A 72,089-nucleotide genomic window follows, 5' to 3' on the forward strand; every position below is an offset into this window, starting at 1 on the left:
AACATGGCATTTTTAGCCAAACATCCTGCACTTTGGCTATCACAACCAAGCACTGGAGTATGGGAAGAGAGAACAAAATCCTTGACCAAACAGCCAAGCCAAATAGCTTCCTTAGAAGCTTCTGTGGCTGAAATATATTCAGCCTTTGTAGTACTCAGTGCTACAATTTTCTGCAACCTTGAACACTAAGAAATAGCTCCACCAACCAAAGTAAATACATACCCATTGGTAGACTTTCTAGTGTCAAGATCTCCTGCCATGTTTGAATCACAAAACCCCTACAACTCTAGTGTACCCTTTCCATAGCATATACATTTTCTTGTGTGCCTTTTAAGTATCTAAAGATACATTTCACTACTTCCCAATGTGGTTTGTCAAGGTTAGACATGAATCTACTAACAACTCTCACTGCATGGGCAATATCTGGACAAGTTGCAACCATGGCATACATCAAAGATCCACAACCTGATGCATAAGGTATGGCTTTCATCGCAGAAGCAGCTACATCATATTTTGGGCAATCAGCTTTGCTAACCTTTGTATATGGTGGTAAAGGTACACCAAGAGACTTAGCATCAACCATATTAAATTTGTCAAGTACTTTACTTATGTACTTATCTTGTGAGAGAAAAAACAAGTGTTGTTCTCTATCTCTTTTAATGCACATGCCCACAATGTGTTCAGCTAGTCCCAAATCTTTCATTGAGAAGGCTGAACTCGACTGCCTTTTAAGTGTATGTAAAGTACTCTTATGCTTTCGTACCATCAGCATGTCATCCACATATAAAATCAGCACAACAAGGCTTCCATCATCAGCCTTTTTAGTGTATAAGTAGTGATTTGCATGACTGCGTTTGAATCCATGGCTGAGCATAAAGGTATCAATTTTTTAATACCATTGTCTAAGAGCCTGTTTCAGCCCATATAAGCTGTGTTTCAGCTTATAGACTAAACGCTCTTTCCCTGGAATAATAAAACCTTCAGGCTATTCATGTACAGCTCTTCATCCAGGTCACCATGAAGAAAAGTAGTCTTCACATCCATTTGATCCAACTCTAAATCTAAGGATGCAGTGAGAGCAAACAAAACACGAAGCGTAGTCATCTTCACCACCAGTGAGAAAACCTCCTGGAAGTATATGCCTTCCTTCTATGTATAGCCCTTAATAACCAAACATGCCTTGTATTTGGGCTTCCCATCAATACATTTCACCTTATAAACCCATTTGTTAGGAATAGCCTTCCTATCCTTGGGCAAAAGTACAAGCTCCCATGTGTTGTTCGCATATAGAGATTTCATCTCTTCCTACATAGCAAGCTCCCACTTTTTCTTGTTTTCACATGATTGTGCCTCTTTAAATGTCAAAGGCTCACTTTCATTAGTCAATAAAATGCAATCCAAAGATGGCTTCTGACCTGTGTAGACCTTCTTACCCAATGATCGGTGTTGATAGGAAATGGGCCTACATCCTCATGTATGTGCACACCATCAACTAGTGGCTGATTTTCAGCATTTTCTTGCTACTGTAACCTATTTTCAGCATGTTCTTCTTGCTGTCCTATTCCATCATGTGCATCAATTTGTTGTCCATTTTCTTCTAGCTGTGGCACAATAGGTTGCTGCTCATTTTCAACATCAAAAGGGACAGTATCTTCAGCTAATGGTTGGCGAATGGCCGACCGTTCATGTTGAAACTTGACCTTCCTTTTGTCAAGGTCACCATCTATAGTACTTTTCAGTAACTTTGTGTCATTGAATACTACGTCTCGACTATGTACTATCTTCCTATCCTGAGGAAGCCAAACTTTATATCCCATCTCTCCCTCATTTCCATATCCTATGAAGATGCCCTTGATAGATTTCATGTCTAGTTGAGTCCTCTTATTTACAGGAATATGCACAAAATTATCACAACCAAAGACACACAAATGGTCATATGAAGCAGACCAAACCTCTTCAGGAATGCCATTTTTCAATGCACGATTGGGAGAGCGATTGCACACATGAACTACAGTTTTAAGAGCCTCTCCCCAAAACTGCTGCGGGAGATTAGCTGTGGACAACATGCACCTGACTCTCCCACAAAGTGTGCAATTATATCTTTTAGCCACACATTTTATGCAGGGTTGTAAGGGGTTGTCAAATCCCTCTTAATGCCATGTGTCTCACAAAATCTTTTAAACTCATCAGAGATATACTCCCCCCATTATCCATTCTTATAGCTTTTAACTTAAGCCCTTTCTGTGTGGTAACAAAGGCATGAAACCTTTTAAAAGTATCAAACACTTCCTTTTTGCTCTTTAGTACATATAACCATGACTTTCTACTGAAATCATCAATAAAAGTGACAAAGTATTGTGCACCCCATGTGAATTAACAGGCATAGTGCACACATCTGAATGTACTAAGTCAAGAGCATTGGACTTCTTAACAACACCAGAGTAATAAGAAAACTTCACATGTTTTCCATATATGCAATCATTGCAAAAGTCAAGTCCAAAGCCTTTTACATCAAATCTCCCTGATGAAGCGGAGAGAACTTGAAGGCCTTTCTGGCTCATATGACCAAGTCTTTTGTGCCAAAATTCCATCTATGAATGAACTTCAGTCACAACTAAAAACTTGCTAGGCAACGCTTTACAATGCACATAGTACAAAGTTCCCTTTTTGTTGCCTTTAAAAATCAGCATAGAGCCCCTCTGGACCTTCCAAGATCCACCACCAACGGTAGTAAAATACCCTCTTGCATCAAGCTACCCAACTAATAGTAGACTTTTCTTTATGCCAGGTACATATCTGACATCATGCAAAACCAGCTCTTGACCATTTTCAAGGGCCAAGTGAATGGTATCTACACCCTCTATTTCACATGCATAATTGTTGCCCAAGTAAACTTTGCCTAGACAACCTGAAGTGTATTCAAAAAATGACTCCAAAGAGGGAATGACATGAAAAGAGGCACCGCTATCCACTATCCATGACTGAGACAGCCCATCATGGGTGATAACCAGGAAATTAGTGCAAATAAAGGCACCAAAATGTGCTCAACATGGAAACATCCTTTGCAAATTGACACTTTGCTTTTGTACTCTCTTGTAAAAAATCAAATATGAAGCAATGTAAAATGTGTAGTCCAAAAGAGACATACTATAAAATATTGCTAGGAAAAGGAAAGGTCAAACCCTTTTGTCTCATTCTAAAAATTGAAGGGTCTTTAGACCTTAGCCAATGTATGCAACTTGATTTTATAATGCAAGAAAAGGAAAAGGGTGGTTGCAACCGTGGGATTTGAGGAGGTGGGAGGTTGAGGTGGTTACACTCTCTCTCTTCCTTTATCTTCTCCTCTCACGGTTCATTTCTCCCTCTCTCATTTTGGCACAACACTTGCCTTCTTGTTCTTGCTTCCCTCTCTTATGCTCCTTTGTCAAATCTAATGGAGAGTGAGGAAGAGGAAGAGGGTGAGGATGGAAGAATTGCCAAATTTCTTGTGTGCCTTCCTCTTGTGTGTTTGGAGAGCATGGATTCTTGGTGAGAAGAAGGAGAGTTTTCTTGCAAGTTTTCATGGCCAGCAATGTATTTGCAGCCTCTACCTAGCCGGGTCGATTTGTGCCGTGGCAGGGTGCTGTTCATTTGGTGCACTAGTCGGGAAGAGGTGGTTATGAAATCTACAAGAAGGCATATTTTGAAGCATGAAGAACTTCAATGAAGAAGGTTGCATTCTCAATGGGAAAATGGGATTGTAGTTTTGTAATGTCAAAGAGAGGTCCAATGGAGGAAGATGTTTGTGTAGTTCGTGCCTTTGTTTCAACAAATCGCTTCGTTCTATCTCCTGCCAGCATGAGTATTGTTGCCACATCTAATTTTAAAGCTTTTTCCTGTGAGATTCAGAAACTGGATGAATGCATTCTCTCTCGCGTCTCTCTCTTTATCTCTCTGCGTGCCGGTTTGAGAGTTGTGAGGGAAAAATGGCTGGGTTGCAAGGCCTGGCCTACCACTTTGGTGATCCTGCCATCCTGGTCGATACCTGTGAGTTTCTGGTTACGGATTTGCTGCTGGAAGAGGGAGATCATTCTATACAAGCACATCTGTGCCCTCGACAACAATCTCTCTCTCTCTCTCTCTCTCTCTCTCTCTCTCTCTCTCTCTCTCTCTGTCGCACGGAGTGGACGACGCTTGCCTGAATCTTTGGTTTACAGAGCTAGCCTGCAACACCTTGTGCAGCCTAAACGCGCCGCCTCTAGCTCATCACCATTAGCGGGCGGCTTCAGTTCATCCGTCTCATCATCATCAACAAGCCGTTCGAGTCATCAGCCACCATCTACAAGCCGCAGACCTCGTCGTCGAGGCCTCAGCCAATCGTGGCAGCAATATGCCAACGCTCAGCTTGACTGAGCGCCATAAACATCGTATCCCTTCATCAATGGCATCCTCATCTTACACGCGGCAACTCTTCAACCTTATCTCAATCTATTTTTTATTTTTTTCATTTTAATCCTTTCAATCTATAATACTATAGGTTTTAAACCTTTCATAAACAAAATCTTCTCTCAGACTTCTTCACACACATTCTATTTTCTATCCTAACATGACCTTCCACTACAATCATTCTCTTCCAATCACACCAAGACTATTTTATGTTCTTTAATTTCTTTTCTTTAATAAAACTTCTTATCCTTTTCTTTTCTAAAATCCATAGACCGGGTGGAGTACGTGAATGTAATATCCTTAGTGAGGGTGTACTTTATTTTCATATCCTTCTTGGATTCCTTTTAATATGCTTCATTGTATGGTTATTTTGCTATCTATGCTACGTGTGAAGATGTCCTGGTGTGCAATATTGTTGGAAAACCCTATCCTTTGTGTCTTTGTTGTTTTGGGTGTTTGCTACCTAGGCTTTACGACCTAGTTATGTTTTTCTATTGTGTGGTTATTTTCTTTTCCCTATCCAATGGCAATTCAAAGAAGATTGAAGAAAAGAAATGAAGATTGAAGACTAATGATGAAGATGAAGATTTGTTCAAGTGCTGATTGTGGTTCTTCTTCAAGTTTGTTCGCGGGGACTCTTCACACTTAAGCGTGGGAGGAATGATAACCAAGAAATCAGTGCAAATAAAGGCACCAAAATGTGCTCAACATGGAAACATCCTTTGCAAATTGACACTTTGCTTTTGTACTCTCTTGTAAAAAATCAAATATGAAGCAATATAAAATGTGCAGTCCAAAAGAGACACACTATAAAATATTGCTAGGAAAAGGAAAGGTCAAACCCTTTTGTCTCATTCTAAAAATTGAAGGGTCTTTAGACCTTAGCCAATGTATGCAACTTGATTTTATAATGCAAGAAAAGGAAAAGGGTGGTTGCAATCGTGGGATTTGAGGAGGTGGGAGGTTGAGGTGGTTACACTCTCTCTCTTCCTTTATCTTCTCATCTCACGGTTCATTTCTCCCTCTCTCATTTTGGCACAACACTTGCCTTCTTGTTCTTACTTCCCTCTCTTGTGCTCCTTTATCAAATCTAGTGGAGAGTGAGGAAGAGGAAGAGGGTGAGGATGAAAGAATTGTCAAATTTCTTGTGTGCCTTCCTCTTGTGTGTTTGGAGAGCATGGATTCTTGGTGAGAAGAAGAAGAGTTTTCTTGCAGGTTTTCCTGGCCAACAATGTATTTGCAGCCTCTACCTAGTCGGTTCGTGGTTCGCGATTTGTGCCGTGGCAGGGTGCTATTCAATGGGCTAAAAGTAAGGCATCAATCACCTCCTTTTTAATGATGTGCATATCACCTGTTTGCTGCCATAATATTTGCATCATTACATGAGGCTGCATCAAGTATCTCTCCAATGTCAGAGAGTTCTTCAATAACCATACTAGATGCAACATTTGCTTTTGCAACTTCTTTTGAGGGAGAGTTATCATCATCTTTATTGCCATCCTTCTTTTTATTTCCTTCTTGTTTCTTTCTTTCTTGCTCTTTCTTGTAGTAGCGACAATCAGGATTTTTATGCCCTTTATGTCCACATTGATAGCAAGTGACATCTTGTTGTTTGCCCTTGCTTTTACTCCAACTTTTGCCTTTATTTCTTGCATTACCCCTCTTTTCTGACCTGCCTCTTAGATGATAAGCTGAACTGCTACTTTCTCCACTAGACTTTATTCTAATCTCTTCATTGAGAATAGAGCCCCTAACATCGCATCGAAGGTTAAAGCAGGATTGTTGCTCAATGAAACAACCAAAGACTCCCAGCTATCAAGTAGAGTCATCAATAAGAAAATGTCCTTCAAATTATCATTGAAGGGCTGCAAACCAAAGTCTTGTAAAATTGGCTCAAAATCCATGTGAAAGCACTCAAATGCTCTGATGCGGGCTTAGACTCGTCCAACTCCATGTTTACAAGCTTGCGCGTAAGGTGAACTTGTTTTACTGGAGTTGTATTTTCATAAGTGTCCATCAACTTTTTCCATATTGCATCAGCTATACAATACGCTTAATGTCCGTAAGTACATCATCAGATATAGCCATTTTAATGTATGCAATGGCCTTCTTGTTGAGTTTATCCCAATCCTCATCTATCATAGCTGCACGCTTGACTTCCAGAAGAGCATCATCACAATCTTTTAGAAACAAAATGCCTTACATTCTGTCCTTCCACAAGTCAAAACCAGTGCCATCAAATCTCTTAATTTCAAGATGAGATTTAGTGTCAGTATTGCTTGAAGCATTTGCAACCATTTTTCAGCAATATACCCAAGAAAAATACTACAATTTATAATAGCAAACAATGAGTTGAATGTTTGGTCAATTTCAACCCAAATTTTTAGATAATGAGTTTAAGGTTTTGTCCAAGTACATGTACAACAGTGGGACTGATAACATTCGGCAGTATAACTGAAAATTTTAGCATATACTCAAACCATACATGAATGCCAAGTGACTCCCACTTCAGTAGTATCACCAAAAGTGCATTTGTAATAATCCCAGATCTGCAAATGATTACTAAGACTATTGAAAAATGAATGTTCAATAATATATTAACCCAATGGAAGCTGCCAAACGTATGTACTGCTGTATATGTGACCAATTACTTCTAATACACAAAAGAAGCCAAGATTCTCTACAATTTTCTTTGCAATTTCTTCAATGTTTCATAAGTGGGAATGAGTCTCACTGCTTACAGCACCAAGATTGCATCAACGGTATTTCCAATGTACATTTCAAACATCATTTTTGCCAAAATTCTAAAATTTCAGCAAAATCCCAAAAATTTTACTGACAAATCTGAACCAGTTGCATCAATACATCATCCCGAGCATCAAGTGTGGTCAAATGTTGCAAAAATTTCACGAATTCTACAAAAGCCCAAATTTCGCGATCGAGGAGTGCACAAATTTCCAAGAAATTGGCTCAGTCAAGCAAAATTTTCACTTGCATCTGAGAATTCCCAAAATCTCCAGGACCGATGCACTCAATGTCTGCAATTTGTGGATCGGGAATCACTGAAATATGTGTTAGACACCAAATCTGGGAAAAGCCCCAAATTTTATGGAGCAAATTGGCACAGATTTGTGCTATGTGCTTCCTCGCATGAACACCCGCATGAGGAAAAATAAATAAGACTGAAAATTTTCTGATTTTAAGGGAAAAAAATGTATTGGGGCCATTGACCTGCTCGTCATCCGTGCGGCCACGTCACGTGATGGCCTGTCAACTCGTGCAGCACCCTGTCGCTCGTCACGCAGTAATCCCGTCGCCGAGCCCCTCGTGAAGTCTCCAATCCCGTCGAGTAGCAGTCAGTCACCTGGCCAGTTACGCCTGCCACCCATTGATTGTTTGCTCCTTCGTGTGTTGTCGACTAGTTGCCCGCTCTTCAATAGCCCACCAAACTATTATGCCTGATCACAATGGTGATGGCTGCACTGTCAGCTGGCGTGAGCCATTAGCTCTCATACCAGTTTGTTGCACTTGAGTGTTGACCGGAATGCGAGCTCAGAGTGAGCAGAGATAGAGTAGAGGGCTTAGAGAATCGTGTTAGAGTGTACCAATGTGTTCCATGGTACACAAAGAATAAAAATGTATTTACATGTTAGGGTACAAGTAAAGGGCGCGTTCACACCCGTTAGTTTATACACGCAGGAGTTTACACCCAACAATTTGCTTATAATCGTATATGTCCTGAGGCTAAAATACTTATGTATCAAGAGTTTCCAACGTATTGAGTTTGGAATGCATAGAGGAAAATGTGGACAAAGAGAAAATAGAAAAATATATGTGGCTAAATCTCTTTTATTGCTCTTATATGTAAGAGAGTCAATATGGTTATCGGAAAGCTAAAGGAGCTTGCAGGTCAAGTTCGGTAGGAACCTCGATTGGCTAACGTCTCCCGGTAATTTCCAGTACATATGGCAGAAAAAGCCCTAAAATCTTAACCACGAAGGCTTATAAGTTTCATGGGCCAATCGTCTGAATTGACTCCTTACTGTATATAGGGATGCACTTCTTTTGAGGCTTTGTATACAATTGATAATATGACATATTACACTTTTAAGGAAACTTGAATAGCAAAGTGTATGCTTCCAATTGTTAAAATTTGTAAATGTACTTGCAAGAAGTTGCATTGATGTAAACAAGTTTGCAGTTGAGGCCTCTATTTGTCTCCAGCTGATATGACTTAGTCAACTTTGTGGAGACTTTTTACTACTACTAACAAAGGACATAGTACATCAGTTATTCTTACAAAATAGATTGAATTTTAATTTGCAAAATGAGGTTATTAATGAAGTATTGATGCATATACAAGACCTTTTGAGTCAACATGATCACACTTTAGTTAACTATCGAGGATTGCCTATAAGGTAATAATGTGTAAACTCTTTTGTTGCAAAACGAATTGTCTTATGATCGAATGAAAAATGAAAATTTTTATTTTCTTTAGAACCTATGCTTACTAATGGATAAAATAATGCTTCCCTAGCAATAATAATCTTATTGATACTATTCCAAATGAAATATTTTTTTAGATGGTCCAAGTGGTTCGAGGAAAATATTTCTCTATGAATGCATGCTTATAAAGTTATGTAATTAGGCTCACATTACCTTAGCCATAGCATCTTGTGGTATTGCTATATTCTTTTTAGTGTTCAACCCACTCCAAATTTAAAATAGGCTTACAATCGAATAACTACTTGTTGTATACCTATTTAAAATAATATTGTAGAATTATTGAAAGAAATTGGTCTAACTTAGTAAACGAAGCTCCCATAATTCATCAATACACTTTTGAAGTATTCAATAGAACTCTAAAGTACACAATGCACTATGATAAGCCATGTGATGATAAGGTTGTTATGCTTTAATGGAGATTTTAGGTAAATCTTTCTTGGTAGCCATGAAGACATTGTGGGTGCAACTCTTGCCATCACCATTTGTGACAATACATCAATCTTTTGAAACTAACACAAAATATGTGAGTGAATGGATGGACATTGGTTTATTAAATGGTTGCAAGACATTGAAAATGGAAAATGCCTATTACATAAGGATGACATGTTGCAAATTTTGGCACAAACAGATTTTCTTTTTAAGGTTGGGGAAGGAGGAAGGGGGGGAAGAGTCAATGTCCGACTTAATACCATTTAAGTGATATCATGGTTTATTTATTAATGACATTAGAAAGTCTCTTGTCAAATTTGGTTTGCACTTGGAAGATTGAAATTTTCATAGGGCTTCAAGCTCAAAGAACCATTTTAATTTTGGCCTTTTGAGAGAAAATCAAGGGTGGCCTTCTAATTTCACGCCTATTAGGAAGACTCTTGCTCCCAACATCTTTTAAGAAGCTTGGCTCAAAGTGCATCGGTTTCCAATTCCACATCCATGAGCTTTAAGCCACCATTATCCCGTTCTCTTTTCAAATAGCTCAAGTTAATTGGTGCCAAGTATTTTGACTTTCTAGGCCGATCCCCCAAAAAAAGCTCCTAATAGGGAGCCCCATGCCTCATAATTCTTCTAATTTCAAAATATCAATGGAAGATAGAATCCTAAAGCAACATAGATACAGGTAGTTAGAATTTTCAACTTGACAAGCAATGGCTACCACCCCCTAGATTTCCAATCGTTTTTCCCCACAACTCTCCCAAACATTCCCAACATCAACATGGCCTTGTCTAAGTTCTCCTTGTTTGCCCTTATCAACATCAAGAGATCATCTGTGAAACCTTGTACATGCCATTTTGTCAATGAGATAGAAGAGGGTGTCAATGAGATAGAAGAGGGTGTTTTACCACTACAAACAAATATGGGCTTAATAGAGAACCTTTTATTACACCTCTTTGCACGATAAAAGGTTCAAATAAGACTCCATCATTTGATAGAAAAGCTTGGAAGTTCTTGGCCAACATCAAAGGAATGTTTGCAAATCCTTTTACTAAAACCCATCTTCAATGTTACTAGGTTAATGTAATTCCAATTAACTTTATCGAATGCCTTATCCACGTCTATTTGCAAGAATATGCCTTTTTAACTCGTTAATATTGCCCAATCTACAACCACTCATACATTCAAGACATTGTCCAATAATTATATTCCTTGCACGACCCCATATTGGTGTGGATTAATGCACCTCTTCATTGTTGGGACTAGTCTTGATGCCAAAGCCTTTGAGAAGATATTGTATGCCAACCCCATTAGTGACCCTTTGAGAAGATTTTGTATGCCAACCCCATTAGTGAGATCATTCTCCAATGATTAGGTTGGGTGCATTATATTTGTTTAGGAATCAAAGACATAACACTTTTGTCCCAAGAAATAGGGAGCTCCCCTTTCACCCAATATGAGTATACTAGCAATAATACTTGGTTTAATCTCAAGCCAAATATGAATCGTTATCTACAGTGATATACCATCACAACTAGGAAATTTCTATGCACCCAAGCTTTTAAGTGCACCATGCCACTCTTCTTATATGACACTTCTAACCAGTTGCTCATTCTCACTTTGTGTGAAAACATTGCACAAAATCCAAAATTAATTTCATTGCTTTCAAGTCCGTATTCCTTCGTGGTGATGCACAGAGCTCTCTTGATGCTTTTGATAGACTCCCTAGAAGTACATTGTAAGTCACCAAGCAATCCTTTTTTCCATTTCCCTAGTTATTGCCTCTTGACAAATCAATTGTGCTCTTTGAAGCAAACAAACTTCATGTTCCTCTAGCCTCCTTCCCATGGCCTTTTTCTACCATCTAAGAGAATTTCCTTTGCCTACATCAATTATTTCCTCTCTTTGCCATATTCCTTGGAGCTTCATGTACCATGTTATTTTGTTTTGTTGGAAAGTTGAATCTTAAAAGGTTTAGTGGTTTAATTTTCTTGTAACAATGGTCGTCCTTCAAAAAACAAGGAGAACACCCATACTTGTGATAAGGCCTCTCAAATATCCTTGGAATTTCAAAAACTTCAAAAATACCCCTCATTTTTTCAAAGCTTTCCATCAAGTTTCTCATGACTTCAATATCTTTTTAAACTTTTTATGAGAAGGGGAGATTCTACAATATGAGACTAACTCATGGTTCATGGCTGGAAATGCAGCTATTCATGAGTTCAGATCTGGTGGTGTTTGTTTAAGGCACTCTATAGATCCTTGGTATAGAAAAGAATGGAATTGTCAAATCTTAAAACAATTTGATAAAAAATATGCAAGGGTATTTTTGTAATTTTAGACATTGGAGGGGTACTTTGGGAATCCCCACAAAATTCTGGAGTACTCTGGAAATTCCCTTTTTCACTTTAAGGTCATAGTAATCTGAAATCCTGAATAGTCTTGTGTCAATTTTTATAGCAAATTTTAATAGAAACCATGTGTCGGTTAAGTTTGAAGACCAAGCTTCCTTGTCGGTTGAAGCCTTTGGAGCTCTTTGATTCTCTGAAAATGGTCCCATTCTCCAGAGTTTGCATAAATGTCCGTCATCAGCACATACGGTGTTGCAGACTCTGGATTCATTTGCACCAACTGGCTAAAACATTGTAAACCCAGCTCAACTTCAGCATGAGTTTTGCAGGCACTGAGCAATGCTGTCCACATATGAGCAGATGGAGAGAATGGCATGGTGTCAAATAGTTTACATGCTTCATACAATTGACCTGATCGTGCAAGAAGATCAATCATGCACATCAAATGATCTAAACTCGGGAATAATGTGTATTGTTCTTTCATGACCTTTAAAAGTTGCTGGCCCTCCACTATGAGGCTGGAATGGCTGCAGGCAGACAGAAGACAAGCAAATGTGATGGCATGTGGCTTCAAGCCCTGATCTTGCATCTTGTCAAGGAATCTTACAGCTGAGGTGCTGCCATGATTGAAGCTGCATCCTTTTATCATTGCATTCCAAGACACAATATCCTGCTGAGGAAGCTTTTCAAACACATCACATGCCTCTGAAACTGATCCACACTTGGCATACATATACAGCAGAGTAGCCCCAAGAAATTCATTATTTTCGAATCCCTTTAAAATGGCCTCCCCATGTACTTCTCTGCCCATTTCTAAGGCTCCAAGGTTCCCGCAAGCTTTAAATATGCAAACTAAAGTGGCAGCATCCCCTGATGCACCCTTCATAAACATGTTATGAAAGCATTCAAGTGCTTCATCAGGTTCATGTTCAGCATATCCAGCAACAAGTGCATTCCAGTCCACAATCCCTGGAATGGGCAGTCTGTCAAAGACATTCTTGGCATCTGAAAGCGAATCATGTTTAGCATACATGTTGATTAAACTGCTGCTAACAGAAGGATCTCTTTCAAAACCCTTGCATGTAGCCTCTGCCTCTATCATGTGCCCTTTCTCTATCACTTTCATAGTGCTGCAAGCCTTCAAGGCACAAGCAAACGTGGACACATTTGCATGGACTTTGTCAAATTGCATGCGATCAAAACATGTAAGTGCCTCCTCACTGGATCCCTGTTCAGTATATCCTGCAATCAAAGCATTCCATGAAATCACATCTCGAGTCAGGTGTTGCTCAAATAAATCCTGGGCCTCTCTAAGCAGGCCTGACTTCGCATAAACATCTATCAACCCATTGGCAACAAAACTATTTCCTTCGTAACCCTTCTGCACTATCTCAACATGTAAATCTTGCCCTTTTTCCACAACTCCTACACTTGCACACACCTTCAATAAAGAAGAATAGGTGACAACATTTGGAGAGAGACCTTGCAGCTTCATCTCTTCAAAACAATTAAAGACAGCACCACAAGCCTCATGTTCAGCATATCCTGCAATAAGAGCACTCCATGTCACTACATCTGGAGTCTTCATGCTATCAAAGACTTTATGTGCTTCTACAAACAAACCACATTGGGCATACACATCAATCAGAGTATTGCAAACAGAAGAATCTCTTTCAAAACCAAGTCGGACTACCTCTGTGTGTAATTCTTGGCCCTGATTTAGAGCCTTGTCCTTGCTGCATGATCCCAATATGCAGACAATTATAACAGCATCTGGATTAACACCATCCAGCTGCATGTATTCATAGAGTTTCAAAACTTCTTGAACTTGGCCATTTTCAGCATACCCTTCAATTAGTGCTGTCCATGACACAACATTATGATTTGGCTGCTCATTAAAAGCATCCTCCGCTTCCACAAGTGAGCCACATTTAGCATACAAGTTAACCAAACTGCTGGCCACAAACAGGTCTCCTTCCAATCCCTCATGTACAACCTCTCTATGTATTTCTCTGCCATGTTCTACATCCCCAAGCATACGACATGCTTTCAAAACACAAACAAATACGCCTGCATCTGGAAAGACACTTTCCATATGCATCTGATGATAAAGATCCAGAGTGTGTTCCCAAAACCCTTGTTCAGAGTATGCCATAAGTAAAGTAGACCATGAAACAACATTTTGAACTGTCAACCGATTAAAAACATTATGTGCCTCATCAAGCAACATACACACAGAATACATGTGGACCAAGCTGTTGCCAATTTGAGTCCCCACTTCAAAACCCCTCAAAAAAACTCCCATGTGTAATTCTAGCCCCACATCAATGTCCCCTACATTCCTACAAGCCTTTATTACAGAAACAAACGTAGCCATGTCTGGACTAATCCCTTGTGTTTGCATTTGCTTTAAGCATTTCAAACCCTGATGTAGCCCACATTCAGCATATCCTGCAATTAATGCATTCCAAGATACAACATTGTGCACTGGTAATATGTCCAATGTTTTTTGTGCCTCAAGAATTGACCCGCATTTGGCATACATGTCAATGAGAGCACTGCCAACACAAATATCTCTTTCGAACTTCTTAAATGAGACCTCAACATGGATCTTCCTACCTGTTTCCAGATCTTTTAGTCTAGCAAAAGTCTTGAGCAGGGCCAAATATGTATAAATGGCACTATCCACTGAATCTTGCTGGATAGTTTGATAGAGGTCAAGCACAAGCTGTGATCCACCACACTGGTTGTAGGTTGAGATAAGATAGGTCAAAGAATACTGAGTAAGGCGACTCAGCCTGCCCAAGACCTGCTGAGCATGGGCCACACTTCCACAAGCCACATACACTTCCAACATATGGCTACCAACATTTGCATGTAATTCCAGTCCATAACTACAGATGCGAGCATGCAAACGCTTGACATATGTAAGATCCTTTCTCTCATTGCATTTCTGCAATAGGGACAAGAGGCCTTCAAGCGAAGGTAATTTAATCATTCAGTCTAAATGATCCCTCAAAACGCATCATCCTCAGACAAAACCCTGCCTCTGTCTTGAGAGCTCAGTTAAGAGAATTGAAGATGTGCCCAATGCCAGACTTGTAGCTCATCCAGCCAATTAGCACATCAACTAGGACTCCAGTAATGACTGATGTCAAGGCATAACAGGAAAGCAACAAAAAACTCAGAGATACTCTACTCGCTGTTTATATGCACACCTCTCTCTCTCTCTCTCTCTCTCTCTCTCTCTCTCTCTCTCTCTCTCTCATATATATATATATATATATATATATATATATATATATATATATATATATATATATATATATATATATAGTAGATGCCCATCTCTCTGCCCCCCACCCCCAAACCATTTTCTTGCTTCCATTTTGTGTACTTACATTTGTGGGGGTAGGGGAGTGGAGGGTAAGGTGCATGGTAGATAGAGCAAGCATATGTGCGTTAAACCTCTGGTAAGGTATTAGGGATCATGTAATACATATGTGTGTGTATAGGTTGGTGGTGTGGTAGAGAGAGACAAAGAGAAGAATGAATGGAAAAAGAAAATGAAGGCTGATCTGATCAAAAGAGCTACATACAAGGAGTATAGCCCTTCACGTGTGGACAGCAGCTGCTTTTGTGAGAATGCCGGACTGCAGCAAGATGAGGAGAAGACAAATGCGACAAAGAAGAAGAGCACAATGATGAAGATGGCTGAATGAATGATGGCACAATGCAGGCAACTGCCTAGAAATAGGCACAATGATCCACAACTGGCAGACCCAATGCCAAAGATGGCTGACCTGCTGCACAATAGGCCAACCTGCATTAATGCAGGTAGGATCAGCAATGAATGTGCTAGCCATTGCCATAAAATGGCTAATAAATGCTAGAAATGATAAAACTACTAACTGTTACACAGGGAATGCAGCACACGTGCGCAATAATGCATGCGAAATGGCACAGTCAGAGCTCTCAATGTCCCTGTCGGACTCTGACTAGGGCTCACAAACAGGAGATGACCAGCAGAAACGCAACAACAACTAACATTCCCTCAAATCCTAGAAGTGGCTGAAGTCCTAGAAGGTGCAAGTGATGGCACATCGAAGGCAAAGGAACGGCCTCCGTGAAGATGTCTACAAGATTGCCCTTCATAGTCAGTAGGCCAACTACAGCTCTGCAACCAAACACACTCAAAATGAATGATACTGGACCTCCATTTGTTTCATCCAAGTACAAAACACCGGGTTCTTCACAATGGCAAGAACACATGGTTGTCAGATCGAGATAAAGTAGGTGCCTGCTGTGAAAACCAATGTTAGCTAGCATCTACCAAAGCTAGACTCCCCCCTTAGTGGAAGAGCACACTCCACAATACTTCACCTCTTTCAAAGACAGGGTAACTGTAGGCAGCTTGTTACTGCTCCAAGAAATCATGCCAAATCCAAGGGAAGAGTCATAACCTATGGTAGACCTACAAGTGTCAACATCACTCATCCAATCTACATCAACCAGCTTGAGAGTCTAACCTCCTCTCTACAGAGGAGAATCTCATATGAATGGGTACCCTGTAAATACAGCAACACTTGGATTGCAGCCTACTACCATGGGAAAGGAGAGGCTTCATAAAAGAACCGAGAACAGCCACACAATAAGAGATGTATGGTCAAATGTGAATAAGCCGGATCAATGATCCACAAACAAACTATGGTAGCAGGATGCCACTGCAAACTTTGTTCCGCCCTCAAAAGAAAGTTTGATATCAGGGTCCATGGGGCAAGAGATGGTCTTGCAAGCAGCCTTGCCAAATGTGGTAAGCGTCTCACACTGATGGAACACCACTCTGACATGAAGATATTCTGAGGTAGTTGATATACATCAAGACCTAGGAAGAAGTGGAGTTAGAGGTATATCACATCAAACTCCTAGCTAAGTATCTCCCATGAAATGCTCAATCTCCATTGCATGACTCCCCGTCAAAATCAAATCATCAACAATGAAATAAATGATAAGTACACAAAGATCAGAGGCCCAGAAGGCTGCCATTTGGCACCAATACCCATGCAAACTGAGAAAACGTTTTTGGGCCTGGTTTCAGCCATTCAAATCAGTTTACAGCTTGGGGGGGGCAGAGAGAGAGAGAGAGAAGGTGCTGCTAGTCAAATTTCAGACCTGTTCTCAACCATTGGAGGCAGTAGACAGCAGCCAGAAGGTCAAGAGCAGCAGGTGACAGCAATTGTGGCACCAGGAGCTGTTTGGCGACAGCATTTAATGCAGGAGACAGCAGATTCCAGGCTACAAACAACAGAGGACAACATAAATGCTGATTGGTACATGCTGCAAGCAGATTTAGAGGTTTTCCTGCATAAAAACCCCAAATTCTTTCTCTAGAATTCCCTCACCTATTCCAACCCATTCTTAGGAGATCTCAGCTTACTTTAGCCATTTCGAGCAGATCTCAACCAGATTTGGTGGATGGCAGGAGGATTTCTGCTGTAAACCCTAATTTATAGCAGTAATTAGGGTTTAGCAACCACCTTGGGACACGTGCCCACAGGAGAATGCATTTTGCACTGAAATCAATACCTAAGATTTGTGAAATTGTCAAGGATTTCAGATGCCAGGCCAGCTATTGTAAATTTGGGGCAACATTTGGCTAGTTGAGGTCCGATTAGAGCAAGTCATGGGTGAAAATTAAGGGGCAAAGTGCCCAATTTGTTTATTGATTGTTGGAGCAGCAAGGGGCTTTCGGATTGGCCACGGAGATTGTGGAATCTCGGCTTGTAATCAATCCATTAGCAATTGAAGATAAAGAAATACAAAAAGGGACTCGAGTTTGGGGCCACTAAGGTGTCCATTTGACATTGTCCAAGAATTTTGAAGGTAAAGTGTGCATTTTCCATTTATGTTTATTTGCTAATTGTTGTAATTAAGTGCTTGATCAAGGAATTACCACCCTCTCTAAGAAGAAAGGCTGGTTTCAAGATCAGCCAGATCAAAGAGCCAACAAGGCACCTATAATGGGTGGCATCACTAATGGAATCTCCTGTTGCCAAAAGCTTGGACGCCAAATCCATTGGGTATGAAATAGGCCAAACACTTGGCCATATCAAACTCCAAAAGAAGCTCAGAGATGTACCTATGCTGCGAAATAAAAATACCATGTGCCATGTGATAGATCTCCAATCCAAGGAAGAATTGTAGGATCCCAAGATCTGTCATGTCGAACTCCTAGCCCAATATCTGTGGAGTATGATCGACCTCCTATGTGTCACTCCCTGTAATGATGAGGTGATCAACATACAAGATGACCAAGACACACCTATCCTCCACAACCTTGTAATAAAGATTGGGGTCATGATCTAATCGATGCAAGCCATTGTCCAAGAATCAATCAATCCTCTAATACCTAGCCATAGGGGGTTGCTTCGGGCCATAAAGGGCCTTCCACAACCTATAAAAATGGTCCTCCTTCCCCTGCACAAGAAAACCAAGAAGTTGTGAGACATAAATCTCCCCCTCCAAGACACCATTCAAAAAGGCCCACTTCACGTCTATCTAATAAACAGGCCAACGGTGATGGGTGGCCAAAGCCAAATAGCTTGAACAGTGGACATCTAAGTTGTCAATGCCAAAGTCTCAAAATAATCCAAACCTGCCCTCTGAGAAAAGGCCTTGGCAATAAGCCATACCGTATGCTTATCCAAGGTCCCATCTGCAAGATACTTGGTCTTGAAGACCCTTCACATCAATCACCTTCCGCTTCTTTCGGCAAGGAACCAACTCCTAAGTCTATTTCTGCTTGACAGAATTGAGCTTAGCCTGCATAGCACTACACCAAACATCCTATGCAAGAGCCTCATCAATTGTAGTAGGCTCATAATCCTAAAGAATCTGAGACATAAGAGCATAGTTCACACAAAATTAAATATCCCTCAGTCTTGTAACCTAGCTGATCTGCATGGACCAAAAGGCATCCCAAGGAACTAAGTAATCCTTGAATACTACATAAGCTGCTAATATTGTCACAGACATGCTATGATCAAGTGTACAAATTAATTCTTGCTCATGCCATATGAATCCACACCCCATGAGAACACACTCTTAACAGGACATCCTCAAGCCATGCGAACCCACCGTTGCCATGTCATCATAGAACCTTCTAGAAGATATGCCATGTCATTGTCTACATCATCAATGATATCATCATGGAACATTCTAGCAAAACTTTAGCCGCCCTCAAACACCTATAAAGGGAGGGACTCGCCATAAATCCCTAGTCTTACCAATGCTAGTCTTGCGAGCTCAAGGAGTTGAGACCTCCAAGTAAGTAACATCAAGTTCCATTTCTAGTTCTTGTCTAGTCATGGTATCTAGTCTTGTCTTGCCTTCCATTATACTCCTGTTGTCTAGTCACCTTGTAATCTCATAGTATGAGTCCTTGTCTAGTACTATCTTGTATCTTGTTCATCCCCCTCAAGGGAGATCTTGTAATTTTGATATCTTGTATCCATACCTACAGTTCCGAGTTGTGGGATTTTCTGTATCTTGTTAAGTTATCATTGTACCTTGTGCCTCTACATGGGATTTTCTTATAATCAAAATTCTTGTAACAAATCTTACATCTAGTCCGGTCTCTCAAGCACAATCTAGTGCTCCCATAACAGTTTGGTAAGACTACTTTCTAGCCCTACTGAGCACCATGGAGACGACCCTTGAAAGAATCGTGGTCTCCCTTCAAAATCTCCAACAACAAATTCAAGACTTGAATAAATGACAACCGCAACTTCAAATAGAATACCCTATGCATCTAGACCCTGCGCTTCAAGAGATACAAGACTAGATCCGAGACTTGCAAAACAATAGAGGAAGTAATTACATGATTCCGCATGTTTATCAACCCCCAACAAGAGAACCTAAGATCAACATGCCACAGAAGTTCAATGGTGACTGTTCAAAGTTCAGGAGATTCTCGCAACTGTTGAGCTAAAAATGCATTAGCTTCACTTAAACAGTCCCAAAACATGCTTAATTAATGAAGTAACCTTGTTTATTTAAAAGAAATGCGTTCCTAGACTGTCTGTGTCCTTGTCACAACTCTATAGAAATAGAATTTGTATCCTTTTTCATTAATTTATCTATATAATGATTTATTAAATTTATTTCCTTTGCACTAATTAGATATAAAGAAAAGTGCATTGGAGCTGGTCACTGATGAATGGTCACAGGTTATGGTGGACCCACACGGTGAGTTAGAGAAAAGATAGTTCACACTTCCACCTATATGACCCGATTGGGCGCCTGTGACTAGAACTCACGCATATCAGAGTTAGACTCGCACACAGAAAGGATTGATGCCTTGAAGTGTGGGCTAGATCCACCAGAACAGACAGTTACAATCAACAAGATGGCATGATCATGAAATGCTTGTATAATGTGCATGTGTGGGCTGAAAGCTTGAAATGCACATTTCTTTGCATAGGAAAGTCACATGAAGATTCGGATACCATTTTTGCGATGTACACGGAAAAAGCTTTCATATGATACCCATATTGGGGGGGTCCCTAAATTCTAGGAGATCCCTAAATTTTAGGAGGTCCCTAAATTTTAGGAGCCTCAAATTAGCCTAAAAATGCTAGTCCTAAAAAATAGGGATGTCATTCTAAAAATAGTAAGTTCTGTACTCTGACTGTGCTTACTAAATTTGGTTGTTTCTATTCTTGACAGTATTCAACCCAAAAAGGAAGGCCATAAAGAAGAGACAAGTGTCAAGACACTTGTCACACAAGTTTCCAAGTGTCCCACCACTTGTCACATCTCATGACATGTGGCTGGACACTTGTCTTGTGCTACTCCACTTTCCCCTTTTGTACTAGCTCTCCCCTCTCCTATAAATAAGAGCTCGTTTTTCTTCATTGAGCATCATTTTTCTTTGCTGTAAACTCATGTACAGCACCCACAGATAGCCAGAAACTGGCCCCATCCATCCCCATCATCATCCCCCACTTCTCCATTATCAAATTCCTCCATATTCCCTCTTCTATCACTGCTGTTTTACAAGACAGCAAGCCTGTAAATTCATTACAGCACCTCCTTCTTGAGCTCTTTCTTCCATTTTAGCTACAAGAAGCAAGCTCTATCCCTGTACTGCTGATCAACGATGGAGAAAGGCTGAATTCCCCTTTTTCTTCTCTCATACTGTAAAGAAATCAGTTCTTATCATTGCATAATAGATAATGCATGTGTGTTTGTACATCTTTGCATGATCTTGTGAGAGTGAGAATTACTTCTTCTCACTCTCAGGTTGATTGTGACTGAGCTCTTCCCTAAGGGACTTGGGTTGAGCAGAAATACATTCCTTCGGGGGGGGTTGCCCATCTTCAACCCTCAATCTTGTCTCCATTACTTTTACATTTTTATGGCTGTAATTTTGTGAGTAATTTTCATTTTCAGCTTTAAGTGTTCATTCTCTTTTCTATTAAATCTCGAAAACAAGCAAATATCATAATTGTTAAGCATACTACGTTGTTCAGGGCGTTTACAGTCCCATAAGCACAAACCCAGTTGGAAGGACCCAAACTTTCTATAAATAAGTATGTTGCCCTCTATTCAAGGACAAATCTTGTTTTTGCAGATTTCAAGTATTTCAACCTGCTACCACACCCCGTACACGTAGGACATTGCGGTCCAAGCTGGCCATTGCTATCTATAACAATCTGGTGCCTATTTCCAACCTACCACACATTGTTCGGAGCTAATGTCAGCATACCAGTTGCTGTTGCTGATCCAACCTTCCTTGGCTGTGTTTGTTAATGTTCGACATCCAGAGGCTACCTTGCTACAATTCGAGATCCGTTCAGAGTCCGACACACTCTCCAGCTCATTACCCCTGCCCTAATCCTTGAGAGACAAGAGTTCGAGGTTCAATATTCATTCATTGCATAGTGTGTTTGCTACATGAGCATTGTATATTCAATAGTCACATCATTTCATTTATTTTCTGTGTTCATTGTCTTTGAGTTACCCTAACTCTAACTGTGTTCTTTTATCAGTCTCTGCTTTGTCGTACGGTTTCTATTTAAGTTTCTATGTTAGGGTATTTCTTTATATGGTATCAGAGCAAGGTTCTCTAAGAGAAACCTAGGCCTTGATCTGAAAGCTCTCCGCAAAAGCAAGAATAACAGTAGGTTCACATAACTTCGAACACAAGAACGCCAGTTCCATCTCCAAAAACATCTATGCTGAGAACCGAGCAAGAGGGGACAGATCAGCTTGCTCCACAAAGTTTCGACATGGTGAAAGACACTTATGGCTACAAGAAAAAAACAAAGTCATGTAAGCTGTCTGATGATGATGAATATCACATGATCATGGCTTATAGACAAAAGAAGATTGAGGAGCTTGACCGAAAGATTTCCCTTCAAGAAAAGCTACTCAATCATAGAAACAAGGAACGGTTGTTTCGGCCTATAGGAACGACCTAACACGTTCCCCTCGAAGGAGATGAAATGGCCAGGGAACGTTCCCTGCCGTTCCCAAGGCCGTTTCCTACTATTCCCTGCCATTCCCCCTATCATTCCCTATTTGGAACGGCTGTTCTAGGCCTGTTGACCAAAAATTTACATTTTTTCTAGTTTTTTCTTTTTGCTTGTGTCACACTCCAACACATGTTCACCCATCTCCATCGCCTAATGTGCACACACTAATATCTCTCTCTCTCTCTCTCTCTCTCTCTCTCTCTCTCTCACATTGAAGATTCAAAGTGTCAAGACAACCCACAAGCCAATCAAAAGTCCATGCAAAGTTCAAATTTGATGCATTATAAAACTCTTGCAAATCACAATCAAATTTCAGCCTATTCTCAATTCCAAGGTAATCATCCATTTATATTATCTAATTTCAAGGAAAACTAGGATAATTGGGGCAATTCATAGCACTTTGGAGCTATGGGGTAATCAAGTCAATTTTGGGACATTTGGGCCAATTTGAAGCATTGAGGGGTATTGGGGCAATTAGAGGGACATGCTTTGGGGCAACTTGGGTCATGCAGGGCATATTCGAGGCACTTAAGACATGTGTCGTTCCCCCATTCCCGTTCCCCCACCTTGGACGTTCCCCCCGTTCCAGGGGGTCCCGTTCCCCGTTCCAGATAACTATGTACTCAATGAAGGTATACATGATTTTCTCTCTTCAGATTTTGTGGGTAAGTCTAATGATGTTGCAGGGCCATCGAGACCTCCATCAAGGTTGGGCCCCCCTGTTGGAGAAAGAGATCCGGAGTATATTCCATTCTTTCATCCTCTTCCGTCTACTCCAATGCAAGGAAATCCTGACACCCAATGGTCCCATGGCGGCTACCTCTTTACCTTGGGATCGGCTCCCATTTCTTGATCTAGCCGTAAACAGGAGACAATGGCAGCTTCCACGGCCGAGGTTGAGTATAGGGCTCTCTTCGATGGCACCACCTAGGCTATCTACCTGAGGGTTTTATTGACAGTGCTTCATTTTCCTTATGACTCTCCCACCATTATCTACTTCGACAACCAGAGTGTTATTGCCCTTGTGGGCAATCCAATCATCACATCGCGTCTTTGTGCCTTCATCAGATAATTTTGCAAACATCTTGACCAAAGCGGCCAACCAGCCAATTCTTCAATACCTACTACCCAGGATTGGCTTGGATACACCCTCCCCTACTTCTTCAGATTGACGGGGAGAGGGTGCTTCCTTCTTGCTTTTCCTTCCAGTTTGAGAGGAGGCGGCTTCTTCTCTTGATAGTGACAGTGAAGATACTTACAGTTTTTAGACATTTGATTGTGCTATACAACTCCATGAGGGAGCTCAACCACCTTTTGGACCCATCTACAGGCTATCCCCTGATGAACTAGCTGAACTATGCAAAAATATTGATAAGAACTTATCCAAGGGGTTCATTAGGCACTCGAAGTCTCTTGTTGGATCCCTAATTCCGTTCATAAAGAAGAAAGACGGATCACTTCGAATGTGTGTGGATTATCGAGGAGTCAACAAGATAACAGTCAAGAATCGATACCCTTTGCCGTTGATACCAGAGCTCTTGAAACGCCTTGGAAAAGCCAAGTTTTTCACAAAGATTGATCTATGAGGGGCTTACAATCTTGTACGGATCAAAGGAGGAGATGAATGGAAGACAGCCTTTTGCACAAGGTATGGTCACTTTGAGTATGTTGTTATACCATTCGATCAACCAATTTCTATCTTTCTCTCAAAGGGCATTGCAAAATGATCTTCACTTTCATAAGACTTGGTAATTAGTTCAAGTGTGACCCATAGTGACAGGAAACGGCCGAAACGGCCAAAACGGCCCCCCGGCACGTGGAATCGCCGTCCCTAGCACGAAGCCGTTATGGACCATGTTCCGAATTGGTGAAACATTCCCTGTCTCGTTCCAGACAGGGAACACAGCAGGGAATGCGGGACAGGGAACGCCACGTGGCACCACTTACCTGCGGCCGGCTGACCGCTGATCCTACCTGGATCATTTGCAACCGCGTCCTACTCCCGCTCGAGATCGTCTGGCCAGTGCCACTGCTCCCGCTCGAGATTGCCTGCGCCCCCCACCCCCCCAAGCCGTTCCCTGCTGTGCTGCAACCTATGCCAGTCCCAGCCACCAACGGCCGTCCCCCGTCTCCTCCACCTCCAACCTCTTCCTTCTCTTTCTTCTTCTTACTTCTCTTTCTTCTTCTTCTTTCTCTTCTTTCTCTTCCTTCTCTTCCTTCTCTTCTTCCTTCTTTCTTCTCTTCACTTCTTCCTTCTCTTCTTCCTTCTTCCTTGAACCTTCTCCCTTCTCTTCCTTCTTCTCCTCTTCTCTTAAGTCTTCCTTCTTCTCCAAGTTCCAAGTTCTCCTCTTCTCTTCTTCTTCTCCCTTCTCTCCTTTTTCCTTCTCTCTCGACTCTTGAGTGAGTCTTGAATCTTGAGTCTTCTCCCTTCTCTCGAGCCTTCAATTTTCAGCCTGAAATGGCTTCAACTTGAGCCTTCAATTTTGCCTTCTCTCGACTCTTCAGCCTTCAATTTTCAGCCTGAAATGGCTTCATCTTCCCGCCTTGCTCGTCGGGTTGGTGGTCGAGGAAGAAAGTCTGATGATTGGTCATGGTGGGAAGAAGTAAATGTTGATCGCCCATTGAGTGGTGGAGGATCTCGACCATGGACTTACAAGCTTTGCCCATACAAGCGAACTAGTCGAGCAAACAAGGTAATCCATTGAGCCGAGCATTTGTATTTCGAATTTTTATTGATTTTAATTTTTCAAAGTTACTTAAATATTAGAATATGGAAAACCAATTGCCACTTGTTCCATTTTAATATTTATGCATAATCAGGTCCGAGCTCATCTCCTACATGAGCCAAATTCAGAGGTACAGTTTTGTCCAAATGTGACCTTGGAGAAGCAAAGGGAGCTTCTTGACCGTGTAGCAGGTCAACAAGCTTATCTTGCATCTAGATCACAACGTGTTGCAGTTAACCCTGCAACTTTTGTGACACCATCCCCATCAAATGTATCTAGAGCAGGGTTAGTATCAAGAAGTGCTATCTCCACACCTACTGCAGGCATTGCATCTGCCATGGCATCAACAACGCCACATGTTGCGCGTAGACAAAGCACACTTCATGCTAGTTGGGATCCCATGAAGAAGGAGAAGATGGATACGTGAGTGGTACGCTTTTTTTATCATGACCACATTCAATCTCGTGCAGCCAGGTGAGTATTTTGAATTGATGTGCAAGAAGATTGGTGAGTATGACCCTTCGTATGTACCTCCATCATCAGAGACCTTATGCACCACTTTTCTCGACAAGGAAAAGCGCCTTGTTGAGCAAGCAGCAGTGACTAGAAAGAGCATGTGGGCTAAAAATGAAGTTTCCTTGATTGCTAATGGTCGGAGTGATACACGCAAGCGATCCATTCATGGTATGGTTGCTTATTCTCGTAGGGAAATGTATTTCATATCTTCACATGATGCATCGGAAACAGCAAAGTCAGTAGATGTACTTGCAACAGAGTGGATTACAGGTGTTGAGCTTATTGGCCCAGAGTATGTTGTGGGATTTGTTGCAGATGGAGAGCCCGCAAATAGGACAACATGTGCTATTATCCAGGGATATTATCCGCATATCACATTTTCATATTGTATGGCTCATTGCTTGAACAACCTACTAAAGGATATTGGTAACCCGTCATGGATTGCACCGGTCATAGAGCAAGGAGCTCAAATGGTTAGCTTAGTTCTGAATCACCAGTTTCTTCGTCATCACTTCTCTTTGTGGTCGAAGAAGACACTTTTAAAATAATCTGATACCAGATTTCCCTTTGACTTCTTGATGCTAGGCAAGTTAAGAGAATGCAGTGGTGCCTTAAGGCATTTATTTCTTAGTGATGAGTTTACCTCATCGACATTGGCAGATACTCCAAGTATCTTATGCTTGGAGAAAGCAAATAACTTCACTTTTGGGGATGATGTAAAGCAGATAGATGCTATGGTACCATCTATTGTATATTTATTGAGGGTTATGGATGCTATGCAACCTTACATTGGCAAGGTATATAAGGCTATGGATAGACAGAATGAAAAGTTGTAGGAGTTGGCACCAAGTGATAAGGCGTATGAGGAGATACGCCATTTAGTTGTAACGAGGTGGAACTCCTACAGCTCACCCATGCATACACCTGCATTTGTTATGGATCCTGAGTTCCAAGGCAAGGGTCAGGAGAATGACACTGAGGTTATGGATGCATGGAGACTTATATTGTCTCGTCTAGTGCCTTATCGTGGCACTAGACGAAAGATCAAAGATCAGCTTTCATGTTATAGGACTTTTCGAGGTTCTTTTGGTTGTGGGGATGCACAGCAAGATCGCTGTAAGATTGGGGCAGATTTGTGGTGTAAGGACTATGGTTCGGATGGTCCTAAGTTGCAGCAACTAGCCATCCATATTTTGAGTCAATCAGTTAGCTCCTCTTATTTGGAGCAATTATGGAGTACATACGCTCACATTACTTCAAAGAAGAGGAACTGTCTTGGTGTGGAGAGGGTAAACAATCTAGTATTCGTTAGTGCTAATTTGAGGATGCTATGTAACAATATGGCAACAAAGCCCGATCCATTCACAAAGTGGGAGATGCAACAAGAAGAGGAGACACATGCTGATATTGAGGGAGATGCAACAATTCATAGTACACATGATGATGAGGTTGGAACTTCAGGAGTGGCTAGAGCAGCCTTAAATCATAATCATGATCTTTGATTTAGTTTACTTATCATAAGTCTCATGATACATGACACATATACATTATATATGATATTATGATCATTGATGACAGTGTGACACTTGGGCTGTTGACAGTTATGCCATGCCGATATCATATTTGTACTTGAGTCTTGCAATCTTGCAATTGCCCTTTGGGCTATTTTGGCATGCCACATTTTGCTTCAGTCTAGATATTAGACTTTATATTTGTAGTCTTTTTTGGGGCAATGAGCATGTTCTTTCAAAAATTAGACTTCAATTTCATATTTGTAATCTTTTAAATTTTTTTGCAATGGAACCATAGACATGTTCTTTTAGCTTAGACTTTAAAGTTTAGTTCATTGTTCATTGTTTTATCATTTATGGCATATGTATTATGCATTTTATTATTTATAATTGAATAGCTTACCTCTTGAGCCTTGTAAGTTGCAATTCAATTTCTAATGAGTAGTTTTAGAAAGATGCATGATATCTTAAAGTTAAAACTTAAAATGATTTGTCCTTGTGGATTATATACCTTGGTTTTAAGTTTTAACACTCTACAATCCATATGGATTATGAGTGAAATATTAATTTTTTTCATGAATTTTAATTTTTTAAATGCCATTCTCGTTCCCCGTTTCATGTTTCTATGTTGTGACCTAATAGCCTAGGAAGCTTTAATGGTTCAGATGCTCAAAAGCTGGCCACTAATAAAAAGATTGTGAAAAAGTATTTCATTTGTTATGATCAGTAAAAACCTGTGTTTTGACAACCGGAGTAGTAGCACCCCCTCTGCATATAGTTGTAACTTATACAGAGGTTGTCATGGAAGTAGCTGTAAACAAGAAAGGCAGAGTATGGAAGCTCAAGGATCGAGAATCTAGCCAATCAATGTGAAGAAATGATATTGGCTTTGAAGTTGATAATGATTGGGATTAGATGGGATAAAAATAGCTCCTCACAGCTCCCTTTACAAAGAGTTGGGAGGGTGTATAACTGCCCAATGAGAACCTTCATTTTTTTTTTTTGACATTTTTGGGGCTGTTCCAGAGTAGAATGAATTTGGTCATAAATTTGTATTGTTTTGATCCTAATTTAGCTTTTCTTAATACCTAGGGCCAGTAACATAATGCACCATGCTTGCATCATGAAGGCTAGCATCCCATACCACTAATCCATACCATCCCATGTATGGATATCAAAACTTATGAGCTTTAAGCATTGTCGTTATGGGTGAATTAAGTATGACTAGCCATCATGCAAGATCTAGAATTTAAGGGAAGATGCAAGGCCATGAACTAGGAGCTTGAGACAATCACCACACATGGATTCAGCATAACTGGCCATCGTCCAAGAATGCAAAGTCATGACCAAGGGGGACCCACATCCATCCCTAAGGAGGATGGAGGAGGGTAATGGGTTGCCAACAGAAGTTTCGACATGTGAATCAAAGCCACATCGACATATAAAATATCATTATGCATATATGAATGCAGCTACAGTCCATCCTCATATAAAAGCCCTCAAGGTGATACATGGATGAGTGATGTTTTACTCACAGGTGAGCCAATAAAGCTATGGTACAATGTGTTCAATAGAAGCGGGATAAGAAGATTAGATGCAGCTCACAACTTGAGCCTTCAATCAAGTGTTGCATGCTGACAAACCATAAAATTATTGTTCTACGTGAGGCTTTCCACATCCGTCCTGCCCATACCACAAATATTAAGGTTCAAACTCCAGCTCTTTGACTTAACACAACAGCTTTCATTCTCTCCATTAGTTTCACTGCATCTCCATTTCTTCCAAGTCTAGTATAAATATTTGCTAGTATCACATAAGCAGCCGTGTTTCCTGCATCCAATTCAAGAACCTTTTCAGCAGCATATTCCCCTCGTTCTATATCCAGTTGTTTCCTACAAGATTCAAGCAAAGTGATCCAAGTAACACTGGTAGGAGGCAGAGGCATAATCTTGATGAAATTTTCCATCGCATCCAACTGGCCTACCCTACCAAGCAGATTGACCATGCAGTTATAGTGATCCACCTCAGGTGCTATGGCGTAAACCTGGACCATAGACCTAAAATATTTAAAACCTTCATCCACAAAACCAGTATGACTACATGCAGTGAGGACACTAACAAAAGTAACCTGATTTGGTGTCACACCTGACTGTTGCATTATTTCAAAACATTGAATAGCACATTTACCCTCACCATTCTCACTATACGCCCCAATCATTGCATTCCATAGTGACAAGTTCCGCTGAGGAATCCAATCAAATATAGATCGGGCATCTGCCAAGCTACCACACCTGCTATACATGGTGAGTAGAGCAGAATTAACTAGCATATCTAGACCTAAACCACTCAGGAGAATGCAAACATGGAGCACTTTGCCTGCACGTAAGGCTGAATGGCAGGCACAAGTTGACAAGATGCTAATAAATGTGACTTCATCCCATATATCCATTTTCAGAAACATTGACAGGGCATCTTCAAAAGATCCACAATTCCCATACATGTTGATCAGTGCATTCCCAATATTTACCTCCAGAGCAAATCCACAGCTGATTATGCATGCATGAAACCTCTTGCCTACATTTAAATCAGCCTGCCTGGTACATGCTGAAAGAATATTCACAAACATGACCAGGTCCCACAAAACCCCTTCCACTTGCATCTGTTCAATGAGTTCAAAAGCGTAACTCCCCTCCCCACTATGGGCATATGCTCCAATCATTGATGTCCAAGCTGCCACTTCTTTAGTTAACATTTGATCAAATGTATGCCGTGCATCCTGCAGACTGTCACAGGCCACATACATGTCAACTAAGGCATTCATCATAACAGCATCTGATTTGAGATTGTTGCTAATGATACAAACATGCAATTGCTTACCTTCCTTCAGAGATGTCAAGTTAGAAACCAAAGCAAGTAAGACTACTTTATCAGGAAGCAGTCCTTCCAACTGCATTTGAGCAAGAAGCTGCAAAGCATCCCTACATTGACCATATTGTGCATATCCGGCCATCATGGCAGTCCATGACAGCAAAGTCGGAGCAAGCATTTCATCAAAGGTCTTTCTTGCATCCTCTAGACATCCATACTTGCAGTACATATGGACAAGAATGCTTCCAGTAGCTTCATTTAGTTCAAGGTCACCACCTGTAATGCAGCTGTGTATCAACCTTCCTTCCAAAAGGGCTGCCTGACTGGCACAAGCAGAAAGAACGCACACAAAAGAATATTTGTCAGCAACCATACCACTTCTTTGCATTTCTGCAAAAAGTCCGATGGCATCTTGGCTTTGACCAAGATGAGCATATACTGCAATCATGGTGTTCCATGAGACTGCATCCCGATCTGCAAGAGAGTCAAAAACCTTCTCAGCATTGCTAAGCTCCTTGCACTTGCCATACATGTTGACAAGTGCCGTACCCATGACACCATCCGTGAGGTTTGAAGTGAAGACAAGTATGGCATGCAACCGCTTGCCTGCAGATATGAATAAAGGGGTACTACAACCAGAAAGGATAGTGACATAAATGAACTTATCCGGGCACAAACCTTCATGGTGCATCTGATCAAGGAGGAGAAGCGCTTCCTCCATTCTGTCTTGTTTAGAGTAGCCTCTAATGATGAAGTTCCATGCAAATTTATCCGGCTGATGCATTCTGGTGAAGAGTGCACGAGAAGCATCAATTGACCCGCACTCACCATAGAGTTTGATGAGCAGATTGCACAAAAGACTGTTTTCTTCAAGCCCGAATTTGACAATGTGATGATGAACAACAAGTCCATCAAAGAGTGCCTGGGCATCAGCACAGGACCGCAGAAGGGAGGCAAAGCCAGCTGAATCTAGAAGCTGATGGTCCGAGCTGTTATGGAAACAGATACCTTGAGCGAGTCTAGATTTAGGAAATGTACATGATCCTCGCTCCAACCATGAATTATGGCTTCTGAGCATGGATAAAAACCTAGGGATGAGATTGCTGACTAAAGGATCAAAACGGCCATTGACAAACAACAGTCAATGATTGAAATATACAGAGCTTCGGTGATAAAAATGCTGTTAGAAAGACAGAAAAAATATCGAGCCTACATTTTCTTTTTCTTTCTCTAAACTCACTCTTGCAGATGATGAAGAAAGCTGACCTGATCAGGCATGCCGGGAACAGAAATTGATTGCCTGCTTGCTTTTCGTTAAGGCTCCGAAATAAATTAATCGGGAAAGAGAGAACACAGTGCAATCCAAGCCCTAATATATGAAATGGCCGATACCCACCTTCCGACGGTACTTGGGCGAAAGAACAAGAGCATTGCCTTTTTTTCTGCAAAAGAGAGAGAGAGAGAGAGAGAGAGCAAGCACCCTTTTTTTTTATTTTTCTATAAACTTTTCTCTCTCAATAAGAAAATGGTCCAACCCTCAGAGACCCGCTCGGGACCCCGGGGACCCCGTCTAGGCCTCGGGGCAGCACTAGACCCATTCCATAAGTTTGCCATCTTGACTCCTTAACACATCACGGGGCACCTCAACACGTCACGGAACGCGACACGGAACATAACATGGCACGAGATTCACCAAAGGGCCCATCTTGAGGGCAACACGTCATATTCATATGTGGAAGGCATTTACAAGATCATCGGGGGCTCAGCAAGGGACTATGTCACGGCGAGTGGGTGGAGCTATCAACGTGCTACAACACGATGCCAACACCATGGGTGAGGGAGCTACAAGGCCTCGAAGCGGCGGCAAGCGAAGTTGCACACGATAACTTTGCTCAACAATCCATTTCTCGTCTTTCTCTCTCCTCTTTTTCCTCTCTCTCTCTCTGCCTTCTATTTTAGTTTTTTTTTTCCTCTCATAGTTCTCTCTCTCTCCTTTTTTTCTCTCCCCGCTTTTACTTACTCTCTCTCTCTCTCTCTCTCTCTCTCTCTCTCTCTCTCTCCCCCCTCTCCTCTCTTTTCCTTCTCTCTCCCTCTCCCTTTTTTCCTTTTTTTCTTCTTCTCTCTCTCTTCATTCTTTTTTTTTTAATTTCTTCTCTCTCTCTCTCTCTCCTTTTCTTCTCTTTGGACTTTTCTTCTCTCTCTCACTCCTCTCTTTTCCTTCTCTCTTTTTTAAATTTTATATTTTCTCTCTATATAATTCTCTCTACATGTTCTCTCTCTCCTCTTCTTCTTCTTCTTCTTCTTTCACTTTCTTCCCCCCCTCAATCTCTCTTAAAGTATGTAAATTTTATCTTTTCCTTATATATAATTCTCTCTTTATGTTTATATTCTCTCTCTCTTCCCCTCTCTCTTCCCCTCTCTCTTCTTCTCTCCCTTCCTCTCTCTCTCAAAAAATATTTAAATTTTAAAAAGACTTTTCTCTTTTTTTTCCCATCTCTCTTTCTCTTTTCCTCTCTCTTCTTCTTATTCTTCTTCTTTTTCTCTCTATCTCTCTCTCCCCTCTCCTCTCATTTCCTTCTCTCTCCTCTTTTTTCCTTTTTTTCTTCTCTCTTTAAATTTTTTTCTTTTCTTTTTCTTTTAAATGTTATCTTTCCTCTCTCTATAATTATCTCTATGTTCAAATTCTCTCTCTTCTTCTTATTTTCTCTCTCATTTTCCTCTCTATCTCTGTCCCCCCTCTCCCTCTCTTCTTTTTTCTTTTCCTCTCTCTCTCTCTTAAATTTTATATTTTCTCTCTCTATAATTCTCTTTCTCTCTGTTCCCTCCCTCTCCTTTTCTTTCTTTTTTGCTCTTTGTATCTCTCTCTCTCTCTCTCTCTGTGTTATTTTAATTAAACAAAAAGTTTACATTAAAAAGTTTAATCAGAGAGAGAGAGAAAAAAAAAAACCTAGGCCCTACGCATGAGAGAGAGGGGGGGAGGGGGAAAGAAAAATGTTTAATTAAAAAAAGACTATTCTATTTCCTCTTTCTCCCCCTTCTCTCTCCGTCTTCTTCTTTTTATCCTTCTTCTTCTCTCTCTCTCTTTTATTCTATCTCCTTCTCAAAGTGTGTGAAAAACTATGTTTGAAAAATTTTTAATTAAAAAAAGCTTTTAAAATGTTTAATTAAAAAAGTTTAAATGAAAAAGTTTAATCTAACCGAGAGAGAGAGAGAGAGAGAGAAACTTTTGATTTAAAAAGAAGTTTGATTTAATTAAAGGAGCGAGAGAGAGAGAGAAATTTTTTATTTAAAAAGAAGTTTGATTTAATTGAAGAAGAGAGAGAGAGAGAGAGAGAGAGAGAGAGAACCTAGGCCCTACACATGAGAGATAGGGGGGGAGGGGGGAGGAATTTTATTAAAAATGGAGGTGAGGAAATGAGGCTTTAATAAAAAAAGGAAAGAGGAAGAGAAAATGAAATATTACACGTGAGAAAGAAATAAAGGGAGGGGGTTTTGATTAAAGAAAAGAGGTTTGGAAAAGGGGATAGGTTCAAGAAAATGGGGGATAGGTTTAGGGTTTAGGGTTTAGAGGGCTCAAGAAGTGGATATTTCTTATGCTATATTACTTATATCCTAGCTACTAACCCTATCAAGAACCTTCCATCACAAGGCTACTAGAAGCAAAGATATATTGTGTAACAAAGGAAAGTGTATCTTATTAGAGGGAGAAAAACTTGAGGCAAGTGAAAGTAGTAAAAAGAGAAGCCTTGTTTATTGATTTTTATAAAGAGTAATGTGATATAAATCATGTCTTGTAAAAATCTCCTCACACTAATGAAAAACTATATCTTTTTAGTAACATTGATTTTCTTTTGAATTTTCATGTGTATGTTTGGAGTGTTTGGTAAACTTGTATATTGAAGTTGTTTTCTAGAGAAAGTATTGAATATCTTGCATAGTGATTTTGCTTTTACAATGCTATCACCATGGTTTACAGTTCTAAAATAAGATTTTCTTACTTGAGTGTGAAATTTTTATACCTTGGGTGTTCCATATTCATGATGCTCCATAATTCTCAAAAAGTATGTGCCCAACTTTAACAAAATGTTACACAAGAATGATAAAAATCATTAAAGTATAGCTAAATGTAAAGCTTATGAGCTATACTTGGAAAATAACAAAATGTGTTGCACAAGAAAGAGAAAATTCATTATAGGTAAATGTAAAACTTATCAACCAAACTTGGAAGATAATAATCTTTTGGTTACTCCCTCCATGTGAAATATAGTTTTAAATCATTGTGTGGATATGGCTTTCCCTTTTTGTTGGAGATTCATCCATGTTGCTAGACATGAAGAGAAAGCCCTACTATATTCAAATGTAAAAATTTAAACAATATTTACATACAATTTAGAGAGAAAGAGCACTCTTGGTAATCCAATAATGCCTTCAAGTATCCCCTTTACTAATGGCATGCTTAAACACTTTGATAACCTCCTCAAGACAGAGCGAGAAAGGGAGGTAGGGAGGGAAGTGCAACAATCAAATACAAGTCTATTACTAAAAACTACTACATATGTGAATACCATGAGAAAGAGTGCTTGTAGTTTTCCAAACAATGCCGGATTCAAAAAGAAAGAATGCTCTTGGTAATTGAAAGAATAGCTTTGAGTATTTGATTTACTAATGGTTTATTGAAGCATTCAATAACCTTCTTGAGAAATGGTGGGCAAAGAATGAAGGTGAAGAGAAAGACATGCAACAATCAAATCTATTATATATTGTTTTGGTTGTAGGTTTGGGATACCCCAACTTCTAGAGGGCCTTGCGAACCTACAAACTCTTGCAAACCTCATCACTTTTGAAATAAAACTAAAAACTCACCTATCTCTAACTCTCATAGGGAAATTCACACACACACACACACACACACACACACACACACTCTCTCTCTCTCTCTCTCTCTCTCTCTCTCTCTCTCTCTCTCTCTCTCTCTCTCTCTCTCTCTCTCTCTCTCTCTCTCTCTCTCTCTCTCTCTCTCTCTCTCTCTCTCTCTCTCAACACTAGCATGCGGAGAAGGAATAGTACCCATAGGGTAGGTGAGGAGTAGTAGGCAAGTTGCTCTCACACACACACTCTCTCTCACGAGGAAACAGGGTGGGTGGTGGAAGTATGTAATTGGGTGATGAAGGCATGAGTTCTCTCTCTCTCTCTCTCTCTCTCTCTCTCTCTCTCTCTCTCTCTCTCTCTCTCTCTCTCTCTATCTATCTATCTATCTATTTGTCTCTCTCTATGAATTTCTCCATCCCTTTTGGTGTGGTGTCAACTATTGGAGGTGGATAAGGGGTGGTAGATGGAGTAAGCTAGCTAGTGGAGGTGGAGAAAGGGTGGCAAGTGGTGTGGCGGCACGTTGACTTACATCAATAACAAGATGTGGCACCCCACAAAAGAGAATGATCGAGGCAATAATATTTCTACTACCTATTCCCACATGGAGAGAGAGAGAGAGAGAGAGAGAGAGAGAGAGAGAATGTGTGTGGGTGAGAGCAATGATACCACGGGCGGGTATCATTGGTGGTGCGAAATAGGAGGAACGGATGGTGACCAACGAGCAACATGATAGCCAAGCTTTGGTGAGGAGAGAGAGAGAGAGAGAGAGAGAGAGAGAGAGAGAGAGAGAGAGAGAGAGAGAGAGAGAGAGAGAGAGATACTAACAAGGAAGAGGAGGTGCTTGGGGGCTTGGTGAGTGGCGATTCCTCCTTGAAATGGTAACAATCAAAAAATCAAGGCGGGATGCATTGTATTTTTTCTGCAAAACTTAACCATTTGTTGCATATTAAACCCTAACTTGAGCTCTTCCCAAAAGAGAAAAACCTAAGACCCCACCTATGGGGAGAGAGAGAGAGAGAGGAGACGTTTTTTTTTTTTTTAAAACACACACACACACACACACACACATACACACACACGCACATGCTGACGCATGCATACACACGCACATGCTGACGCATGCATACACACATAGAGGGTCTTAGTATAAGCCACTTTTGAGGAATGCAAGGACCTTAATATGGGTTGCCTTTAAGGAATGCAAGGGTAGCTTTGTGATTTAATCATAAGACACTTTTCTTGATTATTACAATATCATTATTTGAAATCGTAGCAAAGAACTACTAAAAAACTTAGCATTCAATGAGATCAAATTGAGTGTGTTCTAAAAAATCTCCATTTAGTAGAAGAGTTGCTACGCTTAAGTTTTAACCAAACTTATTAGGAGCACTTTGGAGATTATAATCATCTTGGTATCCCTCTTGAAAATAAAGGTGGGCAAAAGACCCCCAATATTTGAGGTCCCAACATAAAAAATTGAAGGGAGGTGAGCCTTGAAGTGGAAGTACAAAAGCTATGGTGGAAGGAGCAAGAGCAAGCGAGAGAGACACACACAATATGTGGGAACTCCAATAGTCACAATGTGTGACTAACCTTCCCTTTATTCAAATGTCACTAAAAGAATAAATAATGAAGTGATAGTGATGGGTGCCTGCCATACCCGCATCTATAGTGTGTAGGCGTGGGTACTCTCAATGTAGTAATACATGGGTGGCTAGGCAGAGGCCATTCCCCGATTCTAGTCTTTGTAAGACCAAGATCTATTTTTCCTGGATTTGGGCTGAACTTTTGAGGAGGGAAAAAAAAGTGCAATTTTACATAGGTACAATAGGATGAGGAAAGACATCATCTCATCCTATGCCCATCATCTTCCTAAGGACGACAAAATGTCCCATTGAGAGACTTTTTGTAAGAAAGTTTGCAGGATTCATGTCAGTCGAGATCTTGACAATATCAATAGTCCTATCCCCCTCAATGACCTCACGAATGAAGTGATACCTCACCTCAATGTGTTTCTTCTTCATATGGAAGACCACATTCTTAGCTAACTAGATATCGGTCAGAGAATCCGAATGCAATGTAGGGATAATATCTATCATACCAAGGTCAACAACCAAACAGCCTAACCAGATGGCCTCCTTGCAAGCCTCAGTGGCTGCAACATACTCAACCTTTGTAGTGGAGAGGGCCATGTAGTTTTGTACCCTAGACATCCATGAAACAACACCTCTAGTAAAAGTGAACACATAGCCAAAAGTGGACTTCCTACTGTCTGCATGTCCTGCATAGTCAAAGTCAATGTACCCCATGACTCATGTATCCTGGCTGCAATAACAAATGCACATATTAGTAGTGCCCTTCAGGTACATCATGGTACCTCTTACGTCACCCCAATGCCTTTTTCTAGGTGTAGCCATATAACGTGTCACAACATCAACTGCAAAAGCAATATCTGGATGGGTGGCTATCATGGAATACATAAGACTACCCACTATGGATGAACGAATGAAATCCGATTTCGGCGACGAAACATGTGAATCTTGGCTATCTCGACCTTCCTCTCATTTGTTTGCAAATAATCTGCCTATGATACCTTCACATGGAAAGGCAATGAACATGCAATAGGCTTCACATCCTACATACGGAAGCGCTCAAGGACTTGATGGATATACTCCTTCTATGATAGATAGAGTACTCCTTGAGATTTGTCATGTGTAATGCGCATACCAAGGATATGAGAGGCATGTTCTAGATCTTTCATCTCAAAGATCTTTTTGAGTTGAGCCTTAAGAGCATCTAGCTCATCATGAGCTTTCCCTACCAAAAGCATGTCATCCACATAGAGTACCAAAATCAATAATGAACCATCATGAGCTTGCTTTTGTAAAAACACGGATCCATAGCATTATGATTGTAGCTGTGTGACTGCATAAAAGCATTGAACTTGCGGTATCATTCCCTAGGTGCCTACTTTAGACCATAAAGACTCTTCCTCAATTTGCACATTAGGTGTTCCTTACCATGCTCTGCAAAACCCTTAGCCTCCTCCATGTATCTCTCATCATGCAAGTCCCCATGTAAGAAAGACGTCTTGACATCCAATTGATAAAGATCCAAGCCAAGCTAGGCAACTAAAGCTAGGACCAAGCATAAGATAGTCATCTAGACCACAAGAGAAAAGACTTCATCAAAGTCAACACCATGTTCTTGCTTAAAACACCTAACAACTAATCTGGCTTTGTATGCCGGCATGGGGTGGCTAGGGGTACTTTTCAAAATATACATCCACTTGCAAGGCAAAGCCTTCTTGCCACTAGGCAAGGAAACCAGGCCCTACACATGATTCTTATGCAATGAGTCAATCTTAAACTACATAGCCCTCTCCTAGGAGTGGCAGTCACCCATGGGCATAGCCTCATCATAGGGTGAGAGGCTCTCCTGCATCTCTAACCAAGACATAATCCATGGAGGACGTATACTGGTCAGCGGTCATCTATATCTAGTAGAATGCCTCAAGGTAGGCTGTGCTGCTTGTCCAACATCTTGGCCATCAGCATCGGCTACTAGTGTAGGCTATCTAACTGGTTGTGTGCGATCATGGGGCTACTTCTTAAAGATAACCATGTGTATCTCAACCACTTTCTCGGGCTGCCTATGCATCTTGTCTTAATAGAAGACTACATCATGGCTGTGAATGACTTTTCATGCATGCAGATCCCAAAGATGGTAACCCATCTCACTTGCATCGCCATAGCCAAGAAAAATGCATTTCACACTTTTTGGATCCAGCTTACTGCATTGGTTCTTGGGCACATGATAAAAGGCCGCCTCACATCCAAAGACACGCAAATGAGCATATGAGGGAGGTTTCCTATCCATACCTCCTCTGCAACTTGGAAGTCAATACCACTACAAGGTGACATGTAAATGAAATGCACAACAGTAGATACTGCCTTAGCCCAAAAATCCTATGGTAAGCCTGCCTAGCTAAGCATATTACGGACCCTCTCCCGGATAGTCCTATTCATGTGCTTAACCATACCATTCTAGGGAGGGGTGTAACGGGCAGTAAACTGATGCTTAATACCCCACTTGTCACAAAACTACTCAAAGATATGCGAGAAATACTCACCCCCATTATTTGTCCTTAGGCATTTCAGCCTATGCCCAGACTGATTCTCTGCAAGAGTAAGCCAATGCTAAAAGATTGCCAAGACATCAAACTTCTACTTTATGGGATAAGCCCAAACCTTACATGAATAATTATCAATAAATGTGACAAAGTATTTCACACCCCCTAATGGCTGATAGGGCATGGATCCACATACATCTGAACGCACAAGAGCCAAAGGCTCACCCATGCATGGAATACCAAACTTTTTATGCGAATTCCTAGTCTGCCTACCACCATATAAATAATGATCACATTACTCAAAATGCGAGTAGTCAAAAGGCGGAAGATAGTGCAAAGCATTAAGCATTTTCATTCCCTTAAGTAACATATGCCCAAGATCAGCATGCCAGAGAGATACATATGGATATAATCCACTAACAAAACATGGTTAATAGTACCAGATACAACCAAGGGGTAGAGGCTACCAGACTTGGCACCTCTTGCAAGAACAAGCCTGCCACGAGTTATCTTCGATGCATAATCTGCATCATCAAGCTGGCTAGCAGACATAAGCCTTTTAGTCAGTGCGGGTACATGACATATATTATGCAGAACAAAAGTACTACGAGAGGGAAACTATAAAAGTGGCATCACCAATGCCAACAATAGCAAGAGACCAATCATCACCTAAATGCACAGAACCAGATACAATGCGATAGGTATGAAACCACTCACAATAGGGGGTCATATGAAAAGATGCACCCAAATCTAAGAGCCAACACTGTGCATGCATAGATTGAGTCTCGATTAGTTGAGAGACATCACATGAAGAGGCTACTAATATGTAGTCACCATCATACTCCTCAGGCTACAAGACATTTATCTTCTCAATCTTTGCGCTAGACTTTGCAAATATAATACTATGATCATTGGATTTGTCATGCACTTTCTCTTTTCCCTTTTCTTTGCATTTGTTATTGCAAATCTTATGGCACTATGGCCATATGTGTCCTACTTTCCCACAATAATGGCATGTAAGATCATATTTACATCCACAAGACTTGTTGCATCCACGTAAGCTAGACTGGACTTCTGAGAGTCCTTCCCATGACGATCATTATCTTTCTTGCCACTTCTACCACCTCTAATGGATAAAGCATGTGAATTGGGGGAAGCGTCATTGTTTTTCCTATTAATTTCTTCAATCAAAAGAGCACTCTCTACATCTTTTAATTTCAACCCATCAAGTTTGTTGGTATAGACTGTAGTGCGAAATACATCCCAAGACTCATGTAAAGTGCTAGGCAGAAATAAATGATGCAGATTATCTTGAAACTCAATACCTTGTTGAAGCATATTCTTCATGATATAATGAAATTGGCTATAGTGAGCAAACAATGGGGTCCCCTCCTTCATGTAGAGACCCATCAATTGTTTAAGCCAATACATTTGCGAAGTAGGCTCTGCTTTACATAGAGTTCCTGAATCTTTTCCCATAGATTCCATGCACTTTGATCTTCATCTTCAACAACATTATTTTGGACCTCTTTATAGAGTGATAAAATGATAGTGGACTTACATAGTGTATTGAAATTAGGCCAGTCATCATCATCCATGTTCTTGAGTTTAATACCCTTGTTTCTTGGTGGCTTAATCTGCAATTTTTGCACCAAAACTTGCCATATTTGAGACTTCCAGTAGCCATACTTGGTGCCATCCAACTTGGTAGTGTTAAAGAAAGCCGTATCTTTGAGATGACTAGTCATAATGAGTTAAATAGAGTCAGTGGACTATGCAAAAAATAGGCTACTATAATTAACATTAAACATGCCAAAATCACTGCCAAAACAAGTTGAAAATAAGAGAAATGGTTAAAATGGCAATCAAATAGTACCAAAAGTACATAAAAATAACACGATTAAGCTCAGTAAGTACATCAAAATCCACATAAAACAGCTTGTTTTAATAAATCATAGTAGGGAGAAAATGAGAGCAAACAATGAGCTAACAATGATCAAGTATGACTGCCAAGTCGGATCTTGCATCAAGTGGGCATGTAACAAACATTGTAGCAATCGATAAACATGAGGCAAACACCTAAATGTGTCAAAGAAATTGATGTCAGTAGGAGGATATAACCCCTGGCATAAAGAATGCTGAGAGTAAGCCAAGCTAGGTGTATGCCTAATTGATAGGATGTGACAAAGGTCGGTGTATGCTCAATGAGAAGAAGGATCAAATCAGCCCAAAAGCATCCAATACAGACAAGTATCTATCAAGAGCATAGACATGTAAGAGATCCCAGTCTCATATACTCAACAAGCTCAACTACATAACCCACAAGCTTTGCAATATCTAGAGATAGCATGAAGGTCCCTGGTAGAAAGATTGATATCAATCGAGCAACCAAGCTCAAAGATAGCATGTGAATACATAAGATATCATGAAATAGTCAATGTCAAATCTCGGACAATCCACATAATCATCCAAGAGCTCCAAAGTATGAAAACTAAAGCCCAATTGAAGCTTCAAGTGGCAATCAAACAAAGACAATGTAAGGTCATGCATTTCTGACATGTGCTTCAAAGCATGTACTAAAGGGTCAAGCATAGACCATAGGCATAATGATTGTCACAAAACATGCAGCTATAGACCAATGTCAATCAAATGCCAACCAAGACGGAGCTTGATCAAATATCAAAATGCATTCCGGAGCATTACAAGACATGTGCCAACCTCCGTATACATCCTGTAGTCATATGAATCACCCAGAAAGCACCCGTGACCAATAGGCAAAGCATAAAGTGACCAAATAAGCTTCAGACTTGGTGCATTATAGCAATAAAAGCACTACTAAATTGAGATAAAACAAGGCCAAAATCAGCTCCAAATCATTCCCCTAACATATGCATAACATTCCCTAACATTTGGGCATCAATTGGGTACCAAATGGCATCAAGAACTAGTGCCAACCAAGCATAAACATCAAATGATAATGTAGCACTACATGTGAACTACATATGGATTGTTATAATAGTCATGGAACTAATGTATATAAGTCCAAACCTAATGCCAATGATCAAAGCCTTCAATGCCAAACTCTAGGCATGTTTGTATGCATTAGATGAATCCTTTTCATGTGCCCAAGGCTTGGGAGAGTTGCTATGGAGCAAAGTGAAGGAGACAAGTGACGTGTGATCAACTAGGCTGATGGTACCTTTAGTCTTGGAGGGGTTGGGGAGCTGCAACAAAGTTTTGGCTAGCTGTGCGGGGTCCCCAAGGACCTAGGGAAGCTCCCTCTTGAAGGGTAAATGCAACGGGAAGGTGTATGCTTCACAAGAAGCAAAGAGGCATGGCTACCCTATTGTTCATACCTTATGAACTAAAGTAAAGCAATGAAAGAGAGCTCCAGCTCCTTCAAGTGATTGCCCTGAGGGTGCCCAAGAAGCCCCAATGTGAGCTCGAGAGGAATGAGATTGATCAGAAGCTTGAAGGTGCGGCTATGGCTACCAAGAGTGAAGACCAAGTTGTAGGTATTCAAATGAATGCTAAATGTGTGCCCAACCAAGCTCAAGAGTGCAATGAAGAAGGCTCTAATACTAGTTGAAGGGAGTTGAGCCCTAAAAAGTGGAAGTATGAGTGGAAGTCAAAGCTATGGTGGAAGGAGCAAGAGCAAGAGAGAGAGAGACACACACAATGTGGGAACTCCAATAGTCACAACGTGTGACCAGCCTTCCTTTTATTCAAATGTCACTGAAAGAATAAAGAATGAAGTGACAATGATGGGCACCCGCCACTTGCAGTGTGTAGGCACGGGTACTGTCAATGTAGTAATACACGTGCAGCTAGGCAGAGATGCCTTTACCCTCGACAAATACATGGTAGGCTTTGATTTATGAATTGTGAAGATTATGTTCTTAGTAGTGTGTCCTAAAACACAATAGTCTAGACCAAGTCATGAGATGCCTTGCATTTTGATATTCTTGATAATCGTCTCCCATATTTAACTCCAACTCACAATGTTGATAGTGCTTCTCTATACAATTGCATGGTAAACTTATCCTAGAAACGATGACGTATGAACTAACTTGAGTTACAGTTGGTATTGTTGTGTGGAGTGTGCACAAGTGATAGTGCAGGTGATTGCCATATTGTAATGAAGTATATGAGGGTTGGATGCAAATAATTTTATGGGTTTTACGTAGGATGGCAAATATACACTAGATAAGAGGTACTATAATTCGAAAAACCTTTCAAACATAACCCCTTGTTAAGTATTCCGCATTGACTACATGGGTCCCATAAATTTTATAGCTTGCCCCTTTTGTGACAGTAGTATTTCAAGGTATTTTTATGAGAGAGAGAGAGAGAGAGAGAGAGAGAGAGAGAGAGAGAGAGAGAGAGAGAGAGAGAGAGAGAGAGAGAGAGAGAGAGAGAGAGAGAGAGAGAGAGAGAGAGAGAGAGAGAGAGAGAGAGAGAGAGAGAGAGAGAGAGAGAGAGAGAGAGAGAGAGGTGAGGTTAACAAAGTTTTCCAATTATAGGTTTGGGAAATATTAGCTCATACAAGTTCAGTATAGTAGTATAGCAGGACAAAGAATGATGAAGGAGAAGATAATAAAAATACATTTACTCTCTCTCTCTCTCTCTCTCTCTCTCTCTCTCTCTCTCTTTGAGCATAGGGTAGCAAGGTAGTAGGTTAAAGGAAGACAAAGGTTCAGGTAGTAACTTGAGCTCTCTCCCATAGGGTAGCAAGGTAGTAGGATAAAAGAAGACAAAGGTTGAGGTAGTAACTCTCTCTCTCTCTCTCTTTGAGCATAGGGTAAGGATAAAGGAAGACAAAGGTTGAGGTAGTAAACCCCCCCCCCCCCCCCCCCACACACACACACACACACACACACACACACACACACACACACACACACACACACACAGAGCTTTGGGAAAATATCTAGTTACAAAAGGATTGGTTATAGAGCAAAGAGCAAAGTATAGCAAGGGAGGTATGACAAGGGAGCGGCAAGTATTGTAGGTCAAGAGGATGGAGAGGAAGCCATTGATAGCAATTAACATCATTGCAAACCTTTTGGGTAATATTTCCTCTTAGGAGAAACATTTGGAATATTTTTAAAGATTCCCTTAAAGCAACCTATTTTTCATGTAGTTTTTAAATCCCCTTTTTTTGAGTTAATGCTTTTAAAAAATTATATAATTATGCCTTTTTCAAATTTCACTAGATCTATCCTCTTAAAAAGTACCCTAATTTTAGAAGATAAATTTCAAAAGAACTTTAAGAGGAATATTTGTCATGTGAAACTTGCTAATTAATGATGAGACCCCATTAGGCTTGGTAATGAGACTTTGAAATGTTCCTTATATTTGTAGTAACAATAAAAATTATGGGAATATCAACAACTAAATTATAAAAAAGCAAGGAATTCTTGTTATTACAAGGCATGTACACTTGTTCATCTTCTTCTTACATTCCATGGTCTATATCATTAGCTTCTATCCATTCATGTATGAGTTAGATGATCCATCCTCCTCTCTATTGTCAACAATAATATTGTTTTCATCTAGAAGTAGGTCTTGCTTTCTCAGGTTTTTAGCTAGTGCATATGCTTTTTCTAGGTTCATTTTATGATATTAACATCCTATTTGTGTGAACTAGGGACTTTCTCGTTTAGCATTGCAACAGTCAACTTTCCAAGATTTCAAATTTTCGAAGGGGAAAATCATATACTAATATCCCTACCTTGTCAAGTTTCAATGTGTATATGCATCATCATGACTTGGCCCACTTTTTTCAAGTATTGATACCTATTATTGAGTTCATGGATAGTGTGTGATACCTATATGCATACCCTTATGCTTTATTCAAAACTAATGCACCTATGTAGAGAAAAACCATCATATCATTGATGTCACTTTCTCACATTTATTGTAGCTTCTTGCTTTTTGCTTGTGATCTTCTACTACCAAGGTACATTTCTCTCTCTATACGATGCAATACATTTTGGATCTCTTCCAACATCTAGACTTCTCTCCTTACAAATGGATTTGTAGTAAAATCTCTTAACTAGACAAAATGAATTTTTAGTTACCTATTAGCATTTTATGGTTTTAGAAGTGTTTTCCCTTGTTCTTGAAAAAGCTCATTCTACCAAGTCACATCATTTATCATTGCATATGTATTCTTATCAATCACCTTTTTTTTCAATGGATTTAACATGTCGATGTCTCTTACTTTCTTGAATGCTTCTTTACTTTATTTGATGGAATTAATTGGCTTTGTTTTGCCATATACATGACAATAACTAGACTAAATTTCAAGAACTCAAGTCTCCTTGAAGGCAACCATTGCTTAAAGGCAACAACTTAAGTCTCATTGAAGGTAAACCATTCCTTACTAAATGATAATTGATTGCCATGTACATATACTCTACCACACTCTTCTTTGATTTTCTTTAAAAATCCAACTTAAAACTTAAGTCGATTAGCTTGAGCAAAGATTTTAGCTAGAGTATTGATAGAGAAGTAGGATAACGATTAGCTACTAGGAGGACAAATTAAGTAAATTAGTGAGGCTTAGGCGAATCAGTGTTATTAAGGTTCAAGATCCTTTATCAACAACAAGGTAAAGATGAGATTCAAAGTTAGGGCTAGGTTTAGGGCTAGACATAAGGTTTTTGCTAGTCCTAAACCATGAAACGAGGGGCCACTCTACTGAGTGGGATTCCACATGTTGTGAGGTAGCCGCCTAATGCAATATTGTTGGGCAACCTTGTGGATATGAATGATCACCTACTCATCACTACTGCATGACATGCCACATGCTACCTCAACATATCATAGGTGTCCATGACGATGAACATGGCCACACAAGAAGGGATGACAGTAAGGGAACTAGTTTAGGAGGCCATTATCATGGCTTACGTGGTCCATGCATTGATAGTGGATTTGCTATAAGGAATACTAGATCCATTGGTAACCCAAACCTAAAGGACCAATGGCCTTGGATAGATATTAAGTGGTTGCCCTTATCATGTAGTGAATGGTCCGCATGTGCAAGTACATGTTACTTTACACATGGATATTTGATTGCGCAAGTACATGCTATGTTACACATGGATATTTGGGAAAACTTGGTAGATAGATGGTTTAAGTGTTGAAAACTTAATATTTTCAAATGTCTTTGTTTTAAATGCTTATGTCATTGTGATTGTTGCATGGCTCATTGGAATAGTACTTGAAAAATGATATTTATGTACTAGTTTGATACTCATGCATTGCTTCTAGCTCTAGGTTTTATTGAACCTTATATATGAAATCTCCGATGCTCATGAAATTCTAGTCCTTTAAAATTTTCTATTGAACTAGCTTTTATCGAAGCTTATAAAATACAATTGTCAATATATAATTCAATCAAAGTCTTTTATTTGCATTGATAAGTTTTTTAAAATAAAAATGTTCATCCATTATTTTTTAAAAATAAAAAGGCTAGGATGAAGGACGTGAACAAAGCAGAATATGTTGGGATATTGGTCATTATATGAGGCTGCACAAACATAATATAATAGTGATAAGTTAGAGAATTCATTCAAAGTCTCTTAATTTGATCTAATTAGTTTTCAAATTAAAAAGCAAGGATAGAGCATGTGAGAAAAACTCAACTCTTTAGATATTGATCATTTTGATCTTAGCAAGTCCCCAAACCTTTGATTTACATCATGGGGAATATTTGGGGCTTCCTATCATCATTATACAATCTCTACACCCTTGCTCTTGATCAACTCAACATGATGACATGGCTCACTTTCCCATTAGCTCCTCAATTGTCTATGTGACGTCCTTAATGGCCTCCAAGTCCTTCAACTCATTGGTAGAAGGCCAAGGGGCATCCCATAGATGTTGTACACATTTATGCACTATGTAGTAGTTCGAGACATGCTAAAGGTATGTGAGGATTAATAGGCTAGATGCTAGACTCGTGAGCTGTCCTCTTCAAAGTCTAGTAAGAAGTCCAGCCTCCATTAGGTGGTGGTAGAACTATCTAAATTCTAGTTTAAGACGAAAACTATGTAAAGAAAATAACTCTCTTATAACGAGTACTATATATCTAAATTCTAATGCAATGCATCGAAATTTTGGAAAAGCTATACTTTGTTCGAGCTATTTCGATGCATTACATTGTGTATGTATGACAATATGTAAAAAAACTATCTTTTGCCTTTTACCCAATTAAAATCATATACCTTGTGATTCATTCAAATTTTGAGGCATTTTACTCACTCCAAACAATAACATGGTTGGGACAAAATTCTTGTAGATATATTTATGGACATTACTAATAAATCATAACTAAGTTGACTTGAAAATTTGATTAACAACAAAATGTAAGGATTAGAGTGTATCTATCTATTTGTGAAAACTTAATTATTGGCCTAATATAATAAGTTGTATACTTTTCTTATTGGAGGTAGTTATAGAAGAAATAAAAATGGCATTTCATTATATTTGTCCTATAATTTTTTTTTGCAGATGCTTCTTAAATGTAATTTCATTCATGTCTTAAAAAGGGATGAGGTGAATATAGTATCTAGAATACTATATGGCACAAGTAAATTGACAAGTTATGTATTCCCTCCTTGCAAACCTAAGAAGGAGAAAGATGAGTGTAAAATCTCATCTTCTATAAATGACATTAGTTGGTCCAATCTTACCATAAGAAAAATTTAGATACTTTCATTAAAGATCTTATATATAGAATGGTTTTGAATTTTCCAAAATTAGAGTCAACATCTAAATATGGTCCATGCTTTATTTATTGGATTTATTACCTAGGGTTGATGGTGCAACTATGTCAATACTATTAAGTTATTTGATCTTTATTGTAAAAGACAATGACTAGGATTGCCTAAACTATTGTTAATCTTCCATATTTGTATAATATAACATTGCATGTTAGTGAAGTTATTGAGAAAATGTTGTGTCACAACTTCCTTATGTAAGTCCATGAGAAAGGTTTAGCTAGGATAAGCCATTTTGTACCAAAAGGGCTTAATCTATTAAAGGGGACAATTCATGTGATAAGGGTGATTTATGAAAATCTTGAAAGAATTTTCAATTTACACTAAAAATCCCAAGGAGTTATGAATATATAAACCACAATACTGTTAGGATGCATGCCTTTAACAATGTTTCATATTATCCATGAAAAATGTAAAATTGCCAAAATATAAGGAGCTTTTAAAAACCATAGTGTTAAGAAGTATATTGACATTAAATCTTTTCATCAAATTGGATACACTTGCAAAATGTCTACATGTTTTTAACAATGTTTAATCTTATCCGTGAAGAGTATAAAATTGCTAAAATGTAAGGCGCTTTTAAAGACCATAGTGTTAAGAAGTATACTAACATTAAATCTTTTCATTGATTTGGATCCACTTGTAAAATGTCTACATTGAATTTGGACCATTTTTCAAAATAGGCTAATTTCTTATGCTTTTTAAGGGAATTTTGTTAGGAGAAACATGCAACTTACCCAAAAGGTTTGCAACCGTGTTAATTGCACCACTTGCCATGAACAAGTGAACTCCTTGCTAGCTTGGTTCTTTCAAAATATGAGAGAGAGAGAGAGAGAGAGAGAGAGAGAGAGAGAGAGAGAGAGAGAGAGAGAGAGAGAGAGAGAGAGAGAGAGAGAGAGAGAGAGAGAGAGAGAGAGAGAGAGAGAGAGAGAGAGAGAGAGAGAGAGAGAGAGAGAGAGAGAGAGAGAGAGAGAGAGAGAGAGAGAGAGAGAGAGTGTGTGTGTGTGTGTTGTGTGTGTGTGTGTGTGTACATGCAAAAACGACAAAGGAATAGAAAAAAGGAGGGAGAGGGGGGAGAGAAAATAGGAAGACAAAGAGTGAAGAAAACAAAGAGAGAAAAAAAGGGAGAAAAAGTAAGAGAGAAAAGAAAAAGAATAGAGTATAGGAAAAAAAGAAAAGAAAAAATTGTGGGAGATAGAGAAGGTTTAGAGAGTTTTAAGAGTAAAAGAGAAGGGAAAACCCCTTACATTTTAAATTGCATGGGAAAGTGATATTGCCTTAGTGTGAAGCTGTTGTGAAGCATACTAGTGTTTCTTATGCACAAGGAACACTAATATATGTTTATTAGGACTTTTAAAACTATTGCAAATGCAAATATAAGGAAAAAACATGCATCTTGTATTCTAAACCATACATTGATGAGTTTCTTACTTTTTGCAATCCAAATAATACCTCAAGCTTTTTCAAATGGTATATGAATATACAAGGAGAGATATAGAAATTGCGAGAAGAGAAAGATGATGAAAATAATAGCTTATAACAATCAATATATGTTTATATTGACTTTTGAAATTATCATATATATAAATATTTAAAAAGTATGCTATTAGTGTTCCAAACAACATCTTGATGAGTTTATGACTTCTTTCAATGAAAGTGTACCTCAAGTTTTTTTCATGGTAGATATGAATCTGTACATAGAGAAAAATAAATGGTGAGAAAATAAAGAAGATGAAGGAATCATTGATTAGTTACTTGATATCTCCATGTGCATTGTAATATTCGAGAATATGAGGTGATGAATTTCTTAGTTTTCAAAGAAAGCCAATACTTCTTCCTCTAACCAACAAAATGCAAAGTCATGTCCTAGCTGCAAAAAGAAGTCACCTAGGGATAGAGTGGCAATTTGCCAAAGACCTATTAGGTGGATATATGCATTGGGAGTATCATTTTTATTATATCATAAAGTTTGATGGTGCACCTTACATTAGGGACCTATTAGATGGATATATGCATTGCGAGTATAATTTTTATTATATCATAAAGTTTGATGGTGCATCTCGATAGTGTGAAGAAGTCCATGTGTATTTGTTAATAGCTAGCTACTAAACAAGTAACGAAAGCTACTCAAGAACACTATGAAAGAAAGAGGGCTTTTGCAAGAGTGTCATGCACAAAAGTTGTGAAGTTTGTCTTGCACAAGGACATTATCAATCAATTGAATACATCTCAATCTCAGACACATCATGCATCTAAAATTGAAAACTTTCAAGTATGACATGATGGGGGAAGCTGCCAATTTAGGAACAAAATGAGTACCCATCAAGCTTCTCTCCATGAGAGTTTTCTTGTGGCACAAATAGAAGAAGCACAGATGGCCTTGGCTAGGGCTATCTTGCAATGATAATTATGGATAATGATCATTAGAAACATGCATGGAATAAACTTGGGGAGTTTGGGGTTCGCTTTTCCTCACCATCTTATCACTCAATACGATATAATGTTCTTGATAAATGTCACTTAGTGGTAAAGGAGAGGGTTAAAGGGTCATCCTATGAAACTTTGGCTTGATTGGACATACAATTGTATTGAATGGTTGGTCCAATGTTAAATAATGATCATTAATAAACATCATCTTGGTTTCACCAAGGGGGGAGACGTTCTCTAAAAGTCATAAATAACACAAAAAAAATAAAATCAAGGTAGTACATTGTAGAGATTTTATGAAAAACTATTGAAGAGGTAGAGCATCGTCATGTGGTGCAAGTTGTTATGCATAATGCAAATAACTATAAACATATAGTTAGACTTGTGGAAGAGTGATATCTAAAGATGGCCTATGGTCATTGTAGCAGTCACTTGCTTTATGTAGTATTGGAAGTTTGGTATGAGAAGAAGATTAAGCTTGGTTTACTAGCATTATTGATGATTAGAAGAGATGTCAAGTTTATTCTCAAGAGAAGTTGAGTACTTACTTGATATTTATCAAGCTTGGGCATCATGCATGCTAAAGCTTCTTGTAGAGACACAATTTTGCACCACTTTTATACTTTGGAATCCTTACTTCAAAACAAGGGTGCTATGATAGAGACACTCTCGTGCATGGACATGTATGACTGGGAAGCTAAGAAAAGTGTGCGAGTGAGGGATAAGGCTTTCAAGTTGCATTCTAATTGTCTAAACAAGGACAAATAGTGGCAACCTATGGTTGATGTGTATCATGTAATGATGCCCATCATGTATTGTTGAGCCAAAGGTACCAATAGTTGGGACTTTGGATGGACTTCTATTAGTTCAAAAGTTGCAACTCACTTCGGCAACAATCTCTTAGTTTGTCTCTCAACACTCTGCTCTAACTAACCATGCATTCCTCTCTCTATCCCAAGAGAGCAAGAATACAAAACTAGCTTCGAGGTGTAGTGAACTCACCAACTTATCTTCCTGCCTTGTAGTCCAAAAGCTTGAAGACTAGAAGATGGTTCCACGACCATGATCAACACGATCCAATGCCATTGCTCCTTTGCATCTACCACTAAGCATGCCAAAAAGTCAAGAAGCTAGTAGAGAAGAATAGAAAAGTAAGAAGATAATGAAGAGCTTTATCTTGCCTTAGCAATACACCTCTCATCACTTCCTCTCATTTGTCAAGAATTGCGTGGTGGGGGGACTTGCATAAGTTGTTGTGCCAAACACACCATACACACAAGAGGAAGCTCACTCAAGAACACATGAAGAGAGATGGAGGCCAAAACGTTTTCTTGTTGGTTTCTTCTTCTTCTTCCTCATAGTACAATATACACAAAGTATAGATAAGATACAACATAAAGGAAAGTAGCTTACTAAGTCAACTAGTGTATAATTGAATATACTAATCGACTAGCGCTATAACTATACTAGCTATAGGTAGGTGCAACAAACCAAACATAATAAGTGATAAGTCAGTGGCCATGTGAGGATCACAAAGACCACGGACGTGCTGAGTGTAGATGTGTGGACCTATCTAGCTAGGTGGTCCATCATCAATACTTGCATATGTTGCGCTTGCCATCTCAACACTCCCTCTTAAGCTCAACTATATCTCTGCAACTCCAAGTAAGCTTCAAAAATTTCAAAGCTTCTTTGCACCTAATACCTTTGTGAAAATGTTAGGTATTTGATCCTGTGTGTTGATATATACCAAGTCAATCTCTCTTGTAAGTACCTTCTCTCTCACAAAGTAGTAGTGTACCTCAATGTTTTTTGTCCTAACATGAAATATTGGGTTTCTAGTCTAGCTATATATTACTCATGTTGCTATAGTGAATGACAACTGGACCATCTCCCTGCACATCCAAATCACCCAATAACATTTGTAGCCATACCACTTCACATGTTATCATAGTAGCATCTCTATACTTAGCCCGTGTACTTGATAAAGCAACTATAGGTTGTGTGTTGCTACTCTATGTAGCTATTGCACTATTAAGGGAAAACATGAATTCATCCAAATTTGCATTTGTGTATCCAAACACTTTACATCCTTTTCTGTCTCTTAAAAAAGTCTATGATGTAAAGTGGACTTTACATATCTCAATATGCATCTAATTACATTCAAATGAGGCTTTCTAGGCATCTGCATAAACTAACTGACAAGGCTAACAATATAGCTCAAGTCTTGGTCTTGTGATAGTCATGTAATCACACTCCCAACCATCCTCTTGAACATAGTAGGGTCTTCTATCTCATCCCCAACATCAACACAACTTTAAATTTTGCTCCAATAGTATTGGAAGAGGCTTAGATGTTGTCATACTATACTTAGATAACATATCCAAGCCATACTACCTTTGGGATAGCCATATAGCATCATCACATTTGATCACCTCAATACCAAGAAAGTACATCAGATCACCTAAATCCTTCATCTTAAACTTCTTTTTCAAAAATTCTATAACTTTAGCAATCCCACTGTCACTATCACTTGTAATAATCAAGTCATCCACATAGATGACTATGATGACCAAGCCTACATCTCTTTTTCTCACATAAAGTGAGTGGTCAGCATTAGAAACATAAAAGCCAATGTTAACAAGATACTCTCTGATCTTGTCAGACACTTGCTTCAACCAATACAATGCTTTCTTTAACCTACACACATATGTGGGATGCTCTAAATCCTCATAACCTGATGGCTGCTCCATATGCACATCTTCTTGCAATTCACCATGCATAAAGGAATTCTTAACACGCATTTGCTACAAATTCCAACCTTTGGCTACTACCACAACAATCACACATATGACAATATGTCTCTTTATAATTTATGCCATATGTTTGAGCATGGTCTTTTGCAACCAACCTAGCCTTATACTTGCTAAACTGAACCATCTACATTATGCTTGATTTTATAAACCCACTTATAGTCAATAGCTCTCTTGCCCTCAGACAAGGGTACCAAATCCCGAGTGTTACTGGCTCCTAATGTATCCATCTTCTCATCCATTACTGCATCCTAATGAACATGATCAACAACATCCTCAAAACAAGTGGGTTCAACATCCTCAACTACCTTTACCATATAAGCATAATGGTGAGTTGTATAACCTTGAAAACCAAATCTTTTAATAGGTAATTGATCCTACTAGACCTGCATACCATTGGATCAATTAATTGAGCCTTTACATTACCATGTGCTCTCTATACATGTGGCGTCTTGACCAAAGGAATACCAAGCTCATCATCCCAACTCTTTGAACCACTAGAATCTCCATCAAATCCCAAATGACTAATAGATGCATCATTACCATCCAACACTTTCTTCTTTCCTTTGTCTTTACCTACAATACTTGTAGATCCATTTGAAGATGTGGGGCTACTCCTTGGCTAATTGTAGATATAGTACCAGATGATATTTTTAGTCCATTAAGGCTCAGTGATTTTTTCTTTTCTTTCTGCACATAACTATCATGATAATCATCATCATCTAATGTATCACCACTAGATAAATATCAATTGCTCACCTTATAAAAAATAACAACCCTACTTACTTTGAACTCACCTTTGATAGGGTTATGACAATGATACCCTTTTTGCTCTAAAGAGTATCTAATAAAAATATATTTTTCAACCTTTGGATGAAACTTCTTTTGCAACTCAATTTGGCATATGAACATATGCAATACAACCAAACACTTTCAAGTGTGACACGTTGAGCTTCTTGTCTGTAAAGCATTCTTTGGAGGTTATCTCATGTGTTGTAGATATGGGAGTTTTTTTTATAATATAGACATCAATATGAACAGCTTTAGACCAAAAATATTTTGGCATATTCTTTTTGGCCATCATCAATGCTCGTGAAACTTCTGCAATATGCCTATTTTTTCTTTCTACAACCCTATTTTTCTATGGCATATATTTACAAGTAAACTATGTCTTTATCCCATGAGACCTTAAGAAGCCACTAACCTCATTAGAAAGATTCTCTTCCCCTCCATTTGATCTCAAGCACTTAACTTTCAAGCCTGTTTTTGTTTCAATAGTAACCTTGAAAGTTTTGAAGTGCTCAAATACATCACTCTTTTCCTTCATGAAATATACATATAGTTTCCTTGAACAATCATCACGTGTTGAATTTGACACGCCAAGAACTGCATGAAGATATATGAGTGTATGCCAAGAAGATCAAAGAGGTTTTTCGTAAATTGGATGCCTCTATTCCTATCCCACATGTTGCCCAGTTACAATACTTCTTGCACGGGCTTGATTTTAACATCCAGGTGCAGCTAAGTAGTGTCACCTAGGTGGATATAGGCACTACAATTAGACGAACGCAATAAATAGAATCCCGACTGCAAGCAGCTTATGCTTCTCGATTCAATCCCAATATGGGTCTAGCATTGGGAAATAATTTGCAACTGATCAATGGCATTGGAAGCCAAGGGATAGGGATGGCCAACCCTATCAGGAGAGAGAACATGATGCCAAATGTGCCTTTATTGCCAGCTCCGCCTAGTGTTACTATCCCTATGGCTAGTCAGATGCCTCTAAATGTGGGAGGCCAAGCAGCAAACCCTAACGTCATTCCTGTGGGTTAGCAACCAATGCAACAAATGCCTAATCAAATTGTGCGACCAAGGAACTGACAGGTAGATGATTAGGACTATGAGTCAAGTTCGTCAAATGTCCTTAGCAAAGTCAAGGACATGATGAGGCACTACACAGATATGATCTCTGAACAATATCGGCAAATATTCGTTGACGTTAATTTCTTAAAGAAACAATAGAATCTGATAGGGAGTCTACGCCCCGAAGAGGGTGCACCCTCTAGATTCAGCAAATGGTGTGGTGGGCAACATTATCCACGTAATTGCCCAAATTTCAAGTGCGACATTCGCGGGAAGTCCGACCATTTAGCAGCCACCTATTGGAGCAAGATCAGTTCCATCCAGCAAGGCAGTCGGCAACCAGGGCCTGTTAATCATCGTGCGCAAGGAAACAATTTTCAACAAGATGATGGTTTGAAACAATACTCCAAAGGGGTAAGGCTACTGTTGAGGAATTGCCAAGCGCTAGTGGGGTGACCCTCATTGAGGCTATGCAGGTTAATGGCACCAAAGCTTCTAGCCTATGTGTCATAACAAGAGGCCAAAAACATAGAGAAGGCGACAAAGATAATGTAAAACCTGTCGACACGATTGAAACCCTAGACATGATGATAAAGGAACACAAGTTCTGAATCCTAACAAGGAAGGGGGACCTTTGAAGCCCGTAGAGAGTAAGGCTGATGCCAAGAGAGATAAAGAGGTATCGAGAAAGAAGAAGAGAGTTAAAAAAGAGGCAATAAATCTAGTGTAGCGTCCTAAAGAGCGGATGGTTTGGCACAAGAAGTGAGCTTTAGTGAATTATCACGAATTCGATTTAGCTAGCTCCCTTTGCGATGTTAAACCAAACATGAATCTCTTGCAAGCAATCAAGCTGTCACCATGAGTATGCAAAGAATTTAAAAAGATCTTGCATACAGGTTATATCATAGAACCCTTGGGAATAGCACGGGTAGGGGATGATTGGTTTGAACATGCCAAAAATCACTGCCCAAGGGTTGCAGTCTATGTTGATGGGATTCTAGTGGATAATACTATCATTGACACAGGATCCTTGGTTAATATTATGAGTTCTAAATTGATGGAGAGGTTGGGTCTTGCGATTCAGAAAGATGCCTCCACAATCCTTAGAATGGCTGACGATAGTCTGAGACAACCAGAGGGCTGCATTACTAAAGTCCACGTGACAGTTGCCAATGTAGAATGCTTGTTGGACTTTAGGGTAATTCGATTTGCAGGGCATCCGAGTTACCAAGTATTGCTTGGTCGACCTTGGATTTTGCAAGCAGATTGTCAAGTAGATATACCCACTAGTAGATTGATATTTGGTAGAGTTGCTAGATGGGTGGTAGTCGATGCATATCTTGAATCACCTCAAAGTGAGCGAGCTCCCCTGTCTTCTACAGAGTTAGAGACAATGGAAGATGTGTCTGCAAGTGAGACGCCGTCGACTGATGAATCCAAAGAGGGATCGACCACAGAAGTCGTCTATTAAGTAACGCTAAATGAGCCATTAGAAGCTCAAGATAGAATAAGGGACGCGGATGTTATCGAGCTAGACCTTGGTACGCCAGATGACGAGTGACCAATAAAGCTAGGGTCCATGCTTAGTGCGGAGGAATGGGAGGATTATGTCACTCTAATTCAAGAGTTCCGTGATATTTTTTCTTGGAGTTACGATGAACTTAGGGGCATTCCTCCCAACCTCATTGTCCATACAATTCCCTTGAAGGAAAGAAGACATCCTGTGCAACAGAAAGTCAGGCGTATGCAGTTTGAGTTGAGGGATGGGCTATTTGAGGAGTTATAGAAATTACGAAAAGCAGGTTTAATCTTCCTTGTGTAGCACACTAAATGGTGTTCACCAGTTGTGATCAGGAAGAAGAAAAATAATCAAATCCAATCGTGTGTGGACTTTCGAGATTTAAATAAGCAAATAGTTAAGGATTATTACCCACTGCCCTGTATCGACCAGATTCTAGATCAATTAGCGAGTAGGGAGATATATTCATTCATGGACTGTTTTGCAGGCTATAATCAAATGGCAATCGCATAAGAAGATAAGCTCAAAATGACGTTCATAATAGTCTTCGGGACCTTTACGTATCATGTGATGGCATTTGGTCTATGCAATGTGCCTGGTTCGTGGCAACAAACTGCCGATAAGACCTTTGGTGACATTTTCCCTGAGGAGCTGAAGGTATTTATTGACGATTTAGGGGCAGCCATCGTGAGAGATAGGCAGATGATTATTTTACAAAAATGTTTTGAGAGATGCAGACAATTTTGCATAGCTCTCAATCCAAGGAAGTGTGTTTTTGCCGTACCTTATGGGCTCTTGCTAGGCCATGTAGTTAGCTCAGTAGGGATTGCGCCGGATCCTGAAAAGATCAAAGCTATAGTCGCCATGAGTCTGCCACACACCCCCAAATAAGTCCACAATTTTCTCTCATCAATTGGATATTATTGATGGTTCATAAACGCTTTGGCAGAGAGAACGTTACCATTGACAAATTTGTTATCCTTCAATTGTTTGTTTATGTGGAGTGACCCTTGTAAGGTGGCTTTCGAGGATGTAAAGTAGGAACTCGTAAGAGCACATGCGCTGAAAGCACCGAAGAGGGGCAATTTTTTTTATATATTTTTAATAGCTACCATGCATAGCATTAGTTACTGTTTAGTGCACATGTGGGATCACCTGATTGCTTTTTTCAGTCAGAAGCTGGGTGTATCTGAAATTAATTATACTTATATGGAAAAGTTGTGCCTTGTGATGGTCTTTGTGACTAAAAAGTTTAGGCACTATATCCTTTATGAGAAGGTTGTCCTTTATAAGAAGGCGGAAGGGCTACGACTGTTGATGAATATGCTACAACCGCCCGACCGTTTGGCAAAGTGGTTAATCACTTTGTAGGAGTTTGATTATGAGGTTAAGAGCAAGCCACCCGGGTTGCAAGGTATCATAGAGTGCCTTGTGGACTTTGGGGAGCCAAAGGAAGCTCTGGCTGAAGGTAGCGATTGGGACTCATTGTTCAATATTGACATGACATCTATTCCCTCCTGGTATGCGGCGATAACACATTATTTGTTGACGAGAGAGTGGAGCTGGTCTATTGAAGTCAGAAAAGTGAAAGATCAAGCAGTAGGCTTTAAAATTCACAATAATCGTAGGCACGTTGTATCAGCAAGGGGTAGATGATATCTACCGCCAATGAGTAATGCTTGACGAGGTCCCTTTCATCTTAGAAGAGTACTATGACTCTACTTGCGGAGATCATTTTGCTGGGCGGCTAACTGTGCAAAAAGCCTTGAGGGCGGGATATTGGTGGCTGGACATATTCCAGGATGCATTCGAGTACGTTAAAAGATGTAACATCTGTCAATGACATGATAGCTGAGAGAATAGGAAGTGACCACTCACTCCTATTATGGTGATCCTTCCGTTTGAGAAGTGGGGGATCGACTTTGTGGGCCCTATTTCTCCGTCGTCCATTGCACAGAAAAGATATATTATCATAGCAACTGATTATTTTACTAAGTGGTTGAAAGTACGTGCAACACGGAAAGATGATACAAAGAAAACCGCTAGTTTCCTATTGGAGCAAATAGTATGTCGATTTGGTACGCCAAAAGAAATAGTATCAGACCGAGGGACATATTTTTTGAACAAAGTGATAAAAATCCTGACTAAGGCTTGGCACATCAAGCACAATAAAACAACCCCTTATAATCCACAAGCCTATGGGTAGGTCGAGAGTACCAACAAGCAGCTTGTGGGCATTCTATCTAAGGTAGTATCAGAAAAGAAACCAAATTAGGACAAAAACTTGTACGTGGCAATGTGGGCATATAATACGACATTCAATGAGCTATTGGTCACACCCCATTCAAGTTACTATATGGATAGGAGTACATTCTACCTCTAGAGATCGAGTTGCTAACGATAAGATTCGTGATTAATTATTCTTTGGGATGGGGATGCCCTCTTAGAGCACTTTACGACTCAGGCACACCTCAATGAGATTAAATTGTAGAGCTTACTACATCAGGAGGTGACCAAGCATCGGATGAAGCAGCTCCATGACCTAAAAGTAAAGAAATACACTTTTAAGAAAGGACAGCTAGTGTTGTACTATGATGTGCATAGAGAATTATTTCCAGGAAAGCTAGAGCCCAAATGGGACGGTCCTTATAGGATTGTTAGGATCGGGAAGAATAAATCCACAACATTATTGGTAGATCTTGAGGGTGTGGAGTTTAAGAATAAGGTTAATCTTAATAAGATCAAACCTTATTATTTTTCATTGCGCTGATGACATAAGTGCATTGCAGGTTTGTGTGCGATTGATCAAACATCTGCAATGAAACATCGATAGAGGTTGATGGGTCAACTGATCTCTTATTTGGAGCACCCATACTTAGAGCAGCAATATTATCAGGGAAAGCTCATCTGGTGGAGTAAAGGCTATAAAGTGAGTGAGTAAGACAACTGGACATTGATTTGGGAGATTAAGGTCTTTTGTCATCACTATTTGCAGATTTTGATAAGCGTCCATGTAGTCTTTAATGAAGAAGGTGGGATGGAGCCGCCAGTTCATCCTCTCAATATGTTGAATTTCGACCATCATAATTACGAATAGGGGAGGTTTGGATGGTTGGCTGTGTAAACCCATTGTTGATGCACACATTATATTTTGATGGGGTGTCTAGGGGCCCTAATAAGAAAGGGAGTGTTGGAGTAGTTATCCGAGATCCCCGAGGTAGAGTTATAATGAAATTAGTTTCTTATCTTGGAGTAGGATTCACTAATAACATGGCTAAGTATAAATCCTTGATCATGGGACTGAATATTGCCAAGAAAGGTGGTATTCGACAATTGTTAGTAAAAGGGGATTCCCAACTGATCTTAAATCAACTCGGTGAGACATATACGGTCCGGAATCCTATCCTTCGTATGTATCATCGAACTGCTATAACCCTACTTGATGAATTTGAAAGCATAGCTCTTCAACTGATTCCACGTTCTTGGAATCAATTTGCAAATTCACTAGCCAATTTTGCTTATGAAGAGGACCTCTTCTTCAACTGTGGTCCTAGTCTGGATGTTGCTCTTGATAATGAGACAAGACCTGGCCATTTGTGGGGAATGTTATCAGACCACGTGTTATATAGAAGGCGATGGTTGATATGGGTAATGGGAAGAGTAGCCGAGACCCATCTACCTTTATTATCTTGGACCCATCGGTTGATTAGACGACATGTTATGCATACACCTCTTGCTTTATATGCAGGAGGTATGGGTCACAACTTGATGCATTTAGTTTAGGGCTAAGAGCCATATTTTTCTCCTTGGAATACTATGTATTTTCATATATCTGCCTTCTTCCAAGGAAGAATCCATATGAGATGGTTTGTTTCATTTCTTTAGGCCAAGAGGGCCAGTTGTTTTAAGGTTTTAATGTTTGATTTCTTTAGGCCAAGAGGGCCCTATGTCTGTTTGGTGCAGGTATGTTTAACGGTTTGTTGTTTTAGGGATTGCATCATATAGGTCGATGAAGTCACTGGAGGGAGCCTTTGTTGCAGAGGAGCTTCTTGTGGCCATTCCAGGTAGTTTTGTCCCCTTTCCGCATTTTTTCCCTTAAGCAAATAATGATACATGTGTAAGGGGATACTTTCTTTTGTTTGTTGGGGATCAGCAATCGAGGCATGAAGTCCCAGGTTTAGGTTATGTATGTCTATGGGAGGTCTGAGTAGGCGTTGCCTTCTGCAAAGGCATTTTCAGGCACTGAAAGACCTATTTTCGAAGGCAGTTCTAGTGACCCTGTTGTACTAACCTACTAGGCGGCCATTCTAGGAGGTCTTGTTAGTGTGAGGCAGTTAGAGAAGCATACTAAAATGATGATATAAAGAAGCAAAACTCTAAATATATGAGAGAAAATCTATGAATTACGGAGGTGTGTAAAAAGGGGTCTAACCCCTATTTTTAAAAAAATATAGAAAAGGAAAGAAAGAAAAATCCTTGAGTAGTTGTTTATCGCCTTTTGCGAAGGCCTAGTAGGTTCCTGGGGACAAGTCAGACCCGGGGCTGATGCCTTGTTTTCTTGGGGGTGGCAACTATCTGAAAAGCAAAGCAAATAAAAGAAGGTTGGAGCAAAAATAAAAGCGAGCGTTCGAAAAGGATTAAGTGTCGCCCCGCGAGGGCTTGGTAGGTTCTTGGGTACCAAGACAGGACCTGAGGCCGATGCCTTGTTCTCCTTGGGTCACTACGCTCAGCTTCCTCCTTTTTACATGCCCGAGTATGGAAAATAAGAGGCTAAACGACCAATGTGCTAAAAAATAATATTTTTTTATCAGGCTATAGGAGTCCTCACCTAGTAGGAGCTCCTAATTGAGTTGTCCTTAGTTAGGTAGGTAGCTTAGACCACCATTTAGGATGACCTCTTTGATAGTTCTTTTTAGCTTGGCTATGTTGGAACAGTTGGTTAGTAACTAGCTTTCAGCTTTTTATTAGATTATGCTAGGCCTACTCCTTATGGATTTCATGCCTTGATTTTGTCAGGCGGTAGGGTAAGAGTAGTAATGTGTTTTAATGCGTATCTATTTTGTATCAACTTGATGCTTCCTTTGGTTGTTTTTGTGCAGATTTGTTCGTGGGATTTGGCGGGCTGAGTTGCCCTATCCCATGGCTACCAATGAGAGATGATTTTTAACCCCAAGAAGTGCTTAAAAATAGCTTTAAAATCCCAATTCCAGGAAAAAAATAGACTTCGTTGAAGGCGGCAGCTGCAATCAGTATGATTTTAAGCGGTAAAGCCCCAAAAGTGCTTTAAAGACCCACCAAGCGATGGTTGGGGAGTTTATATTATTTCTCAGCATGTCAGATGAGACTCTCGGTAGTGGGGGACTCCAAGACGGACTACCAGAGATTTCCAGACCTCAAATCGGACGCTGGACAATCAAATGGTAGTGCCCGAGAGACGTCAACAAAGAGCCAATTTTCATGAAAAATAAAATGGTGGGGGTTGGCCAGAGTTAGAGTTTTCCTATATGCATTTCAATGTTAGGAATCCAACGCAAGTCTCGGTTTGTCTATTCGAGTCCGTTTGACCCCCCATTTAATCCCCGCAAGGTTCGGGGTTGTGAAGCAGCGATTGGATCTGGAAGCCAAGCAGAGCGTGACAAGGCCCAATTTTGTAGATTTTGATGTCACGAAGCCAGCCGTCTAGACAGATCTCAATTTCGACGTCGTTTGCCCCCTCAAAATTGAAAAAACCACTTGCAACAGTGTGAAAGCACAAGCCACGAACTAGATAATTTGGTTAAAAGCTTAAAAGCTCTTAACAAAGAGCTCAAAACCCAAAAAATGAAATGCCATTGGGGGGGGGGGAGGGGGGGGAAGGGGAGGAGAGGCGCATTTTTTTTCTACGCCTCCAATCTTGGCAATGATTAGCCATTTCTGATTTGACAGAGAGAGAGAGAGAATCCTCCTGGGCCTGCACTACATCCAACCTTCGCTCTCCATTGCCAAAATTTGATTGAGAAATGATGTACCATGATGAGAGATAAAAAACCAGTCTTTCTCTCTCCTCCCTCTCTCTCCCCTTAAGAGGCACTTCATGCCCATGAAGAAGATTGAAGACTAGGTGGTGAACGCTTGTCCGGCATGGTATCAAATCCCTCCCAAATCAAAGGAGGGCTATAATTGGCTGTTCGGAGGTAGGCTGAGCCTTGAACAAGGGCTGCACTCCCGCATTAGATTTTAAAACTTGCAAAGAAGGAAAAAAACTGGTGATTCTATTTTACAAAGGAAAATTGCTTGTTTTTTATATTTGATTGAGCCAATGTTGTTCTTATGGAGTGAAAATTGATAGACATGATGTTTACTATTTGTTCTATGCTTGCATGATAAAAAAATTAGAAAATATAAAGTCAAAATGTTGGAAATAATTTTTAGAAACACGTAAAACACATTTTTTATGAGAAAAATGAGGTTTTTGGTGTTTTTGGGTGGGATAAACCAATACACATGGGATAAAATGCCAATAAAATCTATATTTCTGATGTTCTAAGAATCAAGAGCCATAGCTCTAAAAATATATCAATATTTTTATTAGAAAAATGGAGAAAATGGAAAAAAATAAGAGAAAAATAGGATTATGCCTTAGAAAAATACGAAAAAATATAATAAGTGAATGTGGATGTATGGTAGCCACAAAGCATGAGATTTGGCCTCAGTTTGCCCTATCTTTTTGTCCTGTGTGTGATTTATTACTTTTTATACATTAAACTATGACAAAACAACCTCTATACACCTATGCAACGAAGTAAAACTTAAACGGTGAGGGGGAGGAGGATTTGGTGCAACAGTTTGAGGACTGAAATAATACCAATTCTGATTGTTTTTTCTATGCATAGCATTTAGGAAATGGCCTATTTGGAAATAAGGAATCTAGTAGCACAAGGTTCGCCTTGGTGCTAGATTCTTGCAAAACGAAGCATATAAGTATTAGTTGGAATTCATGGAAAGACTGTTTGTGTACTAGCACATAGACTGATTTCGAAACATAACTGTTTGTGCACAATGAGACATCCACTATTGCATTGATCATACATGTGGTATCAACTCCTGGAAATGCATAGCAATTGTTTGAATTATAGTTGACCCACGCTTGAGAGGGTGAGATTCCCATTGCCGTAGGTTAGCCGTTCATTTCTTGGGGGAAATTAGTGGTGAGGGAACATGGTATCTCGTGGATCTTGCTGAAAAAAGAGAGGAGTCTTGTGAGAATGTATTTATATGTAAAAGCAACGCATCGAGGGGTCAATCCCCAAGATGCAGGAGAGCTGTAGTGGGGCCACGCCAATCAGCCGATGGGGTGCCTCTTGTATTTGTGATACGTGGCACTTATTGCCAATATGTGTGGGATACCCCCTTTGAGGGGTTTCGGGGAAGGTGCCATTGGACTCTTACAAACACAATATTAGATGTATCTAGTGTGCATTTAGTTATTACAGATGCTCTTGGACCGCGAGGCCGTGTGGTGGTGGAGGTGTCTGTTGTGTGCATGAGGTGCGGCTAGTGCCATAGCCAGTGCTGGCCCATTTTTGGTCCCATCACATGGTTGGTACCTATATCGGCATATCATTCTAGTGATACTTTGCAACTAATATTAGTTAGTCCACCTACATGAGTTATGGATATCTATCTAGTCATCTTTCTGCTTAGTGTGTCCACACCATAGATCACTTGTATATTATATATGTTGTACTCTCTCTCATTTGAGGTAGACTCATATAGTGAAGAAGAAGAAGAAGAAGAAGAAAGACTAGGGTTTCAACTTCCTATCTTTTGTGCATTTTCTATGTGAGTTTTGCCTTGTAAGAGCTCATGCTCTCTCTCTCTCTCTCTATGTTTTCATGACAAACACTTGAATGGTGATTCGTGAACCCTAAATTGCATATAAACTTGTGGCAAAGATTTGATAAGACTCACAATCACAATTTATTTGATACACACATTTATGAAAATAGATTATTAAAAATTTCAATGAAAATATGCAACCATACAATATAATAGATGCTGAGAGAGAGAGAGAGAGAGAGCTATATTTATATTTTCAATTAAAATGATACGTGTATATGTGTTCACATGTGTACAAGTGTGCCAATCGAATGGCCACATGTGTATATGTGTACACATGTGGGCATATATGCACATACACATACACATGCTTATACCGAATTCATGGCACATAATACATGCATATATGTGTACACACTTTTTGATGCATGCACATACACATACACTAAGTGGTAAGAAAGGACTACCTCGTGACATGCATACATTGAAGTTATAGCGTATGCCAATTGGCAAGGCTAGCCTACCACACACACTACAGAACACGAGAGAGAGAGAGAGAGAGAGAGAGAGAGAGAGAGAGAGAGAGAGAGAGAGAGAGAGAGAGAGAGAGAGAGAGAGAGAGAGAGAGAGAGAGAGAGAGAGAGAGAGAGAGAGAGAGAGAGAGAGAGAGAGAGAGCTACATTTCTATTTTCAATTAAAATAACACAAATACATGATATCAATATTGAGTTATATTAGTGTTGTAGCTAATTTTTAGTTGAGAAGTGCAATTACATGAAACAACTTTAAGCTAAATAAGTATTGCATATAATATTTAATTGAAAGCACAATTGTGTGACATTAATTTAAGTTAATTTAGAGTTACATATAATCTTCAAGTCAAAAACACAATTGTATGATTTCAATCTTGAGTTATATTAGTGTTGCATATAATCTTCAATTAAATTCTACAATCGCACGATATCATTTAGTCATTGAAAATGCAACGTAAATTATATCAAGCCACTAATCATTCAATTAAGAAAAGCATTGCAAGATTCTTTACAAAACTACACATAGGTGAGTAAAATTTTAGCCAAATACATAAGCTAATGCCCATTCCATCAAATAATATCAAACAATTAATGTGTCAAAACATTATGTAGCCAAATAGATAGTCAAATGCCCATCACTTTATTTATTTCATATGTAGCTTGTCAAGCCACTATGTAACCAAATTCATGACTAAGTGTCCATGGGATGTCCATCCATACCCAAGGGAAAAGGGAGCGTGTCACAATCAAAATGATACCTCTATGTTGAGTTCGCAATAGAGTGCCAAGGCAATTGTGATATATTTATCAAAAGACACTCACTTGCCAAATTCATGTTGACTGAGTATCTATTTGACAAGCACCTTTTGATCCTACACACACACATACCCATCACGAGATAAAGGTATGCACATGCTAATCCATGTGTCCCACAAGCGACAATACATCACATATATGCACAAAAACTCTAAGCTATATGTAATGCATGAGAAGGGAAAACAACTTCATGATATGCATAATGCATGCCAATCATCTACCTTTCCCATGCAATGCATGTATGTGCATACACATAATGAGTGATTGGGGAGGATTGGCTCATCAATCCTCATAATATGCTTGCTCCAAATTCATGGTGCATGCCAAATGGATGGCCACACATGTGCATATGAGTGCACACATGTGCATGCATACACAAACACATACACATGCTTATGCTGAATTCATGGCACATGACACATGCCTATATATGTACAGACATTTCCACGCATGTACATACACATACACATACAGTAAGTGGTAGGAAAGGACTACCTCATGACATGTATACATTGAATTCATAGCATATGTCAATTGGCAAAAATATCATTCTTAGGGCTACAATAAAGTCAATGATGAGCGAGGTGTTAGTGGATGGTTAAAACTTTAACTTACATGTCATGTGATCTACATAAAAAAGACTGCTTGCAAAATAGAGTAAGCCCCTTGTATTGTTTTATCAAGAAGTGAAAATCGGTAGTGATAGGTTGATGTGGGGTGGTGTAAAGGGTATGTCTCTTTTACGTAGGCACCTAACAATGGCAAAGGGGTACATTATTGCTTATAAGATACCCCTCTCTCCTCTTTTGTTTAATGATAGCAAAGGATGTATTTTTGGCTATTTGGATAAAATTTGATGGGGAAATTATTAATGTTGTCTTAGTGTATGCTCCTAACATCTATGTGATATATAAGAGTAAGTTGAAATGGTTGAAGTCACACTTTGGTGGGGAGAATAGTGTTATAATTGGTGATTGGAGCATGATAGAGTTCTAATCACAAAGAAGTAGGAAGATAGATTGAATGGCATGGCTACATGCTTGATAGAGAAGGCAATGCATTGGAAAGCCTTTGTGCATGAAGCAACAAATGGTTGATGTGTCTAACTTGTGTGATAGAGAGAATGATGTATGTACACAACAAACAAGTTAATTGCACATGATGATGAGAACGAGGATATATGTATTATGTGTGGTGAAGGGTGGTGGATTCTTCTTGAATTGAAGTACCAAGTTATGGATGTACAATGCTCGACTCTGAGCACTCCCTACTATCAAACAATTACTTTCAGGGTCTTTTGTTTAAGTGAGGGCCTTCAAGGTCCCCCACTCTTTAAATAGAAGATTTCCTTTTGAAGTAGAAAGATAGTCTAGTGAAAGAGACTTGGTTTGAGATGTGGTTAACTTGTTTGACCCTTTGAGGGGTGCAAAATGTGCGTGAGAAGTGTGACATTGCTTTTAAGCCTTATTGGTGTAATAAGACTAATGTGGGAGAAGGTAGTGTGATCTTATTTTAACTTGCTAAAATAATGCTTTTGCCACTCTTCTTCTTGCTCATGATGGTGGCATTCTACTTTATTTGCTAGAAAACATTGAATGTTACATTAAAAGTTGAGCCTAATAGGAATTTGGGGCTTAAGATTCAATTGAGGGTCAAAAAGGATATGGACTCTAATGCCCCGAACAAGTATTACTTTAATGCCTTAAAGTAGCAAGAAGACACTTTTACTACTATCGAAGATGTTAGTGGGGCCAATTTCTTAAAGATGCAAGGAAAATTTGCCAGAATGTTCTTGAAACACTTATCTACATTGTTGGGTCTCAACATAGATGTAGTCAATGAGGATTATCAAGAGTGGGTATTGCACTTTCTAGAGGATTCATGTCTTGGGATTGACATGGATTTGACCCTCATATTAGAGAGACCCTTTATTATGGATGAGATGGCATTCACACTTAGGAGCACAAAGAAAGAAAACTTGCATAATGGTTGCCCTCTTGAACTTGACATGAAAGTGTTGGATGTTCATTGTAGTGATATGTGCAAATTGCTTGACAAGATCATAATTCATGGATGTATGCCTTACTTTCTCAACCAATGTCTCATCTATTAATCTCTAATGGGCCCAAAAGGTGCAAACTCAACTAGTGATACCCACTCTTGATGTTGAATACTCCTTACAAGGCAATGTCTAAGCTAATAACTTCCTTCATATCAAATTCATTTAGCCTCAATTGGGGAATAGAAGACAACATGCTTTTGTTTATAGTAGAAATATCCAAGTTACTATCTTAAATGTTATATTGGGCATGGATTATGTACTGATTTAGGAGATGATTGTCTCCTTGTTCACATAGATTTGGATAAGGTCTATAATACAAAAAGCTAGGAATTTATTCTCCAAGTTTTGTAGTAGTCTAGTTTTGGTAAGATGTCTTGGAGAATGTTCTTAGTTATTTTTAGCATTGACTTTGTTGTTGTCTCTACATGAATGACTATCATACCCCATTAAGTCCTTCTTTCTCCCTTTAGATCCTATCACACTCTTCATATCCTATGTTTATTTCATTGGGTTGGTCAATCTATTTTTCATAATTCATTCTTCATTCTAGTTTCTAAATGAAGGGCATGCCCACATTCATTCCATTGTACCCTTATATTGCAGATTCTTGGTGCAAAGAGAGATGTATGCATGGGAGACAATATTTTACCAATATACCCTAGATTCTAATAGGGATTTCACGTTCACATGTTTTACATGTGATGATTTTAATATTCTATTGCATAATGCACTACTACGAGGTATTTGTTGCTTCTCGTATGTAACATACCCAAAATTTTGAAATTTTTGGTGTGTAGATCGGACGCAGTATGCTCACGTAGTGAATCCCGGAAGGTCCCCAAGAACAATGAACTCTACCTTTTTGCACAAAAAACCATGTAAAAGCATGAACGACAAGAAGCAAGAGACCAATTGGGTTCAATCTCCCCCCATGCCTTGTGTGAGTGCTTCACAAAGCATGTATTTTATGTATATTTCAATCTTCATGCTCAATAATAGCCCAATTTACAAAAATATGACAAGCTTTTAGCTTTTGAGTTTGCTTTCTACAAAAATAGGAAATAAAGCTAATGGACGGTGCCCATAGAGTCTGGCACGTCCAATCTCAATGTCCAAATAGAAATAACATATCCGTGCGCATAGGCGCATACAAAATAATAATCAATAATCAATGTCTCAATAGTCATAACAAAATATAGGCGTGGCGCCTATCAAAATATAATCCAAAAGTCGAATACTCGCTAAACTCCAATGCTTTCCTCCGCCACTGCTGTTATCTCTACACATCAACTGAAGCATTCACAATCGTTAGTAAAATAATACAATTAAACCAACAAAAGTGAATACCTAGCAGTCTTCAGCTACATAAATAAATCAACTGGTTAGAAATAAATCCTAACCTTAATTTATTACGAGTGCGCACTTTAAACTCATAAACGTTTATTAATTTAATATGCATTTTGCGGAATCACCCGCTATGGAATCACCCATGTACACACTAAATTAATGAAACGCCCGAAAAGGACAGGCGTCCCCATCAACTTCTCGCACAAAAAATCCTCTTTGTGTATGAGCCCCGGTCATCTAAGTTTACGGAATCCATCGTAAAACCTCACGGAATCCACCGTGGAATATGCCTCCTGGCATCATACCGGAATTAAATCAATCTTATGGTCTTCTGGACGTGAAGGTGGTAAACCTGGTGGTAGGTCTTGTGCAAAACAGTCCTTAAAATATGCAAGAAATTCCTTATGCCTAGGGTGGATATGATTTTCCTTTGTGTGCAATTCATTCACCCAAATGAGATATGATTTAGTATTCTTGCGTAGTGCACGTTTTGCTTGAGTATGCGAAAGCAGTGGAAAAATATGAGATGCATGCATACCATATAATGTAATAGATTTTCCTTGAAAATTAATATTCATTGTGTGCGTGGAATAATCTATATTTGGATTATGCTGGTGTCTCCATGGCATTCCTAGAATAATGTCACTTGACTGTAATGGGACAACTAAGAAATTTCTTCTTTCAATGTATGTACCAATTTGAATTTCTAAATCTTGTACTTCTTGTGTGCCATTGTACCTAGTGCCAAAAAATGCAGCTTTTATGCGATAATGCGTAGGTACAGTTTGTAAATTCAATTCTTTTACCAATTTTGCTGAAATAAAGTCATGAGTACTACCATCATCATGCAAGATAGTTCTTTCCTTTCCATGCACCAAACATCTCATAGTCAATAATGAATGTGGGGTAGGCATACCTGGTAAAGTGTCGGAAGTAGTAGTAGGATCATCCTCATCTTCAGTGAAATCCGGCATATCCTCATGCTTGTCTTCGTCCATGGCTCCAAGATAGTTGATATGTGCTGGTGGTTTCTTTGAATGACAATTTGCTGCGAGATGCCCTGGCTGGTGACACTTATAGCATACGATTGGCTTGGTTTTGGTTACATTATTTGCAATGGCTGGAAGTCTGGGTACATTTGGATTTGCTTGTGGAATAGGCTTAGAATTTGGATTGACATTGGAGGGTAATGCAGGTGGTTTAGGCCAATTCTTGCGGAAAGATGGTGATGAGAAACGACTTGGATTAAACCTTCTAAAATTGGAATTGAATTGTTTAGATCCATAATTACCATTGGCTTGGAATTGCTGTGGTCGTCTGTCTCTTCCGCGTAACTTATCTTCAGTGTCGTGAGCTAAGGAGATGGCGTCTTCAAGGGTAGCAGGCTTGAACATGTTCACTTCAGCGTAGTAATGTCCAAGAAGTCCAGACATATACTTCTGCTTATGTGTCATCTCTGGTACGTCTTCAAGCATGCGTAGCTGTAGGAGTGCATTCCAAAAACGCTATGTATACTGTGGAATAGACTCACGATCTCGTTGTTGAAGTAAATCCCATTGCTTGATAGTCTTCTCATGAAATTGCGGTGGAAGGAAATTCTGCATGAACTTCTTCTTGAAATCTTCCCAAGTAGCAGGACATTCTATGCTCTTGCGTACTACAGTCCACCAAAGTGATGCTCTGTCTATCAGATGGTTAGTAACACACGATTTTATCTTTTTCTGGATAAGTTTCCTCATGGAAATAGTCATCAAACTGGCTAATGAATGATAAAATAGTCTTTCCTTCTCGTATACCATTGAAAGTGCGAAACTTGAAACTTCGTTTACTTATCTTTGATTCCTTGCGAATGGTTTGTGCTTCAAGAGTGGCGTTGATGGTACGGCGAATCAAATCTTCAGCTTGAGGTTCTTCTTTGTCGGTGGATGCTCTTTGTAATTTTGTCAATTGCGCTTGTAGTGCTTGCCTAGCCCTTCTCTCTTCTTCCAATTGCAGCATGATTAGATCCAACATTTGTTTCATGGTAGGCTCAGGTAAGTCGTCTTCAGTCGTAGGATCATCCATATGTGGGGTCGTCATCCTATAAAACTCAGCAAACCTTTCTCACTCAAAATCAAGTTAGCGGGATGAGCGTAGCTCAAATTTGGGGTTACAACGCTTTGTATTTTTGGGTATTTCTTTCTCAATTTTCAGAAAATCTGTAATATTTCTGTATCCGTTTGCTAAAAGTACTTCAACAAACTTGTAGATAGGTAGAACACTTTGCCACGAACAACTTTCCAGTTCAGAGTTTTTGCATACGAACAAGTGTTCTAGGAGTTTTAAGCACTAGTCAGTTCTGATTTAGTCTGACTTGCAGAGTTGCAGACTTAGCAGACTTGCAGCTTGCTGAACTTAGGCCGATTTGCAGAACTTACAGGACTTGATTCCACCTGACTTACTGAACTTGACTTTTGCAGTGCAGGACCTGGAGTTTGTCGACTTGTGTGTCTTGTCAGACTTGATGAGAGTTTAATGACTTAAGCTTAAGTGATTAAGCTTAAGCTTAATAAGCTTAATGGAGGATGAGCAGGGCGGCGTCAATTTTCGTCGGGGGGGGGGGGCGTTTTTGCCCGCGCGGAAAAATCGGAGGCACCTTCTTACATAACGATGAGAATTTTGAAGCTTATTAAGCTTCTTTAAGGCTCATAAGCTTAAGATTAAGCTTTTGATAAAGATGATTAAGAGTTTGCTCACTGTTTCTTCACGACTTGTTGATGGAGATGAATGCGTGGTCCTCCGCCTACAGAGCCTGGTCCTTCGCGATCTGACAGTAGAAACATGGGTTCTTGATTGCCAGAAGTCTGCCTGTATCGACGGTTCGCGACGAGATTGACTGTAGAGCCCGTTCGTTCCTGGAGCTCCGCCTTCGCCCGAGATTGGTAGCGATTGGAAGCTCTTGATCTCAGCTGCGCTCTGATACCACTGATGCGCAGATCGGACGCAGTATGCTCACGTAGTGAATCCCGGAAGGTCCCCAAGAACAATGAACTCTACCTTTTTGCACAAAAAACCATGTAAAAGCATGAACGACAAGAAACAAGAGACCAATTGGGTTCAATATCCCCCCATGCCTTGTGTGAGCGCTTCACAAAGCATGTATTTTATGTATATTTCAATCTTCATGCTCAATAATAGCCCAATTTACAAAAATATGACAAGCTTTTAGCTTTTGAGTTTACTTTCTACAAA

The 72,089-nt window shown here is 39.6% G+C and overlaps 3 protein-coding genes across 11 annotated transcripts; all 3 read right to left on the minus strand.

Annotated features, from left to right (window-relative positions):
• Positions 1 to 11,640: 11,640 nt before the first annotated feature.
• On the minus strand, positions 11,641 to 31,326 carry LOC148021009 (pentatricopeptide repeat-containing protein At2g03380, mitochondrial-like). 4 transcript variants are annotated; one of them, XM_087698846.1, is made up of 3 exons: positions 28,538 to 28,670; positions 13,194 to 14,859; positions 11,641 to 12,953 (listed from the first exon to the last, which is right to left on the minus strand). In XM_087698846.1, exons 2-3 carry the CDS (start codon positions 14,707 to 14,709, stop codon positions 11,848 to 11,850), a joined length of 2,622 nt encoding a protein of 873 aa, XP_087554972.1. In that variant the 5' UTR covers positions 14,710 to 14,859; positions 28,538 to 28,670; the 3' UTR covers positions 11,641 to 11,847. The 4 variants fall into 4 exon arrangements, with proteins under 4 accessions (XP_087554972.1, XP_087554971.1, XP_087554970.1 ...); XM_087698845.1 differs by lacking the exon at positions 28,538 to 28,670 and adding an exon at positions 31,137 to 31,326 and having other exon boundaries at positions 11,641 to 14,859; XM_087698844.1 differs by lacking the exon at positions 28,538 to 28,670 and adding an exon at positions 29,530 to 29,648 and having other exon boundaries at positions 11,641 to 14,859.
• On the minus strand, positions 28,711 to 29,721 carry LOC148021010 (pentatricopeptide repeat-containing protein At2g33680-like). Its single transcript, XM_087698198.1, has one exon. It carries the CDS (start codon positions 29,719 to 29,721, stop codon positions 28,711 to 28,713), a length of 1,011 nt encoding a protein of 336 aa, XP_087554324.1.
• On the minus strand, positions 29,649 to 31,139 carry LOC148021011 (pentatricopeptide repeat-containing protein At4g18520, chloroplastic-like). Of its 6 annotated transcripts, none has more exons than XM_087698852.1 (4): positions 30,549 to 31,139; positions 30,246 to 30,344; positions 29,880 to 30,146; positions 29,649 to 29,785 (listed from the first exon to the last, which is right to left on the minus strand). In XM_087698852.1, exons 1-4 carry the CDS (start codon positions 30,946 to 30,948, stop codon positions 29,748 to 29,750), a joined length of 804 nt encoding a protein of 267 aa, XP_087554978.1. In that variant the 5' UTR covers positions 30,949 to 31,139; the 3' UTR covers positions 29,649 to 29,747. The 6 variants fall into 6 exon arrangements, with proteins under 6 accessions (XP_087554978.1, XP_087554976.1, XP_087554977.1 ...); XM_087698850.1 differs by having other exon boundaries at positions 30,420 to 31,139; XM_087698851.1 differs by having other exon boundaries at positions 29,880 to 30,344.
• Positions 31,327 to 72,089: the final 40,763 nt, after the last annotated feature.

This window comes from Lygodium microphyllum, chromosome 18 (assembly GCF_053477565.2).
Source record: "Lygodium microphyllum isolate KBCC chromosome 18, Lygodium_microphyllum_v1.1.10, whole genome shotgun sequence".
NCBI classification, from domain to species: Eukaryota; Viridiplantae; Streptophyta; class Polypodiopsida; order Schizaeales; family Lygodiaceae; genus Lygodium; species Lygodium microphyllum.

Bases quoted from the DNA above. Each gene is read 5' to 3' on its own strand.
- LOC148021009 (XM_087698845.1), bottom strand. From the start codon at position 14,709: ATGATTAAATTACCTTCGCTTGAAGGCCTCTTGTCCCTATTGCAGAAA.
- LOC148021010 (XM_087698198.1), bottom strand. From the start codon at position 29,721: ATGATTGGAGCATATGCCCATAGTGGGGAGGGGAGTTACGCTTTTGAA.
- LOC148021011 (XM_087698847.1), bottom strand. From the start codon at position 30,948: ATGCTCAGAAGCCATAATTCATGGTTGGAGCGAGGATCATGTACATTT. The intron at 29,786-29,879 runs GTAAGCAATTGC...GGCCTGTGACAG, and splicing joins CTTGACATCTCTGAAGGAAG to TCTGCAGGATGCACGGCATA.